Raw genomic sequence first — 69,926 nt, forward strand, 5'->3', positions numbered from 1 at the left:
AAAATAGGGACTAGGTTGTATTCATCCTTTTATCCCCAGCATTTAGCCCTTACTTGACCCAAAGCAGGCACTTAGTAAACATCTGTTGAAGTCCAGCGCCCTCAGGCTCTGCTTCCTCTCTGCCTGTCACCAGCTATGACCTTGACCACGTCACCTCACCACACTGAGGTTCTCGTCTCTGGCAAATAGGGTGCACAGCTTTTTCCTAAGACCAGCTAGGGCTTGTTGTGAAAATTGAGTGGCTATAGACACAAAATTGCTTTGGGAAAGGTAGCTACAAGGATTCTAATTACGGATGTAGTGTATTAAAGTTTAATGCCAGAAATTCCAGCAAGGTCAGATGCAGCCAGTCCTCTGGCCTTCCGATGCCACCTGCCCTTCTCCTGGCTGGGAAGGAGGGAGGTGGTTTTAAAACAGCCGGAGCAGAGGGTGCTAGAGAGAAATTGCTGGCTGGTCTTGGTTCCAGTCAGTGGCCCATCACCCCTCACCCCCATCCTCACCAAGCCTCTTATCAGATAGCTCTCCCGGAGCCTGGGTTCCTGCCATGACCCCAGCCCAGGCCTCCAGACCTGCCTCCCATTTTTATTTGCAGCCAATATGTCACAGCTCAGAAGCCCTAGGCAGGGTCTTCATGGCTGACTGCTCATGAGCAACTAACTCCACGATGAAGAAAAACCAGGCCAGATCCTGGCCGCTTCCCTGCTCCCCTCCCTCCCTCCCTCCCTGCCATGCTCAGATCTTAAAGAGCCAACACAACTCTTCCAACAGACCCAACAGACATTTACTGAGTAGCGACCCTGTGCCGGGCAGTGGGGGAGATAAAGATGAATCAGGCCCAGCTCCCAGAGGCACCATCTCCCGGCTGGGCGCCCCTGAGCCCCGGTTTCCTCATCTGTAAACTGGGTAGGACAACACATACCTCCCTGGGATTGTCGAGGATTCCAGGACACAATGTATGGGAGTGTCGAGCCCAGTGCCCCGCGAGTGCCCCACAAATGGCAGCTGCAATCCCGTTCTGTCTGCACGTTGCTGGCAGCTCTGTGTATAGACACAAATGAACAGGGGTCCCAGGCAGAGGCCGGGAGGTCCAGACAAGCTCTGTGGAGGGGGAGACAGCGGGCATTCTGCAGCTCTGGAGGCCGTGGCAGGAGGGCTGCAGGCTGGTTGGTATCAGCAAAGACACTGAGGCTGGGAAGTTCAGGGGGTGTTTAGAAAGAGGCAGGAAGATTGGTTTGCTGGGGGTGGGAGCGGAGAGAGAATTGTAGCAGGGCATGGAACGTGTGCCCAGCCCCATGCTGGGGTCTGCACACCTCACCCCATTTGACCTTGGGATGACAGAGGACAAAGGTGTAGAAAAGAGAGGGGCAGAAAGAGGGCTCCAGTGCCCAAGGTGACACTGGACTGACACCCAGGTCTGTCTGCCAGCACCATCCAGGCTCAGGCCGAACTGGTGAAGGACTGGAGGTCAGGCCAGAGCAAAACAGGGGAGCAAGAGAAGAAATGGGCAATAAGAACAGATCGCCCGAGGCAGTGGGGCCCCACTCTTTGTGCTTCTGGGGTGGGAAGATGCAGACACCTCCCCTTCCCCACTGCCACCCCCAAACACAGTCCGTTTTCTGGAGGGTGATGGGCAGGATGGATGTGATGATGCCCAACAGGCAGCAAGATGGGAGGCAGAGCCCTTTGTGGGCCCAGGAAATTCTATTCCAGGCACTCGGCTTTGCTGCCTCTCCCTCTAAAGGCCAAAGGGCAGGAGCCCTGCCCACCAGCTGGAGGATGCCTTCAACTCCCGGCGGGACCTGGGGCAAGTCACAGAGCTCCTCTGACCTTCCGGTGCCTGCTCTTTAAAACCAGGGGTCAAATCACTGGCCAGTCACAGGGGTCCCTTCCAGCTCTGAGATGCCCTGGATGTCCCAGTGAATAAACCTCTAGACAGGACCAGCTCCGCCCTTTGGCCCAGCCGTGTGACCTTGAATATCAATAGCAATGACATCTAACCTGGGGGAGCTGTTACTGTGAGCCAGGCACCCAGCTTAGCAAGTCACTCATTTCATCCTCCTAGCTCTCTGTGAGGCGGATACTGTTACTGTCTCCATTTTACAGATGAGGACACTGAGGCTCAGAGAGGCTAAGGGTTTGCCTAAACTCCCATGCCTAGGAAGAGATAAGGTCAAGATCTGAGTTCGGGTCTGTCCAGATCCAAAGCACATGGCCTATGCTGCCTGCTTCATTCATTCAGAGTTTAGGGAGCATCCACCATGAGATGATTTTCTTATTCACTGATGCTTCTTTCTCCCCCACTGGGACGTCAGCTCCACGGGAGCAGGAACTTTGTTTTGTTCGATTCTGACCCCAACACCTGGAATAAGCCCTGCCACATAGGAGGGGCACAAGAAAAGTTTGTTGAATGAATGAATGAGTGAATATGTGTCCAGCTCTGGAGATCCAATGATGAGGAGGTGCAGTACACAGGGAGAGGTCTGCAGGTCAAGGCTGCAGACCCGTGTGGGCTGGGTGCTGGCGTGTAGCAGGTGCTGGGGGATTCCAGAGCAGGGTCTGCCTCCCTCTCCAGCTGTTTGCCCTTCTGAAGGTGAGTGATATTTGCCAGGCCCTTCAGGGCCCCAGATGGAAGGGAGGGGCAGAAAGACAAAGTCCTCCTGATGACCCTTTGCATTCCCGTCTCTGGGGCAACTGCTTCCAGGAAGCGCAAAGACGTTTATAGATGTGGTCGATTGATTCTGGAAGGCCACCCTTGAAAGGCTGGGGCAGAGCTGGTAAAAGGGGGTTTTAAGGCAGAAAAGGAGACAGAAGCTGGACAGAGGTGGAAGGTGGCCAAAAACCCAGCCACAGTTGCAAAACCGGGCACAAATAGCAGGCGAGACTGCTAAGTGGCAGGTTCCTTCTTGAGTACTTGTCCTTCACAAGGGTGGCTCACATACAGGGCCCAGCGTCAGAACCCCCCAGCTTTTCACAGCACAGATGGCTGGGCCCCACCCCAGAGTTTCTGATTCCTTAAGTCTGGGGTGGGGCCCAAGCGCTTGCATTTCTACCAAGTTCCCAGGTGGAGCTGATGGTCCCGGGGCCACCCTTTGAGAACCACTGCCTTACAATAATCCTAGAAAGTGGATGCCATCACTCTCCCTGTTTTACAGATGAGGAAACCGGGGCACAGAGAGGTTAAGTAACATGCCTAGAGTCACTCAGGAGCAGAGCCAGGACCCTCTGCTTCCTTGCCTCTCACATGGGCCCGTGTCCCCAGCCTGGGCTTTCCACACCCAACGCCTGCCCGCATGGAACGTGCAGGCTGGCAGGAAGAGCAGTTACCACCCCCTGGGCACATCCTGTGTGCCAGGGGCTGCACACGGCCTTCCCCCTTTTAGCTCACGCAGTCCTCACAGCAGCTCCACATAATACACCCTCACTGGACAGACAAGGAAACTGAGGCCCAGGGAAGGGGAGCCACTTGCCCAGGATCACCCAGCTATTCGGCACTCAGGCCCGCTTCAAACCTTGACACTCCGGCTCCAAATAGCACCCCTTTCCCCACCTTGCTGTAGACAAGATCTGCACACCCCATACCCACGCACACACGCCATCCTGGTTACGGTTCCCTGAAACCCGATCCCGGCGGCAGATCCAGTTTCCTACGCTTCAAGCCTCTTCCAGCTCGAAAGCCTGTGGTTTGCTTTTTGCTTCCGCTGCTGCAAAATTTAGTCATAATTATTGCCTGACCGTTGCAGGCTGCTCAACTCACGTGCCTGAAGGCATTCGCCTTTTCTGCTTCCTTCTGGCAAAATCCCTTCTGTTTTATCCTTAAGTAGCCTATTTAACAGGGGCAGGAGTGGGGAGCCCTGAGGCTTAAACACCTGAAGGCGGGAGAGCAGAAGGCGTGCTGCCAGCCCTGTGAGCTGCCACGGCTTCTCCTCTCTGGGCATCCATCCCCTCACCCCAGAGCGGGGTAGGAACACCCCTCACAGGGGTACTGCTTGAACTGAGTGAACGTTCTGGAGATGATTCCTCTCCTCTTCCTTTGTATGTATGCTTTCTCTTGTAAGCCCCCTCAAAACCCTTAGGAAGTACTGGAACACCAGTCCCGGAAGAAAAGGAAATGGAGTCCCAGATGGGAGGAAAGTGAGCAGGAGGGCGGGGGAGCCCTGCCGCCTCCCTGTAATGCCAGCCCTCCGGCCCCTATGCGATCTGATTTCCAAGCAGGGCAGGATGAGCACACTGGGGCCAGCCCGCAGTCCTGAGGGCAGGGCCCTAAGGTGCGCAGCGTTTTGTCCCACCTCACTGTACCCTCACACTGGCCCCCTATGATCAGGGGACAGAGCCTGTGAGCCCCACTGAGAGATGTGGAAACTGAGGCCCAGTAGACATGAAGTGCCAAAGTCACATAGCAAACCTTGGCCGAATGGCACCTGGGTCTCCTGACTCTGCCACTCCCTCCCCCCAGCTGAGTTGAGATCCTCGAATTATAAATGGTTGCTGTGCTTTGCAGGATGCTCGCCTTAATTCCTGCCTGGACTCCCCCTAACTGCGGCCTTCCACTGCGTTGGATGAGGCTGGCAAAGGGGGAGGGGCGGCCCTGCTCACATAACTGCCCTCCTGTGATGAGGAGCAGTAGTGGGGGCAGGTGACATCCCTTCCTGCCTCTGGGGGGGTCACGGCTCAAGTCAGAACCCAGGGTGCTTCCACTCCAACCTCTAAGAAAGAGACTCGCCCCGGCATGAGCCACGCCTGAGTCAGAATCTTCCTGGCTGAGTGCCTCCGAGCCTCAGTTTCCCTGTAAGTAAAATGGGGGTAAGAGAGCTGGCGAGGATGAAATGGGATGACATGCAGGGCAGTGCCTGGCACACAGTGAGCCCCCGGAACTGTTGACGCCCTCCGGTTCGACCCCGAATGATCCTGCCTCCCGGTTCTGTGGGGTGGGAAAGTGATCCCTCTTTGCAATACGGATTTATAAGAAGCCCAGCCCTGGAGCTATTTCGAGGCGAGGTGATAAACCAGCAGACCGGTGCCTTCGTCTGGTCATCACGACAGAGGGGAGGAAGCAGCCTTCCAGGCGCTGACTAATGTCTGTCTCAGTTTCATTTCGGGCTATCAGCGTGTGCTGGGCTCACCTGTCAATAGCTTCTAAATTTGTCCATTCCCACAGCACCCAGGACTGGGACAGACCTAATTAGGCTAATTTCAGTCTCCTAAGGGAAAGGAAAGGACTGAGTCCTCCCATCCTCTGACCCTCCATCGGCTGCTCCCCCCCCCCCACCAATCCCTACCTCTCGCCTCTCTGATTGGATGATGGAGAAACCAGCAAACTGGCCCCGGGGGCCTCGGGTGAGGCGTCCATGCAGAGGTAGGGCTGTGCCTGGGTGCTCATAGGAGGAAGGGTGCTGGGTCCCTCCAGAGGGGCACTCTCCCTCGCACGTCAGCAGTGAGCATTGATCTAGCGTGACCCTCTGTCAGCACCACCGTACTGGGCACTTCTCATCCATCATCCCATGCCGTCCTCACTACAACCCTACAGCAGGTGCTCTCATATCCCCATTCTACGGATGTGGAAACTGAGGGTCAGAGACTAAGTTTCCACGGATGGGTGTGCTGGAGGGGCGATCCTGACTCAGATGTGATAGACAGCGTCAGAAACTTCCACGAGCTCAGCTGCCGGTCCTTTAGGCTTCCCGTGTCCGCTGGCTCTTTACATCCTCCTTGTCTTCGTTTCAGGATTTTTATGGTTATTGTTGTTATTTCAAAGCCCCAACCTGTGACAGTTGTGCTGAGGAGATACAAGGGAGGCGAGACTAACATTTATAGACCACCTACTGTATGCCAGGCATCTCTCTGTATTCTCTCATCTCATCTTCCCCAGGGGTGTGCAAGTAGGCCGCATCATACCCACTTTGCAGATGAGAAAACTGAGGCTCAGAGAGGTAAAGTAGTGACCTGAGGCCACCCAGCCAGGAGGTGATGGAACAAGATTCAGACCCAGCTCCAGGGCTGCTGGAAGGTTGCAGGCAGGTGCCAGGGCGGGGACAGGAAATGACGGGGGATAACAATGACAAGGCCAAGAAATAAAGGTACCATGCCATTTGCAGGGTCCTCGCTCTGTGCCAGGCAGTGGCCAGGCATCTTATAGGCCTGGTTTTAAGGTGGCTGGAACTATAGAAGCATCTTGATAACAACGGGTACCAAAGGCTGAGTGCTGGCTGTGTATCAGGCGTGTGACCCAGAGCTTTAACGCTGCTTCCTCTGAGCACCCCAAGGAGCTCCATCTTACAGATGAGGAAACTGAGGCACAAGGAGGTGAAGGATCTGGTCCAAGGTCACAGGAGCAAGAATGGGAGTTGGGAATTCACTCTCAGCCTCCTTGCTCCAAATGCTGTGGGAGAGCTGGAGAGCTGTGTTCTAGACCCGACACTGCACGGATGAGAAAACCAGGACCTGGAGGGTGAGGTGTCTTGTTCATGGACCTGAGTGGATGGCAGAGCCAAGACTAGAACCCCACCCTTGATGCCCCATTCCCCTCCCAGCATCCTACCGCCAAATTGGTGGACCTAGACTTTACAGAGTCTTGGTACGTTTCTTCATTTGTTTTTCTTTAAGGAGAGACCTGGATGTTTTAGAGGAGATGTTTTTTTGATGGGAGGGCTGTTCGTTAATTGACTGCTTCCTAAGCACTCTGCCCTCAGGGAGACACGGAAAGTACAGAGTAGGTGACCTCTGTCCTCAATTTGTCTACAAAGTGCCCTGCTCCAGGTTCCGGGAGGATAAAATTAGAATCCTGCGTTCTCTGCAGAAAGCCAGGGCACGAGGCCATCGTGACATCCCGGCTGCTTCAGGGCAGATGCCAGGGGCGGAGGGGGCTGCTTTCAAAAACCCCACAGGTCCAAAACATCTCCCATAGTCAGGCTCCAAAATGCCTGACTTTCCAGCACCAGAGGGTCCCTTGGTCAGCGTCCCTTGGTCCCTCTCACGCTGACAGCGCCAAATGCCTCAGTGTGAAGGTGACTAATGGGCTCTTTGCTGATGAGCAGCCCGAGAACCCGTAATTTCTAGGGTGAGTGTTAGGGAGGTCGGCGCAGGTCGGGAAACCGTCAGGACCAACTTCCTCTGTTGATAATCTCTCCGTGAGCTGGCATCAAGGACGGACTCGTGCCTCCTTTATCCCAGGACAGAGCAGCTCGGTGCCCAAGGACAGGAGAGACCGGCTGTGGCCCAGTGTCCCGGATTAAATGGCAGGTTGAAGCTGGAGAGAGTTCAGGCTCCCACCCAATCTGGGACGTGGCCTCTGCGCATCCAGGGAGGGCTGTTCCTGAGACCCCAGGCCGAGTGCTGCCTCTGCCTCTTATTATCCACGTGCCCTGACATGTCCCCTCTCCAGGCCTCCATCTCCCCAGATATAAAATGGGAATCGTCCCACTTACCCCGCAGGACTGTCGTGAAAATTATATGAGGTAAATGGGTACTTGTTGAACCCTCAGGAGGACCCATGAGCCATCCATCCATCCATCCATCCATCTGTCCATCTGTCCGTCCATCCGTCCATCCATCCGTCCGACCGTCCATCCATCCATCCATCCATCTGGCCTTCGTTCACTAGCACCTGCTTTGCGCCAGGCCTATGCCAGTGCTAGGAGAGTGGTGAACAAGACAGACAGGGCTCCCTGCCCTCCTGGAGTTTACATTCTAGTAGGGGAGACCAACAAAAACAACTAAGTACATAAATTAGATCATTTCAGAGAGCGTTAAGTCCCATGAAGCGAATTAAAAAGGGCTAATATGACAGTCAGGGGCTGGCAATATCTGAGCTGGCTCCTGAGTCACTCTCTACCTAGGTTACAGTAGGTCAGAAACGTCCGGGGTAAAGAAGGAAGCCTGGGAGCATCGTGCTTGAATCATGTCCACTGGGTGATGTTGGTCCAGCTACTTAACTCTCGGGCCTCAGTTTCCTCAACTGTAAAGTGCAGACGAGAGTGTCCTTCCCATGGAGTAGTCGTGAGAATTTAATGAGATAATAAATGCAAAACACTTCCCACGTAGGCATTCAAGGAATAAGGATTCTTAAATTCTCTAACAATGGACAATACTCGTCAAAGTACTAATGATAAAAAAGCATCTCAAAAGAACCAGCTGCCTTAGCGAGGGTCTGCAGGACCATGGAAGCCCGAGGCTGAGAGAGGACGTTCTGACACCTGGCCTGAGGGGAGGGCTGTTAGAAGGGCCCCATCCCTGCCACTCACTGTTACCACTCAGCCCGCTACCCTGGGGGACCCTCCCTCTCTCCCACCTGGAGTCATGCCTAGGGCCCCACATCTGGGTCACCTGCCTTCCTGTCCTCAGGGACAGCCTGGGGAGAGGAGAGGGTAGTGTCCATTTCCCAGGTCAAACCCCAGAAAGGTGAGGAGCCGGGGTACATGTCCTCCACCTGGCGGGGGTCGGCGCCAGGTTATTTCCATGACGACAGCATGGGCGGATTTGGTTTTGTTTTTTTCCCTCTTTTATTTTGAAATCATTCTAGCTGAACTGAAGAGTTGCAACAATAGCCCAGAGAATTCCGGATGCCCTTCTCCCAGCATCCCTAAGGCCAACATTTCCATGACCCCGGTCCAATAGTGAGAACTAAGAAATCACACCGGGAGGTTTTTACGTAAGTGCTTCATACTGACTCTGGGAGGGCGGCGCGAACCTCAGGGAGCCCCAGATACCTTTTACAGCCTTTTCGAAGCCACTTCACATCCAGTGTCTTGTTTGTCTCTCACAAGGAATTGTCACTGCCCCCTCACTTCACTCCACTGACCAGTGGAGGAAGTGATGCCCGAGAGGTACGTTTCCCACCTAGTAGGGCCAGGCTGCTCCTGGACCCCAACTCTCCACACTGCCCCCCTCCCCGTGCTGTCCCCACATTATGACACTGCATCTTCTAGAGGCCATGGGGACTTACCTGGGGCCCCTGCTGCAGGGAGGGGACATGGCATCTCAGAGACACACAGTGGCAGAGGGTGGCAAACCCCTTCTGTCCTCTCTTGTCTCCTGGAGAGAAAAACAACAGAGAAGACCCTCCCTGGACCCCCTTGATTCCAAATAAAGGTCTCAGAAGAGCTGGCTGCTGGGCAGTCCCCTTTGACCGACACAGTAAGGACCCTGCAGTTGAGAGAACATGGGAAATGGGCAGAGGAGCTCACAGCGGGAGCCGAGGACCTCCTGTGGGCCAGGACACGTCTCTTCTGACCATCTCCGACCCAAGAAGCGGAGCTGACTTCTCTTCCTTTTACGGATGATGAGGAGGAGGCTCAGAGAGGCCAGGCACCTTTTCTGAGGTGACACAGCCCGTAAGTGGGAGAGCCAGATTTGAGGCCCAGGCTTCTTCAGCTGTGCCAGTCCTGTCACACAAGACGCCAGCCCAGCATGGCTACGGGTCTTTCCCAAACACACCCCACTGTTTCCTGCCCTCTGGTCCCCCACCTCAGTCCCTTCCTCCCTCTGCTTCTTGCTGTGGGAATCCCGCATCTTCTCAGGGACTCTCTCAGACCCACCTTCCCTCTGAAGGCTTCGCTGCTTCCTCAGAAGGCAGCTTTTCTCCCTGGGAAAGACAAGTCTCTGTGCCCCCTCATCCTTTCCCGGACACAGTGGCCCCTCGGTGTCTGGTGCTGAGCCAGGTGGTGGGATGGAGGCATGAACAAGGCGGGTGGGAGCTCTGTGTTCCAACGAGAGAGGCAGACGACAAAGGAATAAGCAACATGTACTCAAAATTATTTCCAGGGTGCTAAGTGCTGTGAATATAACAAAAAATGGTCATAGCAAAGAGGACCCCAGTCAGGCAGGTCACTACTTTCGCCAGAGTGGTCAGAGAAGGCCCTGGAAGAGGGACACTCGAGCTGAGACCAGGTGAGAAACAGCTGGGCCATGAGACAGTCTGGAGAGTGTCCTGAGCGGAGAGAACAGCAGGTGCAAAGATCCTGAGGTAGGAATGCACTCAGCGTGCTGGGGGCTCAGAGGAAGGCCGGCAGCATGGAGCACTTCCTGCCAGATATGGTCTTCTTCTCGGACTGGACCAGAAGCTCCTGCCGGCCAGGGACTATCTCCTGCTACCCATGTCTCCCCTCACCCGGTTCAGGCCATTCCTTTGTTCCTTCAGGAGGAGCTGGATTCATGAGAGGGACTCGATTGCCCCCTAGTGCCAACACTGGTCTCTGACATCATTAATCAGCAGGAGGTGAAGCCTGGCGGACGGACACCACTGGGGAGGCAGGGGCAGGCGAGCACCCGGCCTCCCCCACCGTGGCCTTGAAGGCAGGCCCATGGGGAGGAGCCTGGGCCCCAGGGCTTGACTCCCGGCTCAGCCACTTATAACCCTTGAGGCTCTGAAAGTCACTTCTCCTCTCCTGGCCTCAGTTTTCCCTTCTGTAAAATGGGGACAATGACTCCCCATGACCTGAGGGTCTGTCAGGAGGGTTAAGTGAGGAGCTGGTGAGACGGAGCCCAGCTCCTTCCCAGCTCCTGTACGCGCCCGGCCCTCTGGGCAGCGTGCAGAGGTCTCCACGTGCTCGGGGCTCCTCTGGGGTCTTGCTGGGTCCCTGAGGAGGAAGTTCTTGAACCTGGCTGCTCACCAGAACCACCTTTCAGTCAATAAAGTAGTCGTCCCCTCCTCCAGCCCTCCTAAGTCAATTCCGGGACAATGGCCTGGGAGCCTGTGTCTTCTCAGATTCTGCTGCTGATGCTGATGGGCAGCTGGGGAACGACCAGGCGAGAAAGGGCTCCCGGTCCAAAGTCGGAAAGACCTGGGTCTGCATCCTGGCCCTGCTTCTTCCTAGCTTTATGACCTTGTAAAAATTGCCGGACTCTGAGCCTCAGTTTCCCCATCAGTAGAATGGAAATAATGATAAAATGCACATTATAAGATTATTGTCAGAGTCAAATAAGATGTATATCAAGTCTTTAGAATCGTGACTGGCCTACGATAAACACTCAGAAAATTATCATTGCTATTATTATGGTAGTCATTAATAATTTGTGTAATAATACGATGATTTGTAGTTCTTAATAATTTAATCCTAAGTTATTATTGTTAATAATTTGCTTCATGACACCATGAAGCAAAAGATAGGGTAGGCTCGTCATTTCCCATCTCCATTCATTCATTCCCACACTCACTCCTGCCTTCACTCCAGGTCTTCGGCAGCAGACGTGGGAACCGAGACGTGGGAAGCCCGGTGCAGGGGCCCAGTCTCTTCCACGCTGTCCACTCTCGCTCACTGCTTTGTCGTTGTCTTTCGCAGAATTCTCCGTCCTGGTGGCTGAAAGCTAAGAGGCTCCGACGGCCCCGGGTCCTCCACCTCTCCACCCCGGACCCCCGATCTCAGCCCCTCTCGCCACCCTCCTGCGTTTCTGTTGAGTTTGTTTATGTTATTTTTTACTCCCCCCTGTGCCCTGTGGCCCTCGAGTGACACCGTTCTTCTGGAAAATGCTGGAGAAACAATAAAGGCTGTACCAATCGGACTCTGCTGCTCGGGAGGACTTGGCCTGGCAGGGTGTGGGTCCCGCCGTGACTTTGCAGACACACCTGTGCAGGGGTGGGGCCGGGATTTAGACGGTTAGAAGAGATGGGATGGAAGAGAAAGGTACTAAGCCTCTCTTCTGTGTTTGGTACTGAACGTGGTACTCTACGTGGGCTGCCCATTAATCCTTGAAACCACCCCATAAGGTAGGCAATGAAACTCCCATTTTACAGATGCAGAAACTAAGTCTTGGAGAGAAAAGTGATGTGTCTGAGCTGACATGGCTAGGACTTGTGGATGGACTGATGGATGAATGGATGCTCATTAAGACTCTTTTTGCTACAAATGACAGAAACCCAACTCAAAATGACTTAGGCAAAAAAGGAAGAAAACACAAAGACTTGACTGGTTATGTGCCTGAATAGTCCAGGGATACATCTTCAGGAACAGCTTGATCAAGGGGCTCAAGTGATATCATGAGGATTGAGTCCTTCTCTCTCCACCTCTGAGCATTGCTTTCCTTTGTGCAGGATGTGCTCTCAGGCAGGCTCTACTCCTGATGGGAGGGTTCCCCTGCAGCTCCAGGAGTACAGTCAGCAGTACCAGAAAACAAAGAGCTTCTTTCCCAGTCTTTCCATCAGAAGGCGTCAAATTTAGTTCCATCAATACCAGTAGGTAATGTTTATTGAGCACTTCCTCTGTGCTAAGCCCTTTCCATGTCCCCATCTGTACAACAGCCCTATGAAGTGGAGACTATTGTTATCTCCATGGTACAGGTAGGGAAACTGAGGCACAGGGAAGTTAAACGTTTGTCCAAGATGACATGCGAGTAAGTGGTGAAGCAGGACCCCAACCCCGGCAGTCACCTGCAGAGCCTGTGTCCCCCACTGAACAGGTCACAATGGCCAGAGGATGGGGCTGTGATTGGCCCACCCTGGATGGTGCCCATCTGCGGAGACAGGTGGGGTCAGTCACACAGAAAGCTCATGGCCTGAGAGTGGGGGAGAGGAGTCCCAGGGGCCATCAGAAAAGGGGACGGAAGCTGGGGGGTGAGCATGGCAGCAGCCTGCAGGATGGCTTCCGCCCTTTCCCATGGCCGCCGTGGGGTGGGAACTGGAGCAGTGTTTTCCCTCCCATGTGTCGGGTCTCCAGACCCTGCACCCAGCGGTGCCACTCGACGCTTCCCCTGGGCCCCAAAGTGTCGCCCTGGGCAGGCCCGTCAGGGAAGGTGCTTGCCGAGGGCGAGGCCCGGGGCAGGCAACCCCATCAGGATTCAGGCTGTGGGGCAGAAAGGGACAGGCCAACTTCCAAGGTGGCAGCCAGGCCGAGCCAGCAGGCCCGGGCCTGGGAGGGGCCTTGGGACCAGAACCGGAATTGGGCCAAAGCAGCAGCAAGCCCCACAGGGCCATCCCGCCGTGGGCTCAGCGAGGCGCCCGGCACCGGAGCTGCGGGGCTGCACCTGAAGGCGGGGGCTGAGCCAGAGGTCAGCGGGTGGACGCGGGCCGAGGGGGCTGGGAACGTGTCTGAGTGTGTGAGTGAGAGGTGGCGTGAGTGTGTGGCCAGTGTGAGGGCACACGTGTGCACACGTGCTGTGACCGCAGTCGGGACCAGGGTAGACGCAGGTTCTCATGTGGGGTCTGAGGGGGCCCGACTTTGGACACTGAGGATGGGGCGGGGCTGAGAGGCTGCAGACGGGCACCCAGTACTGGGCTCCTGCGGAGTGCGGCGGGGCTGGCACTGGGGCTGCGGAGCCAGTTCAGGGCCCTGCGAGGACAGGCAGCTCAGGACGACAGTGACAGCTGCTGCTCCCGCTGGCCGGGGTGGCCTTCAGTGCCTCTCGCCCCACATGCAACAGACCGCCCACACGTCGCAGTTCAGACGCAGGGCAGCACGTGACACAGCCAAGCTGGTTTGAGAGCAGGGCCGTCCTGACTCTTAGAGGACACAGGACATCGGCTCCGGGGCCGTCCATTGGGAAAGGATGTACCTGGAGCCAGGGCAGGACAAGGTCAGGACAAGGTAGGGGCACCTTGTGGAGGGTGGGGGGGTAGCAGCAGCATGGTCAGGGAGGGAGTAATGACAAGCAACGCTGACACCAGCAGTCAGTCGCCAAGCCCTCCTACGTTGTTCTTGCTTCTGCCCATTTCCCTTGCCCTCTCTGCCACCCTGTGGGTCCAGGCCCCATGGCGGGGCAGGGTAGGGGCCTGACTCCACGGAGCCGTGTGGCCTGGGTCTCACGTTCAAGAAAAGCCTCCCGTTCGGACTTCGGGCATCTCTTCCCATGAGGCAACACCTCCAGTCGCCGTAACTCAGGTTGGGCATTTCTGTATATTGGGACCTCTGCCATGAGCGGGTGACCTGGCTTCACCCAGGCTCTGAGAGATGCAGGCGGGCACTGCCCAGCCCCTGACCGTGGCAGTGGCCTCCTGGCCTGTCTCCCGGCACCCCTCCCCCTCCCCAATCCACTCCGCACCCAGACCCCCCCAGGGCTCTTTCCAAAGCAGAGCAGGTCACACTGTTCTCCTGCTTAAAACCGTCCAGCGATCGTCCCATTATAGAATAAAACAATTCTATTTTATTTCTAATTTTATAATATATCTCTATAAATAATTTATGGACTAAAAATCCAAGTGCAGCCTTTCCTGCGCACAGGGCCGGCCCAGCCTCCCTCTCCCGCCTGTGCCCTCCCATCCCTTCCCCCTCCTCCCCGCCCTCTGCTTCCACCCTCCTTCCCCTGCCTCAGCCCTATTCACCTTCAGGACAGCTGCCCTGGACGATGCCCCCCGGCCGGGCTTGGAGCCCCTGAACTTCCCCTCATCACAGGTGAAATGGGAAAAAAAAGGTGTGACCACCTAATTCACCGCCATGGCTCCCAGAGATGGAAAGATGCCCGAGGGCATGTCTGTGGGGTCCCCGTGACCCCAGGGCCTGGCACGCTGGAAGCTGTCTTGACGCAGATGTGGCCACAGAGGTGCAGCGTGGCCCGTGACTTGCTCAGAGCCACACAGAAGTGCAGAGCAGAGCGGAACAGAACAGTCGCCTGCCACGGGGTGCCTCATCCACACACCTTCCAACTCAGCGAGGAGGGTGGGGCTCAGAGGGGAGCCACTGTCGGTGGACTCCGGCACCCCCCGCCACCCAGCCGTCCGACCCCCAACAACTCCCCTCCTGCTTTGCTCCTCAGCTGAACACGACTGACTCCTCTTGATTGTTGTGCTCAGAGGAGCCTCCCTCATGACCTCCGCCCCCTTCTGTCTGGGAGAGGCTGGGGGCAGGGAGGGGGGCCGGGAGGAGGGGCCGGTTCCGAGGGCAGCCTGTGGGCAGAGTGCCGACTGCTGGATGGAAGGTCCCGGAGCAAGGAGAGGATGCAGATAGCGGGGAAGGAGGGAGCGAGGGAGAATCAGACGCGGGCAAGGACGGAGGGGAAAGTCGAGACGGGGACCTCTCTCCTCTTTCAGCCGTGGGCTTGGAGAAGATGACTTGGCTCCACCTTCCGGCTGGACAGAGCTGCCTTCCCAATCTGCTGCCTCCTCCTTTGAGCACCCACTATGTGCCGGGTGCTTCATATTTGCCGCCTCTTAACCCACACCACCACCCTCCACAGAAGAGAACAGTCTCCATTTTGCAAGTGAAAAAAACTAAAGTTCAGAGAGGTTAGGTAAGTCGCCCAAACCACACAGCTAATAAAAATGAAAATAGAAAACGGAAAATGAAAACATTTATTCACCCATCCAACAAATAATTTTGGAGTGCCTACTTGTGCCTGACATGGCTAAGCACTTCAGAAACATCAGCTCACTGAATCGTCATAGTAACTGCTAGAACCTTTCCCAAAGCGTTCAGCCTCCCGCTGGCTCTGCCTCCGACAGTAGATTCCCCACCCTGGGGCCCCTGCGGCCACTCTACAGGGAGAATTAACACTGGAAGATTCGAATTCAGTGAATTTGATATTCGAGTTTAAACAGGAATCAGGAGGTCGTTTATGAGGGGCGGTTCAGAGGGGGACCGGATCACTGCCCACTTTCTGTCCTCCTCCATCGGTCCAGCCAGTCCAGGAGAAGGGCCTGGGCAGCCAGCCTGGACCCCAGACCGTGTCCCGAAGGGCCCTCACCTGCCCTACCTTCGTTTCTGGTCTTGTTGCGCCTTCTCAGGGAAGTGGCAGAAGACGTGTCCGCATCCGGGGCTTTATGAGGTCAGACTGAGGGCTCCCCGGGGCCAGGGCAGGCTGCCCCACGCATGGTGGCACTCAAGCCAGGGTACCCTCACTATCCCTCCTTTGCAGATGAGGAAATGGGGCGCAAGTGTCTTGGCTGAGATTCCAGGACCCCCTTGCTCACCCCCACTCTTTGCCTGAGGGGGACAGAGCCAGGATTTAAACTCCAAGGAGCCTGAATCCAGCGCCCGAGGCCACATTCTTCACCTGCTTCTCCCACGTCCTCTGTGGGCATCTCCGGGCCTGCCTGTGGCTTCCACGCATTCACTAACCCTTCGTTGCTTTGTGCTCCCTCTCTCCTTCTCAGAGTGCCTCAAACTCCTTCACAACCTACAAAGCCCTTCGTGTCTGGCCCCTTCCAGCCTCACCAGTCTCGTCACTTGCCACTCTGCCTGCATGCTCCTCTCTCCCCACCTCCACTTGGACCCCAACCCTACATTCATTCCCTGCATTCTCTGCTCCAACCAGAGAGAGTGTGCCATTCCCCAAAGCCACATTTTTGGCTGGACGCTGTTTCTTTCCTGCCTGGCTAATTCCTATGCAACCCCAGGCCTCAGCCCAACAAGGCTGCCTCTTGGAAGCCTTCTCCACTCCCAATGAACCCCCAAGTGTAGCTGCTCACTTTGACTTACAACCCTTCCTTAAGTCCCTACTATGCCTCAGGCACAGTAGGGCTACAATCAATAAACCAGATCAGGCCTGCGCTCATGGAGCTTCCATCCCAGGGGACCCCACTCTGTGCTCTGGGCTGCCCTCGACACCCACTCCACTTCATGTTTACTGCCTCTTCATAATCTATCTTCCTCAAGGGAAGAAAATGTTTGCCAATCATGTATCAGCTGAGGGTTTAGTATCCTGAATATACAAAGAACACTTACAATTCAACAACAAAAAGATAACAACCTATATCTGTCAGAGTTTTCCAGAGAAACAGAACCAATAGCAGATATATATATATCTCCAAGTATATATGATTTATTGTAAGGAATTGGCTCATGTAGTTATGGAGGCTGACAAGTCGCAAGGTCTGCAGGGTGAACTGGCAAGCTGGAGAGCTCGTGGTGAAGTTCCAGTTCAAGTCTGAAGGCAGGAAAAAAGCCAGTGTCCCAGCTCAAAGGCAGTCAGGCTGAAGAATTCTCTCTAACGCAGGGAAGTCAGCCTTTCATTCTATTCAGGCCTTCAACTGATTGGGTGAAGCCCACCCACATTAAGGCGGATCATCTGCTTCACTCAGTCTGCCAATTTAAATGCTACTGTCATCCCAACACACTCTCGCAGAAGCACCCAGACTAATGTTTGACCACACATCTGGGCATCCCATGGCCCAGTCACGTTGACACATAAAATTAACCGTCACAAAATCCAATTTTAAAATAGGCAAATGACCTGAACAGGCATTTCTCCACAGAATATACACAAATGGCCAACAAGCACATGAAAAGATGCTCAACATCACTGCTCATTAAGGAGCTGAAAATCAAACCCACGATGAGATACCACTTCACACCCATTAGGATGCCTATAATCCAAAAAAGGAAAAGAAGAATTATTGGCAGGGATGTGGAGAAATTACTACTCTCATGTATTGCTGGTGAGAACAGAAAATGGTGCAGTCACTGTGGAAAATATTTTGGTGGTTCCTCAAAAAGTTAAACATAGGATTCCTATATGCCCCAGAAATTCACTCCTAGGTATACATACAAGAGAAATGAAGCCATATGTCCACTCAGAAACTTGTATACAAATGTTTATAACAGCATTATTCATAATAGCCAGAAGGTGAAAACAACCCAAATGTCCATCGGTGGATGGATGGATAATCAAAATGTGGTATATCCATACAATGGAATATTACTTGGCCATAAAAAAGAACAGGGGGCTGGCCCCGTGGCGTAGTGGTTAAGTTTGCAAGCTCCATTTTGGCAGCCTGGGGTTCATGGGTTTGGATCCCAGGCACAGACCTACACACTGCTCATTAAGTCATGCTGTGGTGGCGTCCCACATACAAAACAGAGGAAGATTGGCATGGATGTTAGCTCAGGGATCATCCTTCTCAAGTAAAAAAAGAAAAGAAAAAAAAGAATAGAATACAGATATATGCTATAACATGGATGGACCTCAAAAACATTATGCTAAGTGACACAAAAGGTCACATATTGTATGACTCCTCTTACATGAAATGTCCAGAATAGGTAAATCCAAAGAGAGAGAAAGCAGACTACAGGTTGCCAGGGGCTGAATGAAAAAGGGGAATGGGGAGAGATTACTTAATGGGTATGGGTGTTCTTCTGGGGTGATCAAAAGTTTTGAAACTAGAGAGAGGTGGTGATTGCACAAGATTGTGAATACATAGATGCCACCGAACTGTACACTCTGAAACGGTTCATTGTATATGATGTGAATTTCACCTCCCTCATCACCATTGGCATCACCTCCATCACCACCATCGCCATCACTTCCATTATCACCATCACCTCCATCATCACTATCACCTCCATCATCACCATCGCCATCACCTCCATTACCACCATCACCATCACCTCCATCATCACCATCACCATCACCTCCATCATCACCATCACCTCCATTATCACCATCACCTCCATCATCACTATCACCTCCATTATCAACATTGCCACCACCTCCATTACCACCATCACCATCACCTCCATCATCACCTCCATCATCACCATCACCTCCATTATCACCTCCATCATCACCATCACCTCCATTATCACCATCACCTCCATCATCACTATCACCTCCATCATCACCATTGCCACCACCTCCATTACCACCATCACCTCTGTCATCACCATCACCATCACCTCCATTATCACCATCACCTCCATCATCACCATCACCTCCATCATCACCATTGCCACCACCTCCATTACCACCATCACCTCTGTCATCACCATCACCATCACCTCCATTATCACTATCACCTCCATCATCACCATCACCTCCATCATCACCATCACCATCATCTCCATCATGACCATTGCCATCGTCATCACCATCACTGTCACCTATCTTCCCCATTTGGTCATTAGGTTTCCTGAGAGCTGGAATCATGGTTACCTCACTCACCATTGTAACCCCAGCACTCCACACAGTCGCTGGCACAAAGGAGGTGCTTAATACGTCTTTGTGGAGTAAATAAGCACATAAAACAAAGAAGAACATTCACGAGTGAAGAAAAAAGCAAGGCATCACCAGATGGAGGATGGTGATCCTTTCCATAAGTAAAGGCAGGGAGTGCAGCCTGAGGAGGAAGTGGGTTTATTTTGTGTGATTCTGCAGGCCCCAAATCAGGACCCACTAGGGGATTTACGAGGCAATGCTCTTGACTAAACCTAAGGAAGCCCTGTCTCCCCTTTGAGCTCCTGGGCAGTAAGACGGGCTGGCCTGTGTGGCAGTGAGCGTCCTGTCATGAGAGGCATACAAATGCAGATGAGAGGACTTGTTGAAAGAACTCACACATCAGCAGGAGAGGTCCCCTAGACAGCCAGTTCCTTCCAACTCTGAGAGGCTGTGATCTGGGCCGTCAGAAATCCATTTAACTTCCCGCTGGCTGCTCGCTACCCTGCCGCATCAATCGTCCACCCAATATTTATTGAGCACTGATATTGCGCGGATGGATCCAAAGAGGTATGGGGTCCTAAAGAGGCAGAGAAGTTTCCAGGTCGTTCCTTTTATTTTCTCCCTCCCGACATGACCCAGTGTTCAGAACGTCAGCTCAGCAAGGCTCTGATGTGCAGATGTCACCAGGTTCACCTAATGTCCCTGCTGCAGGTTTCTGCTGTCCCCTTGGTGTGCTCCCCGCCTCCTGGCCCCGCACTGACCCGTACTGGCAGCCTCGCCACCAGCTGCCGGGACCGACGCCGCTCTACCGGGCTGACCTGTCTGCCTACGTCCTGGCCCCTCTCTCCCCCAGGGCCAGGCCCTCTGTCCAGAAAGGAGGCTCCTGCAGCGCCAGGACGGCCAAGGTTGAGGAAAGTTATGGGGTACCCACGAATCAGCTATAGTGTGTCCTGTAAACTAGCCGTGGTGAATGTTCTATAAGGACATGGGGAAAGATCTGTGATGGGAATTTTAATTGTTTATAGGTGACACATTTTATATTATATCAAAGTTTGCCTACTCATCAGTATCGTTGCCTACTTACCATTAATTCTGCCCTCTTTCTTTCTATCACAATCCCGTTTGGGGGCAGGACAGCAATGCACCCTGTGAAAAAGACTCCCCTGACCTGGAGACACGGTTTTGGTCCATGAGATATAAACATACATCCCTGGGTAGGGCTTGCATGGAAGCTTCTGAAGAAGCAGATCCCTTAGACTTTCAGCCTTTGCCTTCCCCCTTCACCCTGTCTAGGATGCAGCCTTGGTGCCCAAAGATGGAGCTGCCTGCTTACGACCATGGGGATTAAAGACACAGCTGGCGATGGTGCCATCGGGAAGCTGGGAGGAGCCTGGTTCCTGACGGCTCCTTGAAGCCCTGGTATCAGCCTGGCAGCTGCCAACCTTGAGAGTCCTCGTGACAGGAGGAAAATAAGGCCATATTGGTTAAGCTGCTGTGGTTAGCGCATGAAGCAAACCGAATTGTAACCAATGCGATTCTAATTAAAGACAATGTACAAAATGCAGTGTCGTGGGTTGACTCGATATGTCCTCTTGGAACCTCAGAATGTGACCTTATTTGGAATGAAGGTCTTTGCAGATGTGTTAAGGTGAGGACCTCAAGATGAGGTCATCCTGGATCAGCGTGGGCCCTAAATCCAACGACACGGGTCATGAGAAAACACACAGGGAAGACGCCGTGTGAAGATGAGGCAGAGGCGGGAGTGATGAGGCCACAAGCCAAGGAGCAAACGTCAGGAGCCACCAGTTGCTGGAAGAGGTGGGGAAGGGTCCACCCAGGAGCCTTCTGAGGGAGCGCGGCCCCTCACAGCTCATTTCAGGCTTCCGGCCTCCAGAACTGTGAGAGAAGAAATTCCTGTTGTTTGAAGTGACCAAGTTTGTGGTCATTTGTTACAGCAGCCCTAAGACACAAATATATACAGAAAAGGAGGTGTCACAGAAGATATGACATCAAAGCTGGGCCTTCAAAGCATAACTAGGAGTTCTTCGGTTAAAAAAGACAAGAAGGGCCTTCTAGAAACACGGGTGGCAAACTATGATAACATTAGCAACACCGTTGAGTGCGTCCTCTGCTGCGTGCCTTATGTCCCCTCTGCCCTAATCCTTACGCCAAGCCCCGGTGATGGGTATTGTTATTCTGACAGCACAGGAAACTGAGGCAGAGAGGGGTTAAATGCCTGAGCTGGTCACAGCAGGTGCTCCTGCCACCCCAAAGATCCAAGACTCATTGTCCAAGGGGTTTTTTGTTCCTGGCTTTGGATGTCCAGCCCCGACACAAGACACAGCGGAAGTGCCGAGGGTCCCAGCCGTGCAGCCCTGGACCACTGCCGGATGATGAGCCGGATACGAACTCACCAGCATCCTCAGCCCTCAGTGGGGTGACTGCAGGCACACTGCACACAGTCTCCCCAAGTCCCCAGCAGGGCTGAGCTGCCCACAGAGGCAGTTGGCTTAGTGGTGTGCCCTCCTGGCTCCTTTCCCCTTGTCGATGCAAAAAATCCATAATCAATTTATAAGTCAAAATTGGGGTGACTTTATTATGAGCCAGGTTCGAGGACTATAGCCCAAGGCCTTCCATCTGCAAGGAAGGAAGGGCACCAAAGTGGGGTATACAGAGTGGGTATATACCATCTTGGAACAAAGAGCATACATCACGTACGACAGGATTATCTCTTTTACTGTCATGAGATGCTTAGCTGGCACAGCAGGTCAGCAGTCAGCAGGTCAGCGGTCACAAGGTGAGCACAGTAGGTAGATAATTAATCCTTAGTTTCCAGGAAAAGATGGTTATCCTTAAAGAAATGCCAATATGGGGGAAAGCTACATCCCTATCTTTGAGTGCATCATTCTTATCTTTGGGACACTGTAAATGTTTAAAGCAGATGTACAATGCATGCTCAACAGGCCACATCAGGTCCTTTTGGATAAACGAGGTCAGGCCAAATTAATTTTACACCAAAACTTCCTTATACACTCCGATATTTCCCGTTGCTTTTTATTTATTTATCACCCTCCACGTCTCGTGTTCCTGCTCCCCGAGTGGTGCTTCCAGGGATCGACTCACATTAAACTGCTGTGCTCAAGTCCTTGCTCAGAACTCCAAACCAAGACAGGGTTGGAGTCAGAGCCCATCCCTGGTTTCTCAGACCCCAGAGCCCAGGCTTGGACGGACCCACTAAACTCCTCTGCCCCGTGGGGTTATATGCATAACAGCTCCGAGGTGCATCCCATAGTTAGGGACACAAACTTGCAGTGGCCAGCTATCTGCAGCCAAGAGCGGGACGCAGCAGAGAAGCAGCAGCCGAGGGACGACATGGAGGCAGCTCTGATGGTGAGGCTCTTGAACATCATGCTGCGGAAACAGAACATTCTAACGTTTTCTACATGCACCACAGCGTCTCTGGTGCTGACTTGGATGCGCTCCAAGAGATGCCCGCCCCCTCTCTTACTACCCCAGCTCCTCCAGGTCTCAGGCCACTTGTCACCTCTCTAAGGCTCACCTCTGTTAACTCTCCAGAAACAAGCAGAGGGCAGTTGGTTGGGCAGAGTGCTTCGGAGACAATCGTGGCACGGCCGCGAAACTTGCTGGGCGAGCCAGCGCCGGACGAGAAATTGCCACGCCCCAGCAGTTCTGCCAGATTCAAAGCTTTTTGCTGGTCAGTTATTGAAAGGTTTCTTGCGTAATCATCAGAAAACACTGCCGCGTCAGCATTGCCAGAGACACCGTCGCGCATGATCTGCTCCGGGCCAGCCCTTTCTCTCCTTCAAGAAGGTGAATAACACGGAGGAAGCGATGACCAATTTCTTCTGCCACAACAAACTGCTTCAACGGGCACTTTATTTCTGTCTAAAGGAAATTGCCTTTATTTCTTGTGTTTCTTGCAAAGAAAGCTTCCTGTGCCTCGGTGGACGGTAGAAGTACCTTAAAGCTATTCGTTCATTCATTCGTTGAACAACCACATGCCCGAGGGTAGTCATAACCGCCAGCATTTGTTGTGTGTTTGCTCTGTGGCTCATCGAGCGCTTCACACGCATCACCCCATTAATCGTCCCAGCTCCCTGGGGTCGCTCAGTAGCTCACTTTACAGATGAGAAAACAGAGGCTCAGCAAGGCTCATTAGCTCTCCCTAGGCCACTCAGCCGGTCAGCAGTGCAGCCGCATTCAGACAGAGAAGATGTGCATTCCAATCCCCAGCCACGTCATGTCGGAATCGTCATTTAACTGGGCCTCAGTTTCCTCCTCTGGAAAATGGACATGCTGACTATTGAAGTTTGAGAGAACAGACCAGAGCTATCGGAGGGGCGACGTGCCGACACTCTGAGGGGCCACGTCACACGATCTGGCGCCTGCTCTTCAGCCTCCCATATCCTAAATCCGCTTTCCCCCCAACAAAGATTCAACTTGTGAGATTTTAAAAACTTTTCCCAGGAAGCCAGATGTCGGAACTTCTCTTTGGGGCTGCTGAGGGCCGTCTCACTGACAGGCTAGACCAGAGGCTCCTTTTTTGTTCCCAGTCAGACTCCAAATCCAGGTCTGTTGGCTTCAAAGTCCGTCCTCCTGTCCATCGGCACCCACGGGAGCCAGCGCTGGCACCATCAGGCACGTGGCCCTCGGGGGTGATGAGTCCACAGCATCTGGGCTGCCCGTGTCTCCCCAGCCCCCCTTCCAGAGTGCGGGACGCCTGTGCATAGGAGCAATCCCGCCTGTCCACAGCTTCCCCAGGCTCGGCGGGCACGCCTGGGGGCCGCCAGTCAGGTAACATGCCGGTCAGCCCGTGTTTACCCCCTGGACCTTCCATCCTGAACGGCTCTCGGGCATTTTCAGCCCAAGAGGCTGCCAGGTTCCAACTCACAGGTGCCATGATGCGGTGTGATGACGTGGCCCGGGAAGACCTGGGGCAGCAGACAGGAACCGACCTCTGGATGGAGCCCTTCCTGGTAACAGTCACAGCCCTCCCCTTTGTCAGCACTTCACAGTTTGCAACGGATACCTTAGGCAACACGTGGCACCAATTTTGACCCTCACAGGAACTCTCTGGGGAGGGGGATATTGTTATTCCCAAGTCCAGCTGTGTCAGGCGGCCTGTGGTGGGAGGTCAGTCAGGGCCTGAGTGCACTCAGCCCCAAGGGAAGGAGGCCACCCGAGGGCCATTTCAGGAGCAGGGAGCAGAGGAGCCTCTGATCAGGGGCAGGAGGAGAACCAGGAGGAGGGGCGTCACCGAGCAAGGCAGAGAGAATGCCGGGAGGGAGGAGCGGCCCCATCGGAGACAGAGTGGCAGAGTGGCCCCGAGTGTGGCTCAGGGAGCCAGCCTGCCTGGGTTCGAATCCTGCCCCACTGTTTCAAGCGTGTGACCCTAGGCACGTTACTAACCCTCTCTGTGCCACAATTTCCTCATCTGTAGAATGGGGATAACAGTAGTCCCCACCTCACAAGGACACCCAGAGGCCTAAGCTCTTATCACGGGCCTGACATGTACTGAGTGCACAGTGTCCCCGAGTCCTGCTGCCTGGCATTGGAGGTGATCACTCGGCCGTGAGTGGCCTTGGACACAGGGGAAAACTGTTGGCAGTAGATTATGGAGTAAGCGGGAGGTGAGGGGATGAAAGAGGGGTGGGCACGTCCTTTCAGAGGAGCCGAGCCTCGAAAGGAGGCATGGGGATGCAGGACTGAGGGACAGGCTCCTTTGGGAGCTGCAGACGACTGGAGCTTATGTGGGCAGCGTGGGGGCGGGGAGGGCAAGGGGGCAGAGAAGACGGAAGGCCTGGGAGCCAGAGGGGGTAATGGTGGAGGGGCCCAGACCCAGGAGGAGGGACTGGCCACCCCCCCTGTCTGAGGGTCCAGAGGTAGATGAGGACACAGGCTGCCAGGTGGGTGAAGGAGCGTGTATTGGAGTTGGGAATGGAAACCTGCCTGGAATTGACACCGGCAGAGATGGACGAGAAGGGTGCCCCTGAGCACAGCCCACCCTCGTCACAGAGATGACAGTCCGAGTCCAGACAATGCTTCTCAAACCTTTATTGCTTCCTAGAAGGCTTCCTGAGTTTGACTCCAAGCTCTGCTCCTGTGTGACCTCTGGCAAGTTACTGAATCTCTCTGTGCCTCAGTTTCCTCATCTGGAAAATAGGAATAATGATGCTCCCTACCTGTCAAGATTTTCATGAGGACAAGAGGCAATAATCTAAGGGCGAGCCTGGCGCAAGGGCCAATTACTGTTGGCCTCTACTATTAACTATTATCACAATGGGCACGGTTTAAAACTACTGGGTTAAGACAGTGATTCCTCCAGAGGCTCTTTCTCCCGTGTGAATATGCCCCACAGGTTTAGCCCATATTTACAGAATTCCTACTCCATCCCAGGCACTGGATGTGACCCCTGCAAAGGAGACATGGCCCCTCCCCCAGGAGTTTGCACGCAGGGTGAAAGAGCTGTGCTCCTGTCACCACGCTCATAGAGGCTCACCCTGGGCTACTCACCCCATCATTGAATCCTCACCACAAAAGCCCAGGACCAAGGGTCTATCATTGTTCCCATACCACTCGGCAGAGAGGGATGGTAAGCTGCCCAAGGTCACACAGCGATGAAGTGGCCCAGCTGGGATTTGAACCCCAGGAGTCTGGCCTTAGAACCTGTGACTTAGCCACTGTGCTACACTGCCAATAACTACAAACCCTGGTCATGGCTATGATGGAATGTACAGGACACATGGAGCAAGTGATGTCTGAGCTGAGAAAAGCACAGTAGGAGCTAACTAGGTTAGGAGGGGAGAGCAGGGGCAAAGGCCCTGGGGCAGGAGAGGCAGGTCAGGTTTGAGGACGGAGAAAGCCAGCTTGCCCTGGGCACAGAACGCGAGATGAAGCTGGAGACAGGCAACGGCCTGCGCACCAGGCTGGACAGCTCTGTGGGGAAAGCAGACCTTACCCCAAGGACAGCAGAAAGCCTTCGGGGGGGTTGCAGTGGAAATAGGACAAGATTGAGAAAGCCCACTCTCTCAGCGGAATAGGACACAGCCATTAAAAAAGAACAAGGGGCCCTCTGGGTGCCAGCGTGGAAACTCCCCAAAGTATATCCCTAGATGGAAAAAGCAAAGTGCAGCAGAGCGTGTGTGACAGCTTCTGCTATTTTAACGTCTTAAAGACGGCCTGGCAGCTAGGTGGGAAATGCAGTGGGGAGGGTCAAGAGCGGATTCAGGGGAACGATGAGAGAGCGAGGCTCTGGACCGCTAAGTTTTTAGGAGGAGGGGGCAAGAACATGGTTAGACGGGGTGACCCTGGGCTGCAGCTGCTTGGGGGGCTACCTGGGAAAGGCATTGTGTCACTGGACGGGACAGGACAGGGTGAGGCGAGCAGAAAGTGGGCGGAAAAAGTAGAGCAACAGGAACGAGCTTAACTTTGCCCCTAGCAGAATTTGGCCTACGTTCAGAGGGAGCCATGGGAAATAGACATGCTAAATGTGGAATGTTCTAGAACAGCAGCTCCCGGCTCCCGCAGATGAGCTATCGCGGGCTGTTACAGCCTCCGCGGCTCAGGAGGGATGATTTACTCAACTTTAAATACACGCAGCCTCGCAGTAAATCAAAACCGCGACAGGCAGCGCTCAGGGGCCCCTGCAGCCGGCATTGTCCCGGCGCCTGCTGCCCTCTGCTGACGCCATCAGGACATCACGGCCTCCGCGCGATTCCGCGGCCACCACTCAGGGCTGCACTTTGCATTCCGGGCGCGCAGAAAGTGAGTCAGTCACATTCCCTCTGCCCTTTACCGAGATGGCCACCACCGCCAAGCACCGCATCAGCGAGGCATAAACAACCAGGCCCACGTGAACAGCGAAGGTCATTACCAGCAGAAGGCGGTGTCCCAGAAGGCAGATGCGACACAGCGCGTTATAGGAAACTGCAAAACAGAAGCCACGGCTGCATGAGGGCTCACCCTAGGGGGATTCATCAGCATCCCAAGGGCTGTTCAGAAGAGCTGGTGTATACGGAGCCTTCCCATTTGTCAGGCGCTGTCCTAGACCCCTGACGTGTGTTAACTCAGCTAGTCCTGAGGCACCCACGCGAGCAGGGATGGGGAAACAAACCTTACAAGGCAAAGCAGGATTCACACCGACAGTCTGAGCCCCGGTCCTTGCAGATTTCAATTTTAAGAATCAATATTCCCTACTCACTGAGTTCATACCTCAGTGGTCCTCACCCACGGACAGTTTTGCCCCCTAGGGAACACTTGGCAATATCTGGAGGCATTCTGGGTTGTCACAACGAGAGAGATGATTCTGGCATCCGGTGGGTAGAGGCCAGAAAGGCAGCCAGACATCCTACAATGCACGGGACAGCCCCCGCAACAGAGAATTAGCCGTTTTAAAATGCCAGCGGTGCCAAGGCGGAGAAACCCCGATCTAAATACACGCCACTCCTACGACTCTCCCAGCCCTCTCTTCTGCGTCGCCCTCTGACATGAAGGCATTACAGCAAATCCGCTCTAATGTACGAAAGATATTACTCCTGAGGATCCATGCCAGATAACCCTCAAGAGGCCTTCCCCACGCACGTCCCCTAAAGCCTCTTATTTACCCAAAGCGACTATTTTGCACCCACCGACGACCCTGCTAGTACACTCTACAAGCAGTGGGGCTCCGAGGAGCGGCCCCAGCCCTGAGCGATGGAGGAGGGACTGTGCCTGCAGTGAGCACCCTGATCCCGGGTGCATCGTGCTGTCCCTGGCACCGAGCTGCAGCTCAGACGCGTGCTCCTTGTCAGGGCTGTCGGGAAGCATTCAACCCCAGGATGATTGAACAGTCCCCAGGAACGACTTGTCAGCAGCTCCCTCCCCGCCTCCTTCTCCCCCAAAGCCCTTGCTTCCTGACCAGCCCAGTGGCCCTGTCCCTGGCCTTGGGGAGCAGTGCTGTTAACCCCTCCTCCACGGAGCCTACAGGTCTGTAGGGTCTGTTGGATCTGTAGGTTCTACAGGTCTGGAGCTGGCTGTGCAATGGGGGGCGGGGGGAGGATGCGAGGGTGGAGGACCAGGCATCAGGCTGCCCCCATCTGAATGGCCATGACATCCCTTCCAGAAATAAGCCAGTTACCTGCACAAGAAGTGATGCTCAAGATTGGTCCTTGTTGAATGAGTGAATGACCAGAAGGGCAAATCCTATGAGATTCATTCATTCATTCTAAAATATTTGCTGAATATCTCGCCAGGCTGGGCACGGTCCCAGACGCTGGGAGGACAGAACAGACCAATCTCTGCTCTCATGAAGCCTCCCTTCTAGAGGACGGAGACAGATACTAAACAGCCAGACAAGTCCAAATGGAACATAATATGGGGCAGTGCTGTGGAGAAAGTAAAGAAAGGCAAGAACATTGAGGCTGATGGGTTGGGGGCGATCCTTTAAATGGGGTGCTTTGGAGGGCTTCTTCAAGGAGATGACATTCAACCAAAGATCAGAAGGTCATGAGGGGAAGAGTCACGTCACCATGTTGAGAACAGTAGGTGCAAAGGCCCTGAGGTAGGAAGGGTCTTTAAGAGTTTGAGAAACAGTAAAACAACCAGAAAAAGGGGATAAAGATGGGTCCTGGCATGACCTAGGAGCAGCAGTTCTCAGACAAGAGCCCACATCAGAATCACCAGAAGGGGCCGGCCCCATGACCAAGTGGTTAAGTTCCTGTGCTCCACTTTGGTGGCCCAGGGTTTCACTGGTTTTGATCCTAGGCACGGGCATGGCACTGTTCAACAGGCCATACTGAGGCAGCATCCCACATAGCACAACCAGAAGGACCTACAACTAGAATATACAACTATGTACTGGGAGGCTTTGAGGAGAAGAAGGGGGAGAAAAAAAAAAAGATTGGCAACAGATGTTAGCTCAGGCGCCAATCACCAGAAAGGCTCATGAAAACACAGATTGTGGGTGCCACCTGCAGTGTTCACTTGGGCTCTAACAAGTCACTGTGTGATGCTGATGCCTGGTCCAGGGATCACAGTGTAGGATATTTTTCTTTCATGCAACAAGCTCTTTCCTACTCGACACTTGCCACAGCAGTCATAGATAATCATGGTTCGGTTATCCACCTCCCCACTGGGCTGGATGCTCCCGGAGAACAGCGACGAGGATGGTTCTGTCCATGGTGCTTAGTAAGGACTCAAGAGAGTATTTGTTGAAAGAATTCTTCAAAGACCGTTTGATGCTGGGCCCTGCCTCCCTTTCTTTTGCCATTCTGCTGTATATTTGGCTTCAAGCCGGTGCTTGGGTCACACCTATCTCTCATCAGTCTCCTGTTCACACCCAAGCAAAGGGTGTCACCTGACATTCTCCACAGCTCAGGCACTGCCACAACTCTGTGCCTTTGCATGTGCTGTTCCACCCAGGATCTCCTTCCCCCTTGTAAACTCCTACCCATTCTTCAAGGGTCTCCTTCCAGAATATCTTCCCAACTCCCCTCCAGCTACTCAGGGTTAGGGGTGCCCTGGGGGCCCTGTATCCACTCACGTCCTATGGATTTGTCCACACATTTGTCTTTCTTTCTCAACTAAACGTCACAAACGGGCAGCCCCCAGATTGAACCAGTCAACAAACATGTTCTACTGCACCTGCAGTGTTTTAAATTTGAGCTCATTGCCAAAACTTGAGAGTCTGGGGATTTCACACAAAAATCCAGATTCCCTGCTCTTCTAGAAAATCCAGGAAGCTGCAACACCGGCCGGCGTTCCCACGTGGCCGCGATCTGCGAGGACTGCCTGGAACTCTGTCACCTCCTCCACTTTGCAGCCCCAGCTCAGTGCCTGGCCTCGGGCAGGCCCTCAAGAAAAGCTTACTAATGAAACGGGAAAGACTACACCAGGCAGTGGGAAAACACACGGGTCCCAGGAGCAGGAGACCTGAGGCTGGTTTTGATTCCAGCTGACTTGTTGCCTGACCTCAGGCTCTCTGTGGACCTCACTTTCCCTGCCTGTTAAAGTGGAGCAATGAGAGTTTCCACCCTCCAGAGTCAGGGCATCAAAGAAGAGAGGGGATGTGAAGAGTTCAGCACGTGCCTGGCATATAACGCTCAACCAGCGAGCACTAGGACTGTGAGGAACTCTGTGAATATTTACTCCAGGACGGGAGGAAGTGTGAGAGGAGTCAGTGGCAGGAGACGTCCCTGTTGGGCGAGGGGGCCGAGGATCTCCCCGTGCTCCATCCCCAGTTCTGCTATTCACCAGCTTTGTGACCTTGGGCATTTGACTTAACCTCATTTGGGCCTCAGTTTTCCCATATATCACATGGAGATGATACAAGCCTCACGGGGGTTATTGTGAATATCAAATATGAACATGAATATTAAATTAATGAATCCTTTAAAGCACTTAGAATGAGGCCGGCATTCAGTATGTGCTCAATACAGAGCAGCTTGAGCTGTTATAGCTGCTTGAGATGGGGTTAGACTAGATTTTCTCAAGGACCCTCAAGGTTCCAAAACTCTCCGACCGCCTTGGACCCAGTGACTCTCCGTCATGCAGCTGCCATTTAGTCATCAAGAACGTACAGAAGGCCCTTGGGATGGTGGGGGGAGGGGTAAAATTCACTATAAGGGTTTGCTGCCTCTCTAGAAAGATCCAAAATGCTCTTACAATGGTGCTGACTAAAACCACACCCAGCAGCAGCAATGCAAGGGGGAGAGAGAGTGCATGTGGTGCAGAGGAGAGCCCCACGTGGGAGGAACTATTACAACGGCCCCTGCAGATGAGGAAACAGGCTCCAGAGGCTACCCCCAGAGGGATCTCAGCGTCTCAGCTCCCTGGAGCTGCCTCGGAAGGGTGACTCACTCCAGGGGTCCTGTAAGGGATTAATGGGGTCACGGTGAACAGGACAGCCTGGAGGGGGAGGCAGGAAGACCAGGCAGAGGGTTTCTGACTCATCGAGGCCTGGGGTGTCTGAGACAGACTCGCACGGTGTCTCTAAAGAAGAAACGTAGGTAAGAGGAATGAAGGAGAGACAGGTCTTAACCATAACACCAGGAATGATTCCCTAGGAAAGAAAATTCCAGACGACTTGCGTTGTTTTACCTGGAATTTAGGGCTGAAACTTTCATAGCAGTTTGTAGAGTGTGTGTGTCCGTGGCCCTGCACAAGGCTGGCAGCCACACTAAGACACAGAGCAGCTGAGAGAAGGCCCAGGTGACCGAAAGGCGTGTGATGGAGAATCCAGGGCACAGGCATCTTCCAGGGGGGCTGCTCTTCCCTTTCAGCATCAGCCACCCCAGGGGGCTCAGCAGGAGTGAGAACACGGGGCTTCTGGCCAATCTATGATGGTGACGATAAACCAGATCTGTCCAGATAAGTTTCTTCTCATTCTTCCACTCAACACTCACCAACCATGTCTCAGGGACTCACATCCTTTCTCTCTTTTAGTCCTCAGGACAACCGGTAAGGTGGGTTCTACGAGCCCATCTTTCAAGACAAGGAAAGAGGCTCAGGGCTGAGGCGCCTTGCCCAGGCCAGCAAGCTGGCAGGGATTTGAGTCTGGGCTCCTGACCGCAGAGCAAGAGGGGCCTCTCGGGAAAGTCAACAGACGTGGACGGAGCCTCCCGTGTGCGGGGCAACGCCCTGGATGCCCGCTGTCATCCAAATGTGGTACGTGCTCCCTTTTCCAAGAGAGGAAACGCGCCCAGAGGAAGTATGACTTCAAATGCCTGAGTCCAACCTCACCCTCATCGGAGTTCTCTTGTCCTCCCTTCTGTTCACAGACATCACTTTAAACACTTTCATATTTTGGACTTTAAAGCTCACAACATCCCTGGGCTTGAAAAATGAGATTTCCCTGCGGGATGCGGGGCAAGGACTGGATTTCTGGATGCACCTCACAGCCGCGCTGCCGGAACCCGGGAGCTGGGGGCGCGACAAGAACCTCCGCGACGTCAAAGCCGCTCAGAGCTCCGCTCGGGCAACTGCGCCCTCCTCTACTGCGCAGGCGCCGCTGCAGACTCGCGCGCGCCGAGGGGCCTCGTGGGCGAACCCATTTCCAGAAGGGCAGGGGGGTGAGGCTAATCCCCATTCCTCCCAGAGATGGGCCGAGCCAGCCTCTGGCCAATCAGAAAGCTTCTTTTATCACGGCCTCTGGCCACACGAGGTTGGAGTTCTTTTCCCTGAACTTTCCGGCGGTGCGGGTGCGGGAGGTGGAAATGATTGACATCTCTTTCAACCATTCGCCAAGCGGGTTAAGCTTGAGGAGCAGATGTCGCTACGAATTGTCTCACAGGAAAGGGATGCTAGTCCCGCCCCCTTCTCCCACTGGCCTTCGCGAACCTTTCGGGGCGGGAGCTCTTGGCGGCAGCCAATCGATGGCCAGGGAGGAAGAGGAGGAGGCGGGGCAGGGGGCGATGGTTGCCTGGCGAGCGAGGCTGGCGCGGTGCTGGTGTTGGGAGGGCTGCCGGGTCGCTCTTCCAGGTCCCCGCTGCCAGGGCCTGGGCCGGTACGGGGGCCGCGCCGCCTCGCTCGCACCTTTGCAGGCCACCTTCTGAGATCTTGAGCTGGGCCCAATCTGGCGCTCCCTTCGCTCCCTGCCCGAACCCTAGCTCCTGTTATCCGCCCCGCTCGCAGCCCAGCGGGTCCAGACCTCTTGTCCCCGTCCCCACCGCGGCCACAGCCCGTTGAGCGTCAGCCCTCCTGACTTCCCCTCTCAGGCAGGCCTGCCAACTCCTCCAGCCGCCGCTCTTCCTCTGTCTGGTCCTTGGAGGTGGTTGGTTACCATGGTGAAGCTGGCAGCCAAATGCATCCTGGCAGGTGAGTCTGAAAACTTGTGGTTGAGTACAGTCTCCGGAGTCCAGCGACTTCCTAAGTCATCGAGAGCTTTTGTTCGCGGAAATTGTCTGCCCTCTTTCCCCAAGGTGTGTTACTGCAATTACCGATGGAGCAAATTCCACTGGGCTGGAAGAATTCTCTTCCAGAGCGCATTTGTGGCTCCTGCTGATTCTCCCGCTGCCTGGCTACTCTGAGACCACCTTCTGCAGTCTGAGCTGCACTCAGGAGGAGTAGTCTCGTTAAAAATTAGGCTAGGCACACCATAAGTGCTTCACCTGAACGCATGTGCTGCTCCCCAAAGCTAAGCATCAGGGGGGTCGTTGACCCCATCCCCTCTGATAACAGGAGAGAGTGACATACAGTCGCCTGGAGTTTGCAGAAGGCCCATGTGTGTTGTCCTTAAGACCCAAAGTTCCTGGGTTGCCCCTGCTCAGGAGGGCATAAACATCCCCAAAAGCAGGAATCTTTGTTGCCCGACGTGTCCCAAACACCCAGAACAATACCTGGACATAGTAGGTACTCAGTAAATATTTGTAGAATGAATGAATATGTGACATTCGCATTTGTGGTGCTCTCATTCTATCGGTCTGCACATTTAGAAAAACATTTGCCAGGGTTATAGACCTGGACCACAGAACGTATGTGCTCCTTACCGCATGCCAGGCACATGTATTTCATCTAACCCTCCCACCGTAGCCCGTGGGGGTAGGTGCTGTCTTGTTCCCATCTGACTGAGGTGCTGAGAGGTGACCTTTCTTGCCCAAGGTCACCCCCTAGAGAAGGAAGGTCATAGGCAGGATTTCAACCCCCACACCTGCCCAACTCCCAGACTCTTAGCTTGTGTTACCGTTGAAACCTACGACCTCTCCAGGGTTCCCTGACCAGCTCAGGAAAGAATGGTGAGAAATTATGTAGAGGAAAAGGAGATTCTTTTTTTTTATTCCTCTCTTCCAGACTGAAAATAGATGATATTTTTAATGACTTTTCTAATTTGGACATAAAAGGGTCACACGGAAAGATGACTGACAGCAGTAGCTCAAATCATCCTGCAGCAAAAGAAATTAGTCGTTCTCCAGAGAGGCCCCTAGTTTCCAGAGTGCCAGAGGAGGCAGTATTGTGCCACAGAAATCATTCTGGCTCTTTCTCTGATTGGCTGTGGCATCTTGGAAAAGCCTCAGTTTCCTCATGGATAAGGTGGGAACGTTTTTATTTTCTGAAGCTAGATTTTTTTTATTGGACTTCTCTGACTCTTCTTTCTCTTCCTTCTTTTTTTAATTCAGCTTCCATCATGGGGCCAACTTACTGAGTGCCTTCCATGTGTCAGCACTGTGCTAGAGCCTCACCACAGGCTGTCTCGCTGAATCCTCACAACAATCCTGTGAGGTCGGTGTTATCATCATCCTCATTTACAGATGGGGCAGCTGAGGCCCAGAGAGGTTAAGACACCTGCCATGGGTCACACAGCTGGGTACAGCAGACCTGGGATCTAGATCCAGGTGATCTGGTGTCCAGGGCTTTGTTCTTAGCCCCCAAGCTGTAGCGTCCTCAAGCCTCGATTCTAGACTCTTTGCCCTTCTTTACACTCGTTCCCTCGGGTACTGTTTGACCTCACTTCAGCCACTGCCTGAGTAAGTGATTCCTGAACTCCAGCCTAGCCCTCGGTCTGCAGCCTCCTTTCGAGGCCTCTGGAGTGTCTCCTCTTGGAAGTTTACAGGGGCCAAAAGACCTCAGCACAGTGAGTCAGCCTCCCATCACCCCCCCCCAAATTCTCCGTCTCCACACCACCCCCGCCACACTCCCCTCACAGGCTTAGTCTGTCTGTTTTTTCTCTCGAATAACTCGTCACTGAGGGACCTGATACTTAATTCGAGTGCTCGTCCATTCAACAGATTTTTATTGAGGACCTACTATGCGTGAGTCACCAGGCAAGGTGCAGTGAGAATACAAGGAGGGATCAGGCCGCCCCTCCACTCAGGGACGCACTGGTGTGCGTCATCCCTTCCAAGGCAGCCGACAGAAATCGAATGTCCTTCGTGTACCAGGGACCAGAGAAACACCTCACAGCACAGGTGTTAATTGTTCTGCTTCAGGTGAAGAGAGAAAACACTTGATTGATCTATATTTTATTTAAATATTTCTTAATAGATGTCAGGCACTGTACATATTAATTCATTAAATCCTCTAAGCAGTTCTGTAAAATAGGTGCTGTTGTTACCCCCATTTAGTAGATGTGGCAGCTGAGGCCCAGAGAGATTACTGACCCAAGGTCACACGGCTAGTCAGTGATGGAGCCGGAGTCTGGGCCTAGGTGCTGTGAAATACCGCCTGTCAGTATATGTGGGGATGGTAACCCTGCCTCCCGGGGCTTTGCTCTGACATCGTCTCCTGCTCCCAGCCATGAGCCATGTTAGCCACGCAGGTGCAGGCAGAGCAGGGAGGGCTGACCTTCAGAGGCCGTGTGGGAAGGACATCCTCTGAGCTTCGGCTGCAGAAGAGGAGCAGGATTTAGTCTTGGCTTGGAGAGAACTGGAAGGAGGTCATCGTGGAGGGATTTTCAGAGATCAGGACAATAGGAGTGTAGAGCCCAGATTTTGGGTAAGTGAGAGTTGGAGGGAGAGTTGGAGGGTGGGCTAGGGGCTGCCTGAGGAGGGGGTGTGCAGGGGAAGGAATCCTTGGCGGGTTTTGCGAGGGAGCGTGACAGGATGAAAGTGCTGGGCTATGAGGGTCCACCTGTTGAGGCCCAAAGGGTGGCTTTGAGCAGGGAGAAAAACAAACAGGAGAGAGGGCTGGCTGGGGAGCGTGTTCACTCAAGAAAACAGGACATCAGGCATCTCAACAGAGGAATTTTAATCTGTGGAATTGGTTTCGCTGGTGTTGGAGACCTGGAAAAGCACAAAGACAACATTGAGATGACACAGGCATGGTCGAGAGAGCTTGGCCTGGTCAGAGGCTTGAAGAAGAACCCCACAGAGCTGGGATCCAGGCCTCTGGGCAGGGGGCACTGCCCGGCTGCGCTGGCCCCTCAGGAATTCAGTCACCCAGCGTGTGAGGCCACCACGTGCCATGGATCACTAGGACCCATTGCCCACTGGCAGGGAGCTCAGCCCCGTGTTCAGGGCAAGATGCCACCAAACTGATCGATTCCAGAGCATCCTGAGGGTCTGTGTGTGAGTGGCGCACAAAGGCATATGTACATAGTGGTGCATATGTACCAAGGAGGGGTACGTAAGTCAGGGTCCAGGCAAAAAGCAGAAACTAGGTCTTTCCACAGGACTTACTGTGGGCAGTTAATTAACCAGGTACTGGAGGACTGGAACGGCAAAAGGGGACAGGAGGGTGGCACAGAGAGTAACTTGCAGGAAAGGATTTCATCCCAGGGCTGGGGGAGCAGAGGGAAGAGGGGGGTTATCAGGACCCTGAAGCTCAGGAGGGCCCTGGTGACCAGGATGCAGACCTCTGGGAAGGGGTACCGCTCAGTGGTGCTGGCGTCTCTGAGCGGGTGGGATAAGACTGGTCTGGGAGCGCAAAACAAAACAAAACAAATGGGAGACAGCCACCAACGACTGCTGCTGGGGTGAGGGCCATTGCTAGGATGATGCTAAGAGAGACAACAAGCAAGTAGGAAGGAGCAAGTCCCGTCGGGCCCTCCAGCCTTCCAGTCTTGCTCTGGAACTCGTGTTGGCACGACCTGACGGGAAGCCCCCAGGAAAGGAGAAACGTGTCTGCAGAGTCCCAGCCCAGCATCACAAGGCAGAGCATGGATGGGTGGGTTTGGGGCTGCGACAAAGCCAGGTCTGAGGTCAGAGGTAACCAGGGCAGTGTCATCAGTGACAAGGAAGGAAATGTGGGCTGGGGACCCAGCAGAGGATGTCAGGGATGAAGAGGAGACCAGCTGGGCCCGGGAAGGAGGAGAAGGAGCGGTCAGAGGTGACCATGGGTGAAGTCTACGGGCGGTGAGAACAAATGGTGATGTCATGAACAGAACAAGTGAGATAGGTGAGTGAGACCACTTGGCACCCAGGCACCTGGCTGTGGACAGGCTGAGATTGGGGAAGGCCCACCATTCCAGTGGAGACATCCACAGGTTGTTGGAAGCGCAGACAAAGCTTGGGAGAGAGACCTGGCCTGAGAAGTGACAGTCAAGGCAATGAGAGTAGATGGGAGCAGAAGGCCAAGGACAGACCCGCAGGAGCACCCATGTTTAGGAGGCAGGAAGGTGGCCAAAGTGGAGGGAGAACCAGGCTGGCGCAGGGTCACCAGGGCCGCGGGGCCAGAGGGCTCAGGAAGGAGGGGCTGCTGCAGGCTGACTCATCCTTCAGAGAGAAAAAGCCACTGGACTTGACGACTATGAGGTGACAGGTGACCTTGCGTCATGCCTGTGCAGGCGTCACCCCCTCTGTCCAGCTCTGTCCAGCAGTGTCCGCCCTGCTGTCACCCCTGGGTGCAGCGTCACCCCAGGGGACGTCTGCCCGCTGTGTTTCTTTCCTCGTTGTGCCGTCAGCCGCTTTGGTTCTCCTCTGTGCTGTTTGAGTTTGCACTTGTCGTCTTGTTGCTCTGCAAACATGTTTATTGGTGATTCCCTCCCTGGGCTTGGATCCCTCCTCAGCCGACGCCGGAGGTTTTCCGGAAGTGTGGGTGTCTCTGACTGACAGGCGGAAGAAAGATTTATGAAATTAACCAGAACAAATCTGTGGGGATTTTCACAAGCGGGAAGAGCCTGTTTCCAACTGGACTCAGGGGGAAAACTGGAGTCAGGAGGCTGGAGGCAGTCGTCACGCACGGAGGGAAGGCATGTGCTCTGTGTGCTCCAAGACGGATGGTACCCAGCGACGGTCCAGTCCAGCCTGTGGTTGCCTCTGATGTCAGGGAAGGCTGCAGTGATGAGGGCCTGAAGGAGCAGTGTTAAAAATGGGTCAAAAGTGTCCCTGAGCTCTAGGAAGGGAGTGGGGTCTGCTGGAGATTGCATAGTGTTGCAATCCTAGGCTGGTTACCCAGCTTCTCTGCGCCTCGGTTCTTCATCTGTCAAATGACGTTAGTGACGGTCCCCGTGGTGGGGGCAGGGGGCTGGGAGGGAGTGAAGGGGATTGTGTGAGTAGGCTCACCCGTGTTGCTTCCCTTCTGAGAAGTGGCGGCAAATCGAGAACCCAGACCTGCGTAGCTCCCTCGCACGTGGAGGAGTTCACATGAAACGAAATGCCACGAGTAGTCGAGTAATTGTCTCACGAGAGAACATTATCCAGGGGGAAAAGTCAAAACTGAGAAGTGAGCAGAGCCGCAGGCTCTCAAGAGGTCCAGTGAGGAGCGACAGTGAAGAGATGGTCCTGAAGGATGCGAGTCAGAGGCCAAGAGCATGGCGGGAACTTACTCAGGGTCAGGGGCGTGAGACAGCAGGAGACAGGTGTTCCGCCAGGGCAGGGCAACGGGGCAGAGTCAGTGTGGGACTCTGGAGGGGGAAAAGGCCTTGCCAGTGAAAACAGCAAGAGCCATCACTGAGGGAGTGGGGAGGGCCCAGGGCAATTAAGGGTGGGCCCAGAGAGCCTCCAGCACCTTCGGGGGCAGGGGAGGAACTCCAGATTCAATTGCTCCCAACAGTGTTGTGAAAGGTCCAGATCTCAGACCGAAACTGTGACATAAACCTTTAGTTTTGAGGTACCAGTGTATGAGGCTATCGACTGACAAAGGAAAGCCATGGAGATAAAGCCAGTGGGTCTCAGATGAGCTCGAGGAACCGGTGGCTGTTGCAGATAGAATTGGAGGAGAGGCCCTGGGAAGATGGATCTGCAGCGGGCACGACGGGCACACCGGCGTGGAGGTGGAATACGTCACCTGGAAATGGATTTCAGGATGGCGAATTTGGCATCTGACTTCGTTTCACAAACGCAGAAATCCTCCCAACACCCTCCTCCCCGAAAAAAGAGCTTGCCGGGTCCTGAGTGTGGAGGCTCTGAAGTCACACGGGTTCAAGCAGGCAGGTGAGCCTCGGGGTCTGCGCCCGGCCACACCTCTACCTTCAAGGCTTCGAAGGAAATTCATGTTGGAAAGTGACAGTTTTTCCCCATAGGGCGTGCGTCAGTGGAAGAGTGTCAGTTCTATTTCCAGGGCTCTGAAGCCCTCCTTAAGCTCTGTTTCCTTCTGGGTCATTTCTTTGGGTTGAAAGAATTGCCCTTGAAGAAATGTGACTCTGACCGTCAAGGGCTTTGAAGACTGGTCTTGTGGCCCCGCTGCCCTGCCAGCGACCTCAGAGCAAGTGCTCTCGAGAATCGAGAACACTTCCTCTGAAAACTCATTGTGGTTTTTGGTTTCTAGCCCAGCGTTCTCGAGTGGGAGATTCTTGAGTCAGATTAGGATGGAAGTGAATGTTTTTCTTCTGCTTCCCCCTCACAGGAGACTCAACGGTGGGCAAGACGGCCCTGGCGCAGCTCTTCCGCAGCGACGGAGCCCACTTCCAGAAGAACTACACCCTGGTGAGATGTGGGGCTCGTAGGCCTGGCCGAGGTGTAGAGGGAATGACCAGATGGCCCCCAGGGAGTGACTTCCCAAAATCCTTGAAAAAACCCTAAGAGGTCTGACGAGAGGCTGCTCCAGTGGCCACGTGGAGATGCTTTTCCACAAGCCACAGGGCGTGGGGCTGTCTGCAGAGCAGACCGGCTGGTGGTCGACTTGGTCACCATGGATGGCTTGCTTGTGGGCAGGAAGTTGGACGAGACTAATTGGTCCTCTCTGACTTCTGCACCAAAAGTGAGTCCAGAACACGAACACCTAAACTGGGCATCTGCCTGCGGGTGTTGGGTGCTCCTCATGTCCTCCTGTAACAGGCCTCTCGGTGCCCTCTGACACGCACGTTCTGGGTTTTCCGCGGCGCCCTCTGACACGTGTTCTCGGTTTTCCGCGGCGCCCTCTGACACGTGTTCTCGGTTTTCCTCGGCGCCCTCTGACACCTTTTCTCGTGGTGCCCTCTGACACATGTTCTTGGTTTTCCTCGGCGCCCTCTGACACGTGTTCTTGGTTTTCCCCCGGCGCCCTCTGACACGTGTTCTCGGTTTTCTGCGGCGCCCTCTGACACCTTTTCTCGGTTTTCCACGGCGCCCTCTGACACCTTTTCTCGTGGTGCCCTCTGACACGTGTTCTTGGTTTTCCCTGGCACCCTCTGACACGTGTTCTTGGTTTTCCCTGGCGCCCTCTGACACGTGTTCTTGGTTTTCCTCGGCAGACAACAGGGGTGGACTTGGTGGTGAAGACGGTGCCAGTCCCTGACACGGGGGACAGTGTGGTAAGTGGTGCCCTCGACCCAGGGTGGGCAGTGCTGCTCCAGCCGGGCCCAGGGTCTCCTCCCCATGAGAGATGCGGTGCGAGGACTTGGCCTAGACCTGTCAGCGCTGGGAACAGAGTCTTGGCGTGCGGGAAGCATCGGAGGGGAGGGCTGAAGAAGAGGAGGTAAGGGAGACTGGGCTGTGGGCCTGCCCTCAGAACTCAGCTCGCATCAAGGTTCTCGCCCTGGGTCCCTCTGTGGGCCTCCATGACTCTCAAAACTGAATTGCAAGATGCTGTGTTTGTATGTATCTTCCTGGAGAGAAGGTTTAAGAAACACCACCTTCTTAAAGAGGTCCGTGGGCAAAAGACAGTAGTAAGCAGCCCGGATGCAGTGAGAAGGGGTCAGATGAGTGCCCTGTGTGCAGCACACATTATGTGCTGACGTCCACACAGCGTGTGCCGGGGGCAGAGCCGGCCAGGGATATCCAGAGCCGGAGGGAGCTTTGGGGGGCAATTAGGGGAGCCTTCCTGGAGCAGCCGCCGTGGGGAGGGTCTCTCCCACGGCTGTCCAAGCTTTGGACAGGGGCAGGAGGGGTCATCCTGTGCCCTCCGCCAGAGTCACAGCCTTGCCATCCCAGAACGATGACAGACTGTCCTACTTTAAGCACCTTCTCCAGGCCTCGTCGGTGACCTCCTTTACAAAGAATTGTTTCACGATTTGCAGACCAATTTGGTTAACACAGCGCAGAGTGACCTTTTGGAAAGCAGAGCGCTCGTCAGCCTGTTTAGCGTTCTGTCCTGCCAGGTGGGAAGGCGGCTTCTTCCTGGCGTTTGGCCCCGGGCGTCAGGAGGGCTGAAACGCAGACACGGAAAGTGCTGGCCGGTGTGGGAAACCCTCGAGCTGCCTCTCTCAGACTCTTGAGCTCGTGCCTTTTCCCATCGTCTTCCTCCCGCCTTGGGGGAAAGATAGGGTATATGAAAATTTGTGTACGTGGGCGTGTGTGTGTCTCACCATGGGGGCAGGTCAGCGGTGAGAGGAGAGCAGTATCGTGATGCGAGCCAGTGGTTTCCCCACGTGTAGACTTTCTTGGGACATGCCTCTCTGCTTCTAGGAACTCTTCATTTTTGACTCTGCCGGCAAGGAGCTGTTTTCTGAAATGCTGGACAAATTGGCAAGTAGCGTTTGGTCTTTTTCCTAATCACCTCCGCCGCCTCCCACCAAACAGTTTGCCTCTTACAGCAGTGTCACAGAAATGTCCCTGCACTCCAGCCGCCAAGAGAAGCTGCCACGGCAAAAATCTTTCACGGGCATTCTTGTGACTTGTGGCCCCTTGGCGAGTAGGAATGGCTCATGTATGTGACTGGGGATTGTCCCCTCCCCCAGTTCTGCAGTGACCGGGTTCCAAATGTGCTAGAGCCCTGTGGCTCAGCACTTGCAGCACCCAGCTCTGGGACCACCCTTATTTTGAGCAACCCCCTCCTCAGCCTCCTAGAACAGGGGCACATCTTTCCTTCCCCTCCAGGGGGTCCCTGGAGGCCCTGTAGTGGGCCTCACCTTCCTGGCCCAGCCCCTGGGCGCACCGGGGTTTGCTGTGGGACGTGCCCCTCCTGCCGGCCAGGGCTCACCGGCACATCCGGCCATCCTCTCAGGATGCAGCTTGCTGTCCGTCTGTTCAAGGTAACAGTTCTGCAGATCTGGGCCAGGGAGCTAATTAGAAGGCCTGAGCTCTCCAGAGCCCTCCCCTGCCTTTCCAAGAACAGCTACATTTTAATAGAAACTGTTTTCTGCCCCTCTTTTTGTTGTCTAAGAGAAATAGATCAAGTGATGGTAATTTCACGCAGGGCTGGCTTCATATATCAGTTCGTGTTGTTTACCACGTGCCTACTATGTGCCCGGCCTGGCACTGGGTGCTGCCCTGTCCAGCAGAAGGGAAGAGGTGTCCGTGCCAGTCAGGGCCACGTGCTCCTGATCAACCCACACCCCGCTCCAGCCAGCCCTGACCCCAGGCTCCCCTGCTCCGGCTTGATCCCGGGCCTAACCCGGCTCCCCCACTGAGGCCTGGAGGAGGGAGATTTGTTGGGTTAAATCGCACTCTGGCGTCTCCTCTGTGCGCACAGAGGGGTCAATGCGATTCCAGCAAAAGTTCTCGAGTTTGTCTGTGGAGGGAAAGTGTGGGGGGACCATCTGTTCAGTCCAGGCCCCTCCGGGAGCCAGTGTAGCCTTCGAGGGGAGGCCCTCCAGAGCGCATTCTGGGCTGACCTTCCAAGGACAACTGGGTGGAAAAGGATTCTCGCTCACACCCTGGGAGGCCACTGGCACCCCAGAAATAGATCAGGCTCTAATTGTGGGGTGGGGGGGTATCCCCAGAGACCAGGGTATGGCTAAGAGAGACATGCATCAGGACAAGCGTCACAGCCTGAGCAGAGCTGTCCTGTGTCCCCTGCCAGGCAGCAGGTGGTCCCAGGACCCTGAGCAGCCCCTGAAGGCAACAGCCCTGGTTGTTAATTGGTCCTTAACTGTGCCCTGTCCACTTGTCAGCCTGGTTTGGATGAGGGCTGATACACTGCAGGAGAAGCAGAAAGTGCCCTTTGCATTTTGAAAAGCCAGCCCTTATTAAGAAGATGCAAGCAAACAGCTCCCTGTGACTGGCTGATTAGAGAAAGGATGCTCTTTTAGGCCTTCAAAGCAGAAGAACATAACAACATGCATAATGGTGGGCCCTCAATAAGAATGAGTGCAAGAAGAAATTCATGAAACCGGTGGCAGGCCAAAAAGCATTTCTGTGTGAAGTCCTGCTCCGGTCTCTGTTGTTGTTTCTGAAGCATGTCTGACCTGGGCAAGTCAGTTACCCTCTCCGAACGTGGTGTCTTCAGCTACACAGTAGGGATGTTTAGACCAGCCCTGCAAAGTTGGGAGGTTTCACAGCGATGCACAGAAAGCGCCCGGCAGAGAGCCTGGCCCCGATGGAGCTCTGGCAGCCGCTGCACCTAGACCGTGCCTGCCACCGAGCCCAGCCCTCCCATTCATGCCTCCGGGTGTGACTCAGTTTTCTGACTCACATCCCCTTTCAGGTTTTTCATTTCCCTCCCCCCCGCCACCCCCCAGCATGTCCCCTCCCTTGGAAAGCGAAATTTCCTCCCAGCCCCGAAGTCACTTTCACTGTTGCTGACATGTGCTCGTCCTGTCCCTCCTGCACAGTGGGAGAGCCCCAACGTCTTGTGTCTCGTCTACGACGTGACCAATGAGCAGTCCTTCCACAACTGCAGCAAGTGGCTGGAGAAGGCTCGGGCGCAGATCCCGAGCACCTCCCTCCCAGGTAAGCGCTCGCTACAGGCGCCCGTCTCTCGCAGCAGCGCCTCTGTCCTTCAAGCTCAGGAGCAAAAGGTCATTGCAGAGGTGGCTGTGGGCGCAAAAGGAGCATGCCCTGGGCTTGGAGTGTGATGGTCTGGATGTACACTGGCTCTGCCGCTCAGCGGCCACAGAAGCCTCAGGGGGTTCGCAGCCCTGCGTGAGCCTGTACAACGGGCAAGATGACACCCACCCAGCAGGGTCGCAAGGAGACTCAAGGTAATAAGGAGCAAGGGGCCGTGATGTGAATTTGAGTTGTTATTTCCAGAAAGCTGACCCCGTGGAAGAATTCCTCATTTTCTCCTGTTTGTGGGCACGAGTCGACATTCAAGTCCTTTTGTCACTTCTGAATGCTTTAAATCAGTTTATTTTTCATCCCTATGTGAGATCAACAAATTCTCCTCATTATAGACCAGGGAAAGCGATCTCCAGAGACAGGCTCAAAAATTAGCTGCAGCTGATGCAGCTGCGAACGGAACTAATTTCCTTCTGAATCCCTGACTCTGAGCCTGGTCCTTAGATTAGTAGTAATGACCATTTTTAAAGTCTGCTCCATGTGCTAGGAATTACCACAAATGGTCACGTAAATTTGGCCCTCGACTTCACGGTGCTCGCAGCCGTGGGAGACGAGGCAGACAGGTACCCGGAAAGTCTAGGAAAAGGGCCGAGCAAAGCCTCGTGTGAACGCAGAGCTCGCCTGCCGTGCTGCGGCCCCCGGGGCCCCTGCTCTCCCTGTCGTGCACCCACCTCCAGTCGGGCAGCCTCTCTCCCACGATGTTTTATGCCCCTGAAAATTAGCATGCTTGCTCTTTTATCTCTCCAGCTGTCCTCGCAGACGGCCACAGTTAACCATGATGTGTGGTTGTTTCTTTTGAATAGGTGTGTTAGTGGGGAATAAGACAGACCTGGCCGGCAGACGAGTGGTGGAATCAGCACGGGCCCGGGCCTGGGCGCTGGGCCAAGGCCTGGAATGTTTTGAAACATCCGTGGTGAGTATCTCCCCTGGCTGCGTAGCCAAGTCTGGAGTGGGCCTCTGCTGGAAGCGGTTTTTCACCTGACCTCACGTGCCTTGGGTCGTCGTTCCACCATGTGCAGAGTCTAATTTGGAACTGATGTTTACATTCTTAGCCCGAGATCTTTCTCAATAGAGCAGGAGTCGCTCATGCATTACAATAAAGCAGATCAGCCAGCCAGCCGTGGGAGAAGTTGTGTCCCCATTAGTGAGAAATACAAGTGTGTTGTGCTCAGTAAGGGTGACCCTTGACATTTGCCGAGCTATTATGGGTTTCGGTGTTGTTGGAACATTATTTCAGAGACTCAAAATCAGTCCCGTGAACCAGGAGCTGGCCCCACAATTCCCACTTCCATGTCGAGGGGAAGTGACTTGCCCAAGGTCACAGGGCTAGTAAAGGGTTGAGCCAGGACTAGGATCCCTGGCTTTGGATTCCCGTTGGTGCTCCCCATCCCCACTTTGCTGCAGCCCCAGGGTGACTCCAGGCCAGAGCGTCCTCCAGTAGAGTCGCCAGGAGCCCTTGTCCAGGGGGACAGTCAGTGACTTGTTACGGGCACCTTCACACTGTGTCATGATTCTGGCTGTCTGGCGCTGGTGGCCCCTTAGTGTGTTGGGAGTTTTGAGGTCGCAGCCGGAATGCAGGCGTGTGACCCAGGCTGCACCAGTTGGATACACTTGTGTGAGACTCCACCCCTGCAGGAGCAGCCCAGAAACATCCATTTCAGAGCCAGCAGGGCCCAGGCGCAGGCTGCAGTGCCCTCCCCCAGGGCTGTTGAGACCTGCCAGGCCTGGCACAGCCAGAGGCATCGGTGGTTGTAACTTGGCCCTCGCTCCTGGCCTTGTGGCCTGTGGACCTGACTCTTTGGCCCTCTAGGAGAGTCAGTGGGCTGGTTACTAAATAGCCTGGTGCTCATTTTCTGCTCGAACTCTACTGAAGCTACAGGCGCTTCTGTTGCATCTATGAAACTGGACAAATGCTGCTGTTCAATAGCTGTATGGACGTGAACTTCTTAAATCCCCCCAAAGCCGCGTGCTTCCTTAAGGGAAGCATGGCGGGTGGAGGCAGGCGCCCTGGCCTCTGGCGTGAGCAGCAGAGCTGGCTGTGGGGCTCTCGGCACCTTACCGAACCCATCGGTGCCTCAGGCTCCTTGCCTGCCAAATGGAGGCGAGAAAACACACCCCTCATTGAGTAACAAATATGAAAGTTAAGGCGGATGGCGAAGATAGAAACACTTAGCGCAAAGTCTAGTGCGTAGTAAACACTCAATAAATGTTAGCTTTTTAAGTATAAATGTTCCCTTAGTAGTCTTGTTTATACCGTTATTACTTACTAAATCCTCGTATTCCCGTCGTAGATTGTACGAAGATAAGCATCGCTCTTGCCTCTGGCCCAGTTATCACAAATGCTAAATTAATGAAGTTCAAATTAGGGAGCTTTCACCGGATGGAGGGTTCTTGGCTTCGAGCAGAGCGGGCAGCCCTGCTCCCCACGTCAAACGGCATTTTCGTATTCCCTCTTCCTCCATTCACATTTGTGAAATTGCCTCCTCACCCCAATCGCTCATTTTCCCCGGAACTCTTGATGGAACTCAAAAATTAACACCCACCCCCAGCACATTAGTCACCAAAGGCCACGGGGGCGTTGTGATTAAGCTCCACTCAGGTGTGAGTGCTGTGGAAGCGGGTGGGTATAAATTATGCGTGAGGAGGCTGCAGTTAAGCGCTTGGTGTTAACTGTACAAGTTAACTAGTCCCCCCTGAGCTGATGCGGACAGAGGCACCACCGGCAGCTCGGTTAAGAAAGCTGTAATTAAAAAGGAAATATAACCAAATGCTGTTTGAGACGCAGCCAAGTCTTGACACCAAGCCCATATCCTCCCTCTTAGGAAATGCAACAGCAGTTGGCCTGCAGGCCGAAAGGAGGCGCCTACGTGCTTGTTCAACTTTGTTTATTTTTAATTCCATCCCCAGAATTTATTCATCTTAAAACTGGAACTTTGTACCCTTTGACTGCCTTCACCCATTCCTCCCATCCCTACCAACCGTGGCCGCCACCAGTCTGCTCTCTGTTTCCAGGAGTTCAGTTTTCTCATATTCCACTTTTCAGTGAAATCATACAGTATTTGTCTTTCTCTGACTTATTTCACTTATCATAATGCCCTCAAGGTCCATCCGTGTTGTCACAAATAGCAGGACTTCCTTCTTTTTTATGGCTGAATAATATTCCCGTGTGTGTGTGTGCGTGCGTGCACCACATTTTCTTTATCCGTTTGTCAGCAGACGTAAGTTGTTTCTGTGTCTTGGCTGTTGTGAAAAATGCTGCAATGAACATAGGGCTGCATAAGTCTCTTTGAATTGTTGATTTCATGTTCTTTGGATGAATACCCAGCAGTGGAATTGCTGGGTCATATGGTATTTCTGTTCTTCATTTTTTGAGGAAACTCCATACTGCCTTCCATAGTGGCTGTACCAGTTTGCACTCCCACCAGCAGTGGATGAGGGTTCCCTTCTCTCCACATCCTCTCCAACACTTGTTATTTCTTGTTTTAGCGACAAAGCCATTCTCACAGGTGTGAGAGGTATCTCTTTGTGGCTTTGGTTTGCATCTCCCTGGTGACGAGTGATGTTGAGCACCTTTTCATGTACGTGTTGGCCATTTGAATATCTTCTTTGGAAAAATGTCTATTCAGGTCCCTTGCCCACTTTTTATCAGACTGTTAGTGTTTTTGCTTTAGAGTTGTATGAGTTCCTTAGAGATTTTGAATAGGAACCCCTTATCAGATGGAAGGTTTGCAAATATTTTCTCCCATTCTTAGGTTGCCTTTTGGTTGCTTGTTTCCTTTGCTGTGCAGAAGGGTTTTAGTTGAATGAACTCCCACTTGCTGATTTTGCTCTTGGTGTTGTATCCGTAAAATCGTTGTCAAGATTGCTGTCAAGGAGCTGCTTCCCAGTGTTTCTTCTAGGACTTTTGTGGTTTCGGGTCTTAAGTTCAAGTCTTTAGTCCATTTTGAGTTCATTTTTGTGAATGCTGTAAAATAGGGGTCCAGTTTCATGCTCTTGCATGTGAATGTCCAGTTTCCCCAGCACCATTTACCGAAGAGACCGTCTTTTCCCCATTGAGTCTTCTTGGCTCCCTTGTCAAAGGTTAGTTGACCGTCTATGTGGGGGTTTATTTCTGGGCTCTCGGTTCTCTTCCATTGGTCTTTGCATCTGTTTTTATGCCAGTACCATGCTGTTTGGATTACTATAGCTTTGTCATAGAGTTTCAAATTAGGAAGTGTGATGCCTCCAACTTTGTTCTTCTTTCTCAGGGTTGCGTTGGCTATTCGGAGTCTTTTGTGGCTCCTCTTTGACTTTCTAACACCACTTGATATTGGACATTTTCAGGCCCAAAAATTAAAAAGCGTTTCTTTTAAACATAAGTTAAAATTTTTTAAAAAATGTTCTTCACTGTAAGAAGTTGGACAATATTAAATACAAACAAGTTCAAGAAAGATGCACATGAATGACTCTCCTCCCAGGAAGGGGAGGGGAGGGGAACTGGCGCGTAGTGAGCACCTACTGTGTGCTAGGTGTTTTGCACACATTATCTATTTAGGCTTCTAACAGCCCTGCAAGGCAGCCGCTCCTGTCCCTGTCTTAGAGGTGATGAGCAGACCTAGAAGGATTGTGTAGCTTTCCCTGGTTGCCCAGCTAATGAGCAGTAGAACCAGGAATAGAATGCAGGCCTGTCCAGCATGAGAACCTTCTAGAAGGGGTTCTGGCCTCCCACAGAGCCTACTTGGGGACTCTAGGGCAGAATTCTAGGCCAGATTGAGTGCTAGTCTGAGCCTGCTCTGAGGATCCTTCTCGCAAAGCAAACCTCCTCTAGAGTATGTCAGCAAGATTACGATTAGTCATTTAACAAAAGGATTCCTGTCCTTGGCGAGCCCTCGTAACGCATTTGCAAAATGGTTCAGTTTGCGTCTGCTATTTCAGGAGCGTTCCGTGGTGAGCTCGCCTCCATCGAATTCCTTACTTTTTATGTTGCATTCTCCCAAGATCTTGCTTTCAAGAGCTTTCGAATTCCTTTAGGAATTTGTGTGCATGTGCTACGTAGGCCTCATTCTCTTTCCATCCAATACTTAACTACGCTTTCAACTGATGTGACAGTTACTCTTTGGCATCAGCATTGCCCAGGACAAGATGCTCTGCATGGCCACAGGTACCTTGCAGATATAACTGAGTTATTCACTTATGTCCACCTGGAGAGTGACAGCTTCCTGGTCCTTGGCAGCCATGAGCGTAGTGCAGATGCTCGTCTCGGCTGCAAACGGCCCTCCCCTTGCTCAGCGCTCTCTTAGCCCTGCCGCCTCTGATTCTGCTCTTGGCCCCGTCTCCTCCAGATTCCAGGTGACTCCCCACAGGAGCTGGTGTCCCCTGCGCGTTTCTGTGATCTTGGCTGGCAGAGTGGAAAGGCTGCCCTTCTCAAAGTGGGGAGTCTGATTCTAGGCTGGGCTGTGCATCAACCGGCGGGGCCTCTGCACCCCTGGGCCCCAGACACTGAGCTGGCGGACCCTATAACGCCCTTCTGTGTGGAAATTCTTCCCTTTCTTTGGGGATGTTTCTTTGCCTCTTATCAAGGCTGCACCTTTGCCAGCTGCCAACGGTTGTTTGAAACCAGGTTTTTGTGCACTCATAGCTGGAGCCCCTCTCTTGAAAGTGGTGGGTACTTTCTTCTGCCAACTTATTTCCTTAAAAAATTTAAAAATATGCGTGCACCCACAGAGAGGCAGAGAAGGATAGCTTTAGGTTGAGAGGGGCCGTCTTCCTTCCCCCAGAGCTGTCCATGCTCACCCTGTGGGACTGGTTCTTCCCACCCCTGGAGAAAATCTGGGGCAAGTTCCACAATGTTTTTGATCTCTCTCAGATAATAAACTGCCCTTTGGGCGCTTTTAGTCCCCAAAATATTCATAATTTCGGTTATTAAAATGCCCAGTCCTAGAGGACTGAAAATTCCTGGCTTGATTGGAAGTGCAGCCCCCTGCACCTGCCGTGGGACGCAGGGCTGGCCCGGCTGCTGTGGGTGTCTGTGCCCATCTGCGCCCGCGCTTTTCCTGCCTGGCAGCCTGCGGGGAAGCAGGGAAATGCTGAGTGAGGCTGGTCCCAGGGTCAGTGTCACATCACTGCCCCCCCAGGGGCGGGGGTGGGCCCAGCCTCTCGGGCCCTCCCTCCAGAGCGTGGGGTCCTTGCCGTCTGTCATTTTGCTTCGGCCTTTGGGGCCTCAGTTAATACTAAGCGAGAGAGGAAGTCTGTTAATGTCGTGTCACACACACACGGAGAGGCTCAGAGTGCAGGCTCCGTAGAAACAGTCTGGGTTCAGACCCGGCTCCACCACTAACGAGGGTGTGGCTTGTGGCAAGCTGCCTTCGTCTCTCCGTGCCTCTCTTTCCTTCCTGTAAGAAGGGCATCGAGATAGTAGCCAGCCCAAATGGTGCGGAGGTGAAAGGAGGCGGGATGTGGGCAGCCCTGGCTGAGTGAGAAGAGCGAGTGCTGCTGTGCGATGAAAGGACAGTCACACAGCCGAGCTCTTGGCCTTGTCTCCACAGAAGGAGATGGAAAACTGCGAAGCCCCCTTCCACTGTCTGGCCAGGCAGTTCCACCGCCTGTACCGGGAGAAGCTGGAGGTTTTCCACGCGCTGGCATGAGGGCTGGGGTGGTGGCTCCTTGCGACAGTGCGGTGCTGCTGGGAACCCCGCAGCAGGCTGCGGCTTCTTGGAAGAGGAGAGAAAATAGAGTCACCTCAGCACTTCCAATGTATCATGACGGCTTGAAATAAAATGAGGAGAAACTGGAGCAGCAGCGGCTCCTTCCGTTCCTGGCCGGGGCAGCCCCGCTGCCGCTCTGCACTTGGGTTGCGGGTTCCAGAGCAGCCCCAGGGGCCCACGGGAACCTTGGCCGCCCTGCCTCCTGCGGAGCTGGCGCCGCCCTCCCTGAACGGCCTTCCTCTGAGAGCAGACCCCACGGGGGGAGGAGGGGCTGGAATTGGCTTACAGTCGAGATGCTCAGCCTGGGACTGCCGCCTGGCTGAGGGCGGACAGCCCTCCCCTTATCCCACCAGAGGCCCCTTTGCCGCCTCTTCCACTGTCCAGATGACCTCCCTCCCTTGCAGGGGCTACTGTCACTGACAAAATAGTGCCCTCTGCCGGCCTCCCTTCCTGCCTCTTTCTTAGCCAGGGGCCCAGCCCCTCCCAGCTGCCGGGAACCCTGAGCGCCCAGGGAGCCAAGAACGAGGCCACTTTCCTTTAATGCCTCGCCTCCCACTGAGCCGGGCAGCAGTCATAATTCTTCACGCTGAGCTTGACTGTTTTCCATCCTGTCTCTGCTGCCAGATTAATCTCCCTAAAACACCACTTTCATCAATTCACTCCCTGATTAAAGACCCACGGCGGTTCCTCATTGCCTTTTACATCAGGGCTGCAGGCCGCGGTCTGGCATCGAAGGCCACCTCTGACTGTCACCCTCACCCTGGGATCTCGGCTTCTTTCAGCCCCAGTGCCCCGGAGGGCTTCATCACCCGCCCTCAGGCCCCATGCCTCCCGCCTTGTGGGCCTGGGGGATGTCATGCAGAGAGCGCCAGCTTGGGGGGAAACAGATGTGATAGTGGTGATAATGGAAATGACTCTGGTTCCCGTTTTTGACCTGCCATGTCTCTACATGAGCTAAGCACATTACATATATTAGCTAATTTAATCCTTACAGTGTAGTCTTATCACCCCACTTACACAAATAAGCAACCGGAGTCGGAGAATTAAGTAACTTTGCCAAGGGGGGTAGAGCTTGGCAGGGGCAGGTGGAGGCCTTCCCACCCGGTTAGGCGCCCGTCAAGGTAATCGTGCGAAGCGAAAGGCATTGAGAACATGACGTCACCCACGTCAGGCCCCTCTCAGCCACCTTTCTCTTCCCATTACTTCCCGAGCTCACTGTAGCCACAATGATCTTCCTACTGAGTCATTCTCTCAGAAGATGGTGACCAAAGACCTCGTGTGTCAGGCATTTTTCTAGACAGCAGCAATGCCAAGCTGCCGGTCTCATGTCACGTGTTCCAGAAAGGAAGACCTAAAAAAAACAACCAAAGAGACATGGAGAAGACATTTTCAGTTGCCCCAGAATTGGTTACTGGGACCCACAGCTGTGGACAAGGAGATGCTAAGTAACCCACTTCCTAAAGAGATCACAAAAGGCTGAGACCAGGCACCTGCATGGTGAGATGGGAGGTGGTCTTGCTGCCCGGAAGGCCCCCAACCCCTCTGCTTCTTGCTTTTCCCTGTTTATCTAAGAAAGTTGAGTGGTCAAGAGGAAGGAGTGCTAGACAGTGTTGGGAAGTGAGTACCACTCCCGCTCCTGCCCCACCCCCAGAACCAAGCAAAGGAGGCCCCAAGAGAATCCTCCTGAGACAGAGGATGCTGCCGAGAGGAGGCTGGCACCTCGCTCCCCAGCTGGATGCTCGCTGAGCTGCAGGAACCTGGTGCCCACTGCAGGCACAGGGTGGTGAGGGCGTCCTTGGGGGAGCTTGGCACACGTCCCCTGGAGTTGTGCCTGGCTCCCTCCAGGGGGATTTGTCAGGGAGAAGCCTGCACCACAAGCAGGGAGAGCAGGTGGGCCCCCCCCTCCGCTTGCACAGACCCTCAGAGGGCTCAGATAAGGACCCATGTAGAGGGGAGTCGTTGAGCTCTCCAGACAGGTCCTGGGCAAAGTGAGCAGCTTCCCACCTGGAAAAGGTGAGGGGACCTGTTCTGCTGGCAGGGCTTATGGGGACTCTGGCCGCCCCCTCCTGAGGAGATGCCAGCAACGGAGGAGGCTCAGCCCAGAACAGCCAGGCACTCGTCTCCAGGGACATCACAGCAGATGGCGTCAGACCAAGAGCAGGCCTGCCCGGCCCCTCAGCTCCAGGGCGCCCCAGAGAGAGGAGGAGAAAAAGCTCTTGCTCCCCCAGCCCCCCACCCCTTCTGGAGAGGAGTTTAGGGCTGGCCTGGTCTGAGTTTAATAACCGAGAACGCCTGAGAGGCCTGGGATCTGCCTGTCAGAGGACCCAGTGGGAGGGGGGCTCGGTGGAGCGTGACGGAATGAGCAATTAGAAAAAGTGAGATGGTTTAGGTCTGGCACTCACTGAGTCGAGCTTCCCCAGTAAACTGGTTCTACGAGTAAATAAATGATGGCGATAACTTCAGATAGTGCTAAGTGGTGTGCAGCAATAAAATGGAGCCGTGATGGGTGGTGATTTGCGTGGTAACTGGATTGGGTGGGCAGGAAGGACTCTAAGGAAAAGTGACATTTGAGCTGCGTTCTGACAGCCCCGTGACCATCTGCAGGAGAGCCAGCCGGGCAGCAGAAGCAGCAAGTGCAGAAGTCCTGAGGCGGGAACGAGCTCGGAGGGTCAGGGAGCTCAGGGCCGGCGAAGGCGTGCTCTGGCGCGCGCCGGGCAACACGGAAGGAGCTGGGGAGACAGGGCCGGCCTGGAAGGAATTTGGGGTTTATCGCAGAGGCAGCAGGAAGCCGGCGGAGAACAGACATCGGAGCTTTTCCGGCCTCCTAGTACCGCGCGCTATCTGGGGAGCGTAGGAAGCGGTTATTAGTTACTTTGCTGCCCTAAGACCCCACGCTTGATGAGCAGACATTCCAGTGCGTGCCCGGTCCGCAGAGTCATTCATTCGGCGTCTGCTGAGCGCATACCTGTGCCAGTCCCTGTTCTGGGAACCGGGGACTCATGAGTAAAACAAACTCCGGTGGAGTGAGAGAGAGGCCAGTTCATCCGGCAGATGGGGAGACGGCAGGAGAGGGCAGAGGGGCTGCCAGGGAGGGGCGGGGGCGATATGCAGTGGGGAGGTCAGGAGAGATCCCCTGAGAAGGGGCATTTAAGCAAGACCTGGGGAGCGCAGAGAGAATGGCGCCTTCCCAGCAAGCCTGGTGCATCGGCCCCTCAGATGTGAAACGCGACAGTGGGGCCCATTGTCCACTTTCTCTCCCCGACCCCCAGCCCTGGGACGCAGAAGACGAGCTCGGGCTGCACACCAAGTTGAATGGGGCCAGGCCCTGCCCCAGAGTCACCTACAATCCAGAGGAGAAAGATGCACCAGCACCTGACTGATACACCTCAGCGTAACCGGAAAAGCACCCCACTGGGGGCTCCCGAGTGCCGTGGGGGTACAGGAGCCGAGCGCTCTCCCTCCGTCTCCCATGGGGCTGCAGAGGAAGATTCTGGTCACTGCCCTGCATGGCTTCCTTCCTTCTGTGAGGAGCAGTCAGGGCCAGGGGCCCGGCATCTGTGTCCACTCCCTGCCTCTGCGAGGCTGGCGCTCTGCGGTGCCTTCTGCTGCCTGCTACATTGCTCGGTTCAGCCCCAGGAGGGCAGGGAAGCCCAATGAGTGGGAGGGTCAGAAGACGGCGGCCGGTCCCGTTTTGGACTGGGTGTTCAGTAAACCGGTTCCCAGCTCCAACACAGTGTCTCTGTGACACCGGGCACTTTCCCTGCCGAATCCTTTGTTGGGGGTCCCACCATGGAGGGGTTCCCCGCTCGGATGCAGATAGCATGGGAGGTGGCCCCCGGGTGTCCCTGGGCCCCGTGGTTCACCGCGGCGCTGATTCCTCTGTGAGAGCCAGCCATGTGGTTTTCCGTGCCGGGAAAGCTGCGTTGGTTGGACCACCTTCTGCAAGGAGGCTCGGGGCAGGAGATGACCTGCTGCAGTGTCTGTGATAAAATCCATTCATTTTGGTGCTAAAATGTTGTGTTTTTAAAAATGGAATATTGAAAACTAAAAATTTCCTGTCTCAAACTGGGGCAGCAGTAAGCACCGATTCAGCCGAGCCCAGGATGGGAATGCAGAATTATACTAACCCAAATCTGTTGGAGTTTTGCCCATCTTGGACATGGAGAGAGAAGCCTTTAGTTTTGCACCTGCGTGTCCCATTTCTGTGTCCATCCCTCTGCGGGGACCCCAGCTGCCTATCGGGGATGACTGAGGCTGTGCCCTTGAGGAACTTGAGTCTGGTGGGCAGGGAGGGTTTCCAAGGCATTCCAGACAAAGGGAACCACATGTGCAAAGGCCCTGAGGTGGGAAGTAGGGGCCCATCTTGGGGAACTGTGCATGCAATGTGGGATGAGGAGCAAGAGGCACCCAGCAGGTGAGAGACTGGAGAGGACAGAGCAAGAGCATGGAGCTGTTTGTACACCGAGCAGAAGAGCTGGACTTTTTCCAGAAGGGATTGGGGAGCTGTTAAAGGATTTTAACAGATGTGACTCTCCTTGATTTCTGCTTTAGGAAGATCAACCTGGGGGGAATTGGAGGGGGTGAGTGGGAGACGGAGGCCAGAGAGCAGGTAAGAGACATCGCAGCAGGAGCCGACGGGGGAGGGAGAGACAGGCTTTATCCATCTCCAGCATTAGCAAAAACTTGGGAAATGTTGCATTTCAGCCCAGCTTAGAGTTGTCTTCCTCCCCCTTTTCCTCAGAACACCAATTGATTTTTTTTTAATGCATTATCCTTTATTTGCTTTAGAGAGAAAACAGAGAGAGAGTGACTTCTTTGGGTTGCAAATTGTTAGTGATGGAGCCAGGATGCAGAAGTGGGGCTCGCCAGCCCTCTGTGGGTTTTATGATATTTATGTATACAACGCCTGTTCGCTGTTCCACTCTGCCAGTAAACAGAGATGATAGATAGGAAGAGGACGCCAGCGGAGAGCTCACTTCCTCCTAAAGAGGCAAGAAGACTGGGAGGGCTCATTAGGAGAAAATATTGAACGGGCACTGTTCGAGTTTAACCTGTGATGTGAGGGGAGAAATGGCATTTTTGCCAAAGCCATTATGTAACTGGTTCTAAGGAGGGAGGGGCGTGACTCCAGAGTGGAGCACAGGGGCAGCAGACCAGGAGAGTGATGATGGTGCTGGTTCCTGGAGGACAGGGATCACATTGATCCTCCTTGTAGGTCCTCTAGAAGCAGCTAGGGGTTAGTGGAAAAGAACTGGCTTCAAGTCAGAAGACAGGAATTAGAATTGCAGCTATGTGTCCATAGGCAAGGCACTCACCCTCTCTGTTGGTGAGTTTCCCCATCTATCAAATAAGGATAACCACATCAACCTTACCAATATTGAGTGTGGCTTAAAATATGTAAACCCTCCTTTTACGAGGCACGGGATATAGTAAATGCCCAATGCCTCTAGATGATTTCCAAATTTTCTTAGTAACTATGCCTTTTTATGAGTATAAAAGTAATGTATATTTATTGCAAAAAAAAGTCAGAAACTACTGAAAAGTATAAAGAAGAAAATGGAAATTACTCAAATCCTGCCACCCAGAAATAGCCACCATTAACATTCTGGTGTGTGCACTTCCATCCTTTTTCCTCTGCGTATAAAAATACATATTTTTTAAACCAAAATGTCATAATGCCATATATGCCATTTGTAAGTGTTCTCTTCTCACTGAGCGATATCTTGTGGACATCATTTCAAGAAATAGTTTTACATGGTCACTTTATTTCTTTTTAAATCATGAAAATTTTAAAACATGCACAAAAAGAGACTAGCGCAATGAATACTCATTTACCCTTCAGCCTGATTCAGAATTTCCACCCTCACTTCATCCTATTCCCCTTTCCATTACTGTTGTTGTTACAATAGTTTAAACCAATTAGCAACCCCTGTGTCATGTGTCTCTAAACCGATCCCAAGGTCATTATCAAATGTGATAAAATTAACAGTAATTTCTTAGAAGCATCTAATACTCAGTCAAGATTCCAATTCCCCCCATTAGCTCCAAAAGGTTCTTTTCCAGTTGGTTCATCACATGATCATTTTAATGACCCTCTCTAGTTGGACACCAGGTTTCCCAGTTGTCACTCAAGCACTGAGGCCAACATCCTTTCTGCTTCATATTTGTGGACCCCCATCCAATTATTTCTAGAGGACAAATTCCTAGAAGGGGACTTTCCAGGTCAAAGCCTACGCACTTTTTTAAGGCTTTTAATAGCATTTGACAAATTGCCCTCCGGAGAAATCGTACCAATTTACACTCCCACCAGCCGGGCCTGGCACCCCGGACAGCCTTGGGTTGTTAATGAAAGGAAATTAAAGGGAGAGAAAGCTGGCAGGGAGAAGAAGAGGCAAGGAGGAGAAGCGTGGAGTGAGAGGCTGCGGTGTGGCATCATGGCCTCTCGGCGCCCCCGGGGGCCAGCCTGCCGAGCCTGAGGGGAGCCCGGGGAGCCGAGGGCCCCAGCCCACCGGTGACCCCACCAGATTGAGTCCTAAAGCAATGATTCAATTGAGACCGAGAACAAAGCTGGAGCAAAGACTCTTCGATCCATTCTAATTAGGAGCTGCCTTTCCAGAGAAATCAGGAGCAGGCTGCCGCGGCTGAAGGCAAAAAAGATTAAAAAAAATGCCGCAGCCAGCTGTGCTCGAAGCTTGTCTGTTTTCCTAAAAATCTCATGAAAGAGCCCCATCCACTGTGCTCACAATCCAGGGGACCCTGTTCTGAAGGTTACAGAATTTGACTTGGGGCGAGGATGGCCAGCTCCAAAGGCCAGGGGACTTTCTGTTCCTGCACTTGCTAAGGGCAGGGGAGGAGGTGCCGGGAGGAGACCCACACGTGACACGTGCTGGATGCCTACCTGGTTGCCGCTTTTTTGCTGTAGCTTAAAAACTAAAATTTATTTCAGGGTTGAGAAGAGTAAATAAAGTTAAGATACATTTGAAGCCCGGCCCTGCGCACGGGAATGGAGACAGGCTGGCTCTGGCCCCTGCCGCCTGGCTGGCGTGGAGGTTCTCTCTGCAGGTGGGCATCCCAATGCTTTGCCAGCCTTTCATGCAGCCCCCCAGTTTGCACTATGATGTTTACATCCCGAGCACGGGAACCCAAAGAAGAACCAGTCCAGGGATCACAGTCGTCCAGCCTTCAGCTGACAAAGCCATTCCCACTGTGAGCACCGAGTACCCGACATTAATGACATTAAGGACGCCGATGCGTTCGTGGTACTGAGTCCAGAGCCTCCTTTGGTGCTGTGTCATCTGTAAGATGGTATTTAAATTAGGAGCATGCAGGATCCGGGTCACGGTGGATTCTTGCTGGTATAAAAAGAAGTTTTCAAGCAAAGATCAAGAAACAGTCTCACAAGCAATCTATCGGCAATTCACACGTATCTCAGTTTCACTCTGTGCAGCAGCTCTTTGAAGGGGGCCTTTTCTACCCAACTGCACAGAGGAGGAAACTGACCCCCAGAAGGTGACGTGACCCACTGGGCAAGCAGGAGCCCGGACTTGAACCTGGGTTCCCTCCCGCTCAGGCCTCTCTCCACGACTTCAGGCTGCCTCCTGGTCATTTGTGCGCCTTTTTTGTCCCCTGCTCTTTACCCCACGGTGGATTCCAACTCTTCCTCCCTCTCTCAGCAGTGCTGGGGCTCAGGAGCTGAGTGGAGGGCACAGCAGGGAGGTGAGCCCCTGTGAGCCTCACTTGGTGCCAGGATCTCCCCCAAGGCCCCTTCAGGCCCGGTTCCTCTCACTCAACAGCCCAGGAGGCTGAGGCACCGTTTCCATTTCACGGCCGAGGACTCATGGGCCTGTGACCTTCATTCTGAATGCAGTTTTCCAGGGACACCCTCAGCTGCTTTGGGCGACCTGTGACCCTCAGGAAACATCCCAAGGAAGGGTGGGTCCTTCCCAACAGCCTTCCGACTCTAAGGAGCAGAAGGCGCCACAATTCCAAGAAGCAGGGTGTGGAGCTGTGTCCCTGCGCACAGTGCGCTAGGCTCTGGGCCCAAAGGGCCCTGGGTTCGGATCTCTGCTCCGCCACTTCCTCACTGAGTGACCTCGGGCAGGTCACTTTACCTCTCTGGGCCCTGACATCACCCCCCGCAGATGGTCGCTGAGGATTCATAACACCGCAATACTTACAGAATGCTCTGCCCTGTGTGTGCTGTCGTTGTTACTGTTGCCCCATCCGGGGTGACCCCAGGCAGCTGAGTCTGCTGCCCCCCACCCTTCATCCAGAGGAACTCTGGGGCTGGGAGGCCTGGGTCCCCGGCAGTGACCCCTGGGAAGTGGCCCCCCACGGCCCAGAGAAGACTGGAAGGGGCCCGACTGGGGCCAGGAGACCCGGGTTCAAGTCCAGCTCGTCCCCTCGCTGGGGGCCTTTGCCTCGGGGCCTCTGTCATGACAGGGTTGGGCTAACAACCCCAAGAGTCCTGGGTTTTCATGTCTTTGCTTCTCCTTGCACAGCAGGCAGGCAAGAAGGGCTTAACAAAGAGCTCCAGCACAGAGGCCGTGTGTCTCAAGTGACCCTGGTTTTTGGAGCACCAACCATGTTCCAGGCCCTGTTCTAGGTGCAGGGTCTTCAGCACCAAACAGGAGAGGCGGTGCCCTTCTCTTTGCCTCATGAAGTGTACAGGAGAGTGGGGGAGAAAGACAACAAGCAAGTTAACAAACACACATATCCAAGTTGTAAAAGCTGCTTGAAGGAAAATACCACAGCCTTCCAAACAAGACTAACAAAGGAGGTTTAGATTGAGGAGAGGTTGTCCAGCAAAAGCCTCTCTGGTGAGATATGAAGGGGTAAGAGTTGGGCAGTGAAACAGGGAAATTATATCAGCCAGATGGAGCAGCATGTCCAAAGGTCCTGAGGCAGAGAGGAGCAGCAGCCTCAATCCCTCAGCAGATCTCAGCAGAGCTTCCTCCTCTGCCCTCCCTCTCCCAGGTTTTCCACATGCCCTTCCCTCCCAGGCACTGGGACTCCCATCCCCGAGAGTGTAGCAGACACCAGGTTTGGGGAACAGAAGCTCGGATATGAGCCTGGAGCTAAGGTGGGGCTGCAGCTCTTCCCGTCATGGCGTGGGCAGCCCTGAGGCCCCATGTGGGACAGACCCAGCGCCAGACCCGTCCGTGGCTGTCAAATCAGAGCAAGGCCTGAGGGAGGCCTCTGCTGGCCCTCGGAGGTGAGAGGCAGAGGGACCGAGAGCCAGGAGGGGCAGGAGAGGCTCTGAGACCCTCAGACTACAGCTGGGCGGGGCGGGGGGCGCCCTCGCATGGATGGGAAGGTACAGGCGCTGGCTGTCCCAGTGCACAGCGCCCGCAGCTCACACCCCGTGCTGCCTGCCCTCCCTCCCTCCCCACGGCAGAGCGGGGCATCCCCATTCCAGGGCCAAGGAAGCTTAGGCTTGGGGAGTGAGAGGACTCGCCCCAACCACACAGCCAGCAGGAGGGGAGGCGATGGGCGCTGGCCAGCAGCCTCTCTGTACTCATCTTCTCACCCCCTCCGTCTCTTTCAGTTCTCACAACCACCCTTCCAGGTGGGCGTGATTTTGCCCATTTCACAGATGAGGAAACTGAGGCTCAGAGAGGCACAGCCAATTACTCCCGTTCAGTTGGGGAGTAGAGCCCACACAGAACCTGTCCTCTCGTGGTCACTAAGAAGCAACCCAGGTGGGCAAGCAGGTGCCCAGGAAAGACACGCCAGGAAAACCTGCATAATAAACTCGGTGAACTTTGGGAGCTGGAACCCCCCACAGGGGGCTGGAGGAAGGCCCCCCAGGAAGGGTGGAGGAAGGGGTTATGAAGTGGTGGGGAGGGGCAGGCAATGGCCCAAGGTGACACTTACTGAGGGCCAGGTGCACAGGAGGCCCTCAGCAAACGTGAGTTCCCTTGACCGCCTCCTTTGGGGACGCCAGTGGAGGTGCTGTCACCAGTCAGGGGCTGGCACTGGCAGGTGAGCCTGTGCCCCTCGCCACTCTTTTGCCACCCTCCCACCCTCCAGTCCTGTGTCGGCTGCACTGGAGCCCCCAGCATCCATGTCCCACACCCCCAGCACTACTGGACCCCGGGGCCGTGTCATGTCACACTTCGCCATGCTGCATGGTGCCCCTGGCCAGCCAAGCTCGTCCACCCCTCCAGGACCGTGGCAAGGGCAGTGCAGCCCAGCAGAGGCGGAGGAGGAGAAGATGGGGCCGGCAGACCCTCCTGACCCGGTTCAGATCGCGCTCACTTCCAAGGCCATCTGCTCAGGTGGGCACGGGCCACGCAGGGTACTGGGGCAGAAACAGCCGGCACCCGGCCCACCACGTGCTCGCCTCCAGGGCCTGCCTAGTCAGAGGCCGGCCAGCCTTCCTGCTGCACCTGCCAACCCGGGCTGGGCAGTGGGGGCCACCCTAGGCACTGATCATCACCGACAGAGGTCCCGGTGGGGGTGGGGGCAGGAGGGGGCTCTGCGACCTAAGAGGGTGGGAAAGGGGTGGGGGTGGGGCGTAGCTGAGGTGCCAAGTGTGGTTCCATCTTGAGAGATGGACACTGCGGGCTGGGTGCAGGGGACGGGACCCTGTGAGGCCTGGATACGCCCTGGCCTTCATGGTCCCCCCACTGCTCCAGAAACTTATGAGGGAGCTCAGCACCCCTGCCCTGGTGGGTCCCCAGGGCTCCTCAAATGACTGCCAGAGACCCCAACCGCCCCTTCGCATCTGCTCGAGCCCCTCTAATCCAGGTTGGCCTCAGTCACCACTGGGACACTGTTCCAACATCAGTTAGAACCAGTCACCTCGTCTGAAAAAGACTCCTGCGCCCCTAAGTTAATGACCCAAATCCTTGTCCTGGTCTGCACACACACCTCGCTGGCCACATCTCGTCCCGTCTCACACTCACACGCGCACACACACAGGCCCACACGACATGGGCACACACACACATGCATGCACACAGGCACATACACATGAGCACACGTGTACGCATGAGACAGGCACACACGTGGGCACATGTGGACACACGCACGCATACATTGTTGGTGCTTTAGTTTCAAAGACCTTCTTTCAGTTCTGTGTTTACTTAGTGCCTTTGTGCCTCAGTTTCCTCGTCTATTAAATGGGACACTCAGTAGTGTCTTCATTTTGGTTGCAGCAAAAGCAGACCCTGAGACAAGTGTCTGGGAGCAAGTCATCATTTCGGAGGTGATCCCAGTCACCCACTTGGGGCGTGGAAGGGAGGCAGGGAGGGAGGGAAGCCAGTGACGAGTGCACTGATGGGGCACCCCTGCGGGTAACGGGCCTCCACATCGTGGGGGACCTCTGAGAGCCCAGGTCAGGTGTGCCTGAGGATCACCCGCCAAGGGCGAGGAAGCTGGCATCTTAATCCTCCAGTTCCCGTCAGTCACTGGTGAGGGCAGTCCTGGGAAGTGTGGATGCCCGCACGTCCAGCCTGCCCCTTGCAGGCCCGCAGGACGACCCAGGAAGCTGTCAGCAAGAATGAGGACTGTCCTCAGGGGACCTCTGGGCTGGGCTGAAGGAACACGGGCTTCTGTTACAGTACAAATTAACTCACATAATACGTGTAAAGTGCTTAATACAAGGTGCGTCACATCGTAAGTACTCAGTGAGTCTGACCTGTAATAATAATAATAATGTCATTGTTGTTGTTGTCGTGACTGATGTTATGCTCCCTCCAGCCTCAGGGCCTCTACCCAGGCCATTCCCCCAGCCCAGCACACTCTTCTGTGCCCATCCTCTCTCCACCTGGTTAATGCCTGCATATGCTTCAGGTCACAGGCCAAACGTCACCTCCTCAGGGAAGCCTTCCCAGAATCACAGGGTTAGATCATCTCTCTCTGAGGTGTGCTCACAGCCCTGACTCTCCCCTTTCTTTCAGAGCATTTAATCACCGTTACCATTTTAAATTTATTTGCACAATGGTTTGTGACTCTCTGCTCATTGCTGGTCTCTCCCCTCGACCGCAAGCTCTCCGAGGGCGCAGACAGGTCTGTTTTATTCACAAAGACATGCCCAGGGCCCAGCACAGTGTTACCACGCAGGAGGTGCCTGAGAAGAACCTGGTGGAGCAGAGAGAGGAGTCTGAGGGTGAGCAGGGACCAGCACAGAGTGAGTAAAACCCAGTGACGTCAAGGCCCCATCAGAGATATTTACAAAGCGCTCCGGGGGCACAGATGCGAGATCGACCCATTCCTCTCTTCAGTAACTACGTCTGGAATCCCTATTCTGTGCCGAACACAGGGCAGGCAGTGATGAACAGGAGAGGCACGGTCTCGGTGCTCCAGGAGCTTCCCATCCATGGGGGCACTCGTGCAAGGAGCATGGAGGAGACCAGGCTCGAGCCACGGAGGAAGGGTGTGGAGAGACAAGGCTGGTACCAGACCCCTGCCCACCAGAGCAGCAGCAAGCCCACATTTCCCAGCCTCCTGCAGCTTCGGGGGGTCCCACGACTGGGGGTCACTAGCGGATGTGGGAGGAAGTTCTCAGGCAGTGAGACTGAGTGCTAACTAAGGGACTGGCAACGGGTGCCCAAGGATGTTAGGACTGCCGTGGACCAGTGACTGCTGTGTCTCCCGCATGCCCCCTTTGAGTGGGAGTATCTCTGGTGCTTATCCTAAGCCTGTCGCCCCGTTGTTTGCTGGGTGTGGGGGGCCCAGAGAGCTTGTCTCTTTAACGCACAGATCTTGCCGTTGAGAGGAGTGGTCCGCAAGGAGCTGTACCCAAGGAGCTCCACCTAACATGGCCCCACCTGCACCTGGTGTCGGTGACACGACCCTGGGCTTTGAGCTGATGCCACGAAGACTGGTCTCAGGGGAGGAGAATGAATATATTTTATACACGGAGATATATATTAATTTGCTAGAGTTGCCATAACACAGTCACAGGACAAGGGGCTTAAACAACAGAAAGTTACTTCCCGCCATTGTGGAGGCCGGAAGTCCAGGACCGAGGTGCAGGCAGGGTGGTTTTCCTCCGCGGGCCTGGAAGGCTGCGTTCTGCTCTTCCCTTGTTGGCCTGTAGTGGCCATTTTCTCGCTGTGACTCTTCACACCATCTCCTTTCTGTGTGTGTCCATGTCCAAATTTTCTGCTGTTAAAAGGACACCTGTCAACTCACATTGGATTAGGGCCCACCCTCATGGCCTCATTTTAACATAATCACCTCTCTAAAGACCCTGTCTCCAAATACAGTCACACTCCGAGGTCCTGGGGGTTAGGATTTCAACATATGACTTTGCAGGGGGAGAGGGGACACAATTCAGCATAGTGGGCATGGCGGGATGTGAGTTGTGGTGAATCGTTCTGGTCAGAGGGCAAACTATGGCGGATGATATGTTCCAAAGATGCTTTTCTTTTTTTTTTTTTTTTTTGAGGAAGATTGGCCCTGAGCTAACATCGGTGCCTATCTTCCTCTACTTTATATGTGGGACACCTACCACAGCATGGCTTGCCAAGCGGTGCCATGTCCGTACCTGGGATCCGAACCAGCGAACCCTGGGCCACTGAAGCGGAACGTGCGCACTTAACCACTGTGCCACCAGGCCAGTCCCCCAAAGATGCTTTCACATACTCTTCTTACAAGTCACCTCCCAAGTCCCCCGTCAAGAGCTAGGGTCTACATGCCCTCCCCTTAAACTTGGACGGACGTTTGTGACTGCCTTAGACTACAGGACTATGGCCAATAGAGTACAACGGAGGTGACACTATGTGACTTCTGAAGGTAGGTCATAAAAGACACAACAGCCTCTTAGAACCCGGTCACCGCGCCGTGAGGAAGCCAAGGCTGCATGGTGATGCCGTGGGTGAGCATTTCAGCTGCCAGCTCCAGATGAGCTCCCAGCCACCGGACTAACGAGAGGGGAGGCCATCAAAAGGACTCCAGCCACAACCCTGTGAGACTCCGGCTGGAAACTACAAAGCTGAGCCCAATTACTCCAGAACCATGAAAGACAAAAGCAATAAGAAGTGATCGTTGTTGTTTGACTCCCTGCCATTAAATTTGGGATGGTTTGCAATGCAGCAAAAACAGCTGGTGCACCTGGGGATGAAGAAGAAAATAAGAGCGAAAGAGCAGGAGGAGGCAAAGATGGGAGGACGGAAGAGGAAGGAAGAAGGAGCTAGAAGTGCCCCGGGGTGGGGATGGTGTGTTCACTGAAGAGGCCCGGCACCCAGGAGAAGACTTGGGTGTAATTCTGATTGCACTGAGGTTTCCAATGCACATTTGGAGACAAATCCAGGATGGACCCGGAAGGGACCACAAGTTCCCAGACAGAACCCTTGGCTGCACAAGATCTTCTGCGTGAAGGGTGAAGGAGAGAGAAACCAAGTCCATGGGTTTGACCCGGGCCTCGGAGAGCACTTTGCTCTTGAGCACCCAGGAGCCAGCCTCCGAGGACTGAGTCCCCCTGGCAGGATGGGGCAGGCGTGGAGGCTGGGAAAGACCCTGCAGAGGAGCCAGGCTCTGTGGGCTGGACACGCCAGGCCTGGGACTACAGCACCGGCCAGCTTTCAGAGGCTGGGCCAGTCGCTGCCCAAGGGCCCCAGCAGCCACCAGACCCGCCTAAACTCGCCTTGTATCCCGCCAACCAACCCTCCCTTCCCGCCCTCCAGTCTTTAGAGTTGGTACAGTCTTGTTCCATTTCACGGTCTCTGTTTCGCATCTCAGCAAGCAGCCCAACCCCATTTCCAGGTGCTCTGTTTCATCTGCTTTTCATTCCTTTTGTCTCCTTCATCCCATCCTTCCCTTTTCACCAGTTTTCTTCCGGGACTCTCTTTTCTTCTCTGTTCCCGTCCACTCGCTGTTCTTTCTAAGGCTTCCGTTTGTTCTTCGTAGGATTTCAGTCCCTCTAACCCTGTAATCTCCCCTGAGTCTCTTTTGCTAATGTTTCTTCTCTCCCCTGTTTTGCTCGCCCCTTTCTCCCCCACCTTTCTCATCTCCTCCATTCCCACTCCATCAAATTCACGAGGATCTGCCTCTCGCTCTCCCCTCCCCACTCCTCCCCGTATCTTCTCCTCCTCTTCGTTGCCTCTTCCTCAAACTGGGTTGTGAACGCTGTCCGTCTCGGAGGAGGACACGTTGTAAAGCTGAGGCTCCCAGAGGGCCAGGCTTGGATCATTTTATTTTTACAACGTCCTTGGATGGATGGAGGATTCTGTGCAGGGTGGGGTTGCGTGCTGGGCGGGAGGGGACCAAGCCGGCGAATAGCACTTGCGATTAATATAGGTCAGTTGCTGTGCAGCATCCCAGGGGTCCCAGTGAGAGGAGGACCTCATCATCTGGGGCCAGCTCTGCAGAGGTGGCCGCAGTGCCATCTCGGGAAGCTTCGAGGAGGGGACTTGGGTGGTGGGAGAGGGAGATGGCTGGGCTGCTCTTCTGGAAACAGAGCAGGCTTCTCTGGCTCCTCACTGGGGCCAGTGAGCGCAGAAGGATGCTCTCTAGGGCGCATTCTCGGAGAGGATCCTGGGACCGCTCCCCGATGGCTGGTGGGTGGAGGAGGTGCCCTGATCTCATAGAAAATGCAGAGCACCCCATCTTGTGACCACTCTGCCACTGTGCTCTTGGGCTAACTGCCTAACTTCTCTGGTCCTCATTGTCCTCGTCTGCAAAGTGAGAGAAATATCACCCACAGAGGGATCAAGGACATTTGTAAAATAGGGAAGGAACAGCATTTAAAAAAACCCTTCACCGTGTCCGGCACTTCATGCCTTATCACATCTAACCTTCCAAACTCTGGCCCCAGTTACTCCCACTTTACATAGAAATCGAGGCTTAAATGTTGTGTGGGTTCAATGAGATCAGAGATGTGGAAAGGAGCCCTGGTTAACAGCTGCCTCTGGGCAGATTCCTCCTTCTCTGCTCTCCAGCACCGGGCTGCCGGTTTCGGGCATCCTGGGGAAACCGCAGGAAGCCTCTTCACGCTTTCCTTCCACTGAAAGTGTTGAGCATCCGTTCTGTGCCAGGCACTGTGCTGGGGACGGAGATGTGAGGGTACACAGAGCAGGCAAGGTGCATGTCCTCACGGAGCTCACATTCTGAGAAGCAGACAGACACAGAAACAAAACAAAATAAAACCACACATACAAGTAAAAACTCAGTGACAGAGTGTGCAGAGTGAAGGAAACGTGGCTGTAAGAGAGAAAAACCAGGGAACCGAATTTAGTTGGAGTAGACAGAAAGGAGCACCCCTGAGAAAGTGAAGTTCCTGCTGCAATCCAAAGGAGGAGCAGGTGCTGCCCAGGCAAAGAGCGGGAGAGAAGCATGTTCCAGGTAGAGGGGTGAGCACGTGCAAAGGCCCTGGGGCAGGAAAGAGCACAGTGTGATGAGGAATTGAAAAGTGTCCAGGGGGCTAAAGAGAAAGAGCTAAAGATGGGGGCAGGGGCAAGAGGTGGGTCCTGGGGAGACAGGAAGAGCCAGGCTGCACAGGGTACCGGGAATGTATGTGAACCCATTTAAAGGTTTCGAGCAAGGAGATGACATGGACTGATTTCCGTTTCAAAAAAATCCCTCTGGCTGCTGTGCAGAAAAGAGGCCTCAGAGGAAGGAACAAGAGTAAACAGGAGAAGACCCCTAAGAAACACCTATGCAGGAAATGACGGCAGCTTAAATAAAGAAGATGCTCCGACCTTACAGTTTTTGAAGTGCTCTCACTTGCCCCTGGGAGATCCGCGCAATCATGCCCATTTGACAGATAAGAAAACTGAGACTACAAGAGGTTGAAACAGCTTGTACAACACGACTCAACTAGCAGGTGCTGGATTCTGGATTGCGAGCCAGGTGTTCCCATGCCCAGTCTGTGCCTCTTTCCTTTCCTCCAATGGTCCTTGGAGAATTAAAGATGTGGGTCAAGTGAGAGTTCAAAAATAAGCCATTGGACGATACTCCAAACTAATGACAAACAAAAGAAAGCAAGTGTCTCGATACTTATATCAGACAAAGTAGACTTCAAGATAAGACAGGTGAAGAGAGACAAAGAGGGGCGGTATGTATGATCAAAGGGACACTCCACCAAGAAGACGTAACACTTATAAATATCTATGCACCCAATGCAGGAGCTCCGAAACATAAAGCAACTACTGACAAACCCAAAAGAAGACATTAATAATAACACAATAATAGTATGGGACCTCAACACCCCACTCACTGCAATGGATAGATCATCCAGACAGAAAATCAACAAGGGAACAGTGGAATTAAATGAAAATCTAGACCAGTTGGACTTACTAGACATATACAGAACACTCCATCCAAAAACAGCAGAATACACATTCTTTTCCAGTGCACACTGTTCTCAAGGATGGACTACATGCTGGTAAACAAGGCAAGCCTCTATAAATTTAAGAAAATTGAAATAATAACAAGCATCTTTTCCTGTCACAATGCTATAAAGCTAGAAATTAATTACAAGAAAAAAGTTGAGAAAGGGACAAAGATGTGGAGACTAAAAAACATGCTATTGAACAGCCAATGGATCATTGAAGAAATTAAAGAAGAAATCAAAAAATATCTGGAGACAAATGAAAATGATAATACACCATACCAACTCCTATGGGCTGAAGGAAAAGCCATCTTGAGAGTGAAATTCATCACAATACAGGCTCACATTAACAAACAAGAAAAATCCAAAATAAGCAATCTCAAACTATACCTAATTGAATTAGAAAAAGAAGAACAAACAAAGCCCAAAGTCAGCAGAAGGAGAGCAATAATAAAAATCAGAGTGGAAATAAATACTATTGAAACAAAAAAGACAGTAGAAAGGATCAATGAAACAAAGAGCTGGTTCTTTGAGAAGATAAATAATGTCAACAAACCCCTAGCCAGACTTACAAAGAAAAAAAGAGAGAAAGTTCAGATAAATAAAATTAGAAATGAAAGAAGAGAAATAACAACAGACACCACAGAAATGCAATGAATTATAAGAGAATACTGTGAAAAACTATATGCCAACAAAATGGACAATCTAGAGGAAATGGATAAATTCTTAGACTCTTACAACCTCCCAAAGCTGAATCAAGAAGAAGCAGGCAATCTGAATAGACCAATCACAAGGAAAGAGATTGAAACAGTAATCAAAAGAATCCCAAAGAATAAAAGCCCAGGACCAGATGGCTTTCCTGGGGAATTCTACCAAACTTTCAGAAAGGATTTAATACCTATCCTTCTCCAGCTATTCCAAAAAATTAGGGAAGATGGAATACTTCCTAACACATTCTACAAGGTCAACATCATTCTGATACCAAAGCCTGACAAGGACAACACAAAAAAGGAAAACTACAGGCCAATATCGATGATGAACATAGATGCAAAAATCCTCAACAAAATATTGACAACCCGAATATAGCAATACATCCAAAGGATCATACATCATGATCAAGTGGGATTCATACCAGGGACACATGGATGGTTCAACATCCGCAAATCAATCAACGTGATACACCACATCAACAAATCGAGGAATAAAAACCACATGATCATCTCAATAGATGCAGAGAAAGCATTTGACAAGATCCAGCAGCCATTTATGATAAAAACTCTGAACAAAATGGGGATAGAAGGGAACTACCTCAACATAATAAAGGCCATACATGACAAACCCACAGCCAACATCATACTCAATGAGCAAAAACTGAACGCCATCCCTCTGAGAACAGGAACAGGACAAGGATGCCCTCTATCACCACTCTTATTCAACATAGTACTAGAGGCTTCGGCCAGAGCAATTAGGCAAGAGAAAGGAATAAAAGGAATCCAAATAGGGAGTGAAGAAGTGAAACTCTCACTGTTTGCAGATGACATGATCTTATATATAGAAAATCCCAAAGAATCCATCGGAAAACTAATAGAAATAATTAACAACTACAGTAAAGTTGCAGGGTACAAAATCCACTTACAAAAATTAGTTCTTTTTCTATACTCTAATAATGAAATTATAGAAAGAGAACTCAAGAATACAATTCCATTTACAATCGCAACTAAAAGAATAAAGTACCTAGGAATAAATTTAACCAAGGAGGTGAAGGACTTATACAATGAAAACTATGAGATATTATTGAGAGAAATTGATAATGACTTAAAGAGACGGAAGAGATTCCATGCACATGGATTGGAAGAATAAACATAGTTAAAATGTCCATACTACCCAAAGCAATCTACAGATTCAATGCAATCCCAATGACATTCTTCATGGAAATAGAACAAAGAATCCTAAAATTCATATGGGGCAACCAAAGACCCGAATTGCTAAGGCAATCCTGAGAAAAAAGAACAAAGCTGGAAGCATCACAATCCCTGATTTCAAAATGTACTGCAAAGCCATAGTGATCAAAACAGCATGGTACTGTGCCAAAAACAGGCACAGGGATCAATGGAACTAAAAGCTCAGAAATAAAACCGCACATCTACAGACACCTAGTCTTCAACAAAGGTGCCAAAAACATACAATGGAGAAAAGACAGTCTCTTCAATAAATGGTGTTGGGAAAACTGCACAGCCACATGCAAAAGAATGAAGGTAGACCATTATCTCACACCATACACAAAAATAAACTCAAAATGGATCAAAGACTTGAAGATACGTCCTGAAACCATAAAACTCCTGGAAGATAATATAGGTAGTACACTCTTTGACATCGAACTTAAAAGGATCTTTTTGAATACCATATTTTCTCAGACAAGGGAAACGAAAAAATAAACAAGTGGGGCTTCATCAGACTAAAGAGCTTCTGTGAGGCAAAAGAAATGAGGACCAAAGTAAAGAGACAACCCACCAATTGGGAGAAAATATTTGCAAATCATATATCTGACAAGGGGTTAATCTCCATAATATATAAGGAGCTCACACAACTGAACAATACAAAACCAAACAGCCCAATCAAAAAATGGGCAGAGGAGATGAACAGACATTTTTCCAAAGAAGATAT

The 69,926-nt window shown here is 53.4% G+C and overlaps 2 protein-coding genes and 1 long non-coding RNA gene across 7 annotated transcripts in view; all 3 read left to right on the forward strand.

Annotated features, from left to right (window-relative positions):
• PVALB (parvalbumin) overlaps nucleotides 1-11,493 on the forward strand; it is an 18,243-nt gene extending 6,750 nt beyond the window's left edge. For 3 of the 4 annotated variants that reach the window (XM_046645994.1, XM_046645995.1, XM_046645996.1), the window contains exons 5-6: nucleotides 8,516-8,644; nucleotides 11,274-11,493. In XM_046645994.1, the coding sequence (XP_046501950.1) occupies nucleotides 8,516-8,610 (95 nt within the window). In that variant the 3' untranslated portion in view covers nucleotides 8,611-8,644; nucleotides 11,274-11,493. The remainder of the gene's footprint in view (nucleotides 1-8,515; nucleotides 8,645-11,273) is intronic. The other variant, XM_046645997.1, reaches the window with a different exon arrangement.
• Nucleotides 11,494-13,388: 1,895 nt separating this feature from the next.
• On the forward strand, nucleotides 13,389-20,345 carry LOC124230167 (uncharacterized). The gene is made up of 3 exons (XR_006886094.1): nucleotides 13,389-13,500; nucleotides 14,951-15,150; nucleotides 20,086-20,345. It is a non-coding gene; the product is annotated as an uncharacterized LOC124230167 (long non-coding RNA).
• An 11,839-nt stretch (nucleotides 20,346-32,184) lies between these two features.
• IFT27 (intraflagellar transport 27) lies at nucleotides 32,185-50,069 on the forward strand. 2 transcript variants are annotated; one of them, XM_046645975.1, is made up of 7 exons: nucleotides 32,185-32,604; nucleotides 39,007-39,086; nucleotides 39,833-39,892; nucleotides 40,986-41,045; nucleotides 43,073-43,190; nucleotides 44,102-44,211; nucleotides 49,823-50,069. In XM_046645975.1, the coding sequence occupies exons 1-7, from the start codon at nucleotides 32,571-32,573 to the stop codon at nucleotides 49,919-49,921; spliced, it is 561 nt and encodes a 186-aa protein (XP_046501931.1). In that variant the 5' UTR covers nucleotides 32,185-32,570; the 3' UTR covers nucleotides 49,922-50,069. The 2 variants fall into 2 exon arrangements, with proteins under 2 accessions (XP_046501931.1, XP_046501932.1); XM_046645976.1 differs by lacking the exon at nucleotides 40,986-41,045.
• Nucleotides 50,070-69,926: the final 19,857 nt, after the last annotated feature.

The sequence above is a fragment of the Equus quagga genome, chromosome 19 (assembly GCF_021613505.1).
Source record: "Equus quagga isolate Etosha38 chromosome 19, UCLA_HA_Equagga_1.0, whole genome shotgun sequence".
Classification (NCBI taxonomy): domain Eukaryota; kingdom Metazoa; phylum Chordata; class Mammalia; order Perissodactyla; family Equidae; genus Equus; species Equus quagga.

Excerpts from the sequence above, each read along its gene's own strand:
- IFT27 (XM_046645975.1), top strand. The coding sequence starts at position 32,571 with ATGGTGAAGCTGGCAGCCAAATGCATCCTGGCAG. Across the intron at positions 39,087-39,832 it reads TCCAGAAGAACTACACCCTG|ACAACAGGGGTGGACTTGGT; the intron begins GTGAGATGTGGG and ends TTTCCTCGGCAG. Across the intron at positions 39,893-40,985 it reads CTGACACGGGGGACAGTGTG|GAACTCTTCATTTTTGACTC; the intron begins GTAAGTGGTGCC and ends CTCTGCTTCTAG.